Below are 70,876 nucleotides of genomic sequence, written 5' to 3'. Positions count from 1 at the left end.
TTACGCCTTGAGCCCTGGGAGCTGGGTAAAGGTAGGTGCCCTTAGAGTATGCGAGTAACAGAGAATTTTGTCTGGGTAACAGGTTGGCGGGATGGGGGTTCATGTGTGGAGAGCTCAGTGGCGGGGTTCTGGGTGCAGGGTGGGCGAGACTCAGCAGGGGGAGCCTGCGAATGGGGCGGGTTTGTATGCATAGGGGTTGGGCAGATGGCAGGTGGGTCTGACCTGGCCTGGCTGTGGTATCCCCAGGCCCTCCACTCCCACCCCCAGTGATTTACCGCTCTGCCGGCTGTCAGAAACGATGCACCCATGCTGCTGGGGAGGGGGTGTTATTGCTCTTGCAGCTTTCCTTTCTTCCCCATCAGAAAGTCATTTTTCTGTGAGGAAGCAAAGAAATCTGCGCAGAACATGAATTCTGCGTGTGTGCAGTGGCACAGAATGCCCCCCTGGAGTACTCTATGTAGGCTAGGGGGGCTCTGTAGGGAAGCATGGGATCTGGGTTCAGCAGCAGTGAAGCTACAGAGAGCCAGCCTAGAGTAAAATGCATTAAGTTGTTCCTTTCTGTTTTGGGGAGCAGCCTGTTTCCTCTATCTCTGTTTTTCATTCTGAATTCTAAGAAGTAAAGGAGTGTTATGTTGCAACCTTCCAGAAAGAGTACTTTATTTAACTTCTCTGTGGCTGTGAATGTAATCCAGACAATCCTTGTTTTCTGCAGTGCTGACACATTTGGATGTTACACACTGCACGGGCTGTTTGCATTGATTTTAATTAATTACTGAAATAATATAAACTTGTAAAGAAACTTTTAATATTCAGCTCTCATACAGCGCTTTTCATCTGTAAATCTCAAAGTGCTTAACAAATACCATACTCCTCAGTTCACTGATCGCACTGTTGCCAATGCTCATGATTTTATGGTGAGTCTTGCACTATTTTGGTGTTTTTTCTTAAAGCCTGAACTCCTGCAGTCACAAAAATGTTAAATAGCCCCTAAATCACAAATTCCCTTCCTGCCTCAAAACCTCTATCAGGTCCCCCTATGTGTGAAGGCTCCCCTCCCCCACACCACTGCCCTTTTTTGCCCCAGAATCGTGTGTTGTCCATTAATGTGAATGGGCCTGTAAGTGGCCTGGGGCAGTGCCCTGGTTACTGGTCTGGCCCATGCAGTGCATATTTAGTCCCTACATAAACACGTACATACCAGTTTTCCTAGGGCCATGGCTGGATTTACACCTTGCGCACCCCTAGGCACAGCATCTTCAGCAACCCCACTGCCTACACATGACCTTTGTGTTTTCCGTAAAAAATGAAAAGAAAAGAAATATAAATACAGCCTCCCCGGGAAGGCACAATACCCTCTGCTACTCATGTTGCTCACAGCCCGAGTCAGGGCACAGACAACCTTCCCCAGGTGAGGCGCGAGGGGGAACTGTATCTCTCCCCATGGCGAGCAGTCCCTGGGTGTCTTCCATCCCTCCGGCATGGCAGCCACGCTCTGGCTCTGCCCATGCAAGTGAATGGGTCGCTGGTAACGCTCCTCCCCAGCACAGGACGGAGGCAGTGGGGCGTCCAAGATTGGGAAGGGGCTGTGACGCTCCCAGCACCTTCAGTAGCTGCCCCGCTCGGCCACGGCTCACAGCGCCCCCAGGCAGGCTGACTCCGACACTCACCCTGCTCCAGCCCCACTTGCTGGGCGGCCACCAACCTGCACCCGGAGCTCTTTGTATTAACTTTTTAACTTTTAACCCACTTTTAACTTTTAGGCGCCCCTAGAACGCGGGCACCCCTAGGCACGTGCCTACTGTGCCTAATTGGAAATCAGGCCCTGCCTAGGGAGAGGAGCCACCCTGATTAACAGCAAAATAACACTCCTCCCTGGGGACTGTCTCTGGGGGATGCAGGGGCTGGATCTGTTGGGTCTTGGAAGAAGGTAGATGCCTAACAGCCCACGGGTGCCTCTCCAACCCACGCTGCGCCTACATGGCAGCCTGGGGCTCTACGCTGCAGCTCGGAGACCGGCTGCGCTGCCGCGCTGAAGCCTCCCCGCCGGCAGAGGGCGCTGTCTGGCACTCGCGTTTAACCAGGCTTGTCCTAGCCGGGTCGCCGTCCGGATATCCGCGGCTAGACGGAAGCGGGCGGTCCTTTCCTCGGCAAAGTGCAGCCATGGTGAGTACGCGGCCCGGTCCCTGGTCCCGCCATCCGTTGCCATCCGCCGCCTGCCGTGGTCCCCGCCGCCGCATCGGGCCGGAGGGAGCCGGGCCGGAGTCCTGAGGCGCTGTCCCGCCCCGGCCCTAGAGATCCACGCGGGGCTGAGCGGGAATAGCGGGTTCCCCGAACTCCTCCCGCGACTCGCGCTGCCCCTGGCGCCGAGCGGGTGCTGGACCTGGCCGCCGAGCGGGCCCAGGGAGTGGGAAGGACGGGCCCGAGCAGCTGCCGTGGCTCCAGCGTACACGCGGCTTTAAGGGAGCTCTTACGGAAGCAGGCCGGGTGCGCACAGGGTAACGCTGCTAGGGCTGTGCGTGGAGCTGTGTGTGGGGTGTTACATGGGAGCTTTAATCTGTGCAGTCTTGCAGGTACTGAGGCGGCCAATTCGGAGAGGGGGTTGTGGTGGTAACATGAGGAGACGGATACCGCGATACGTTTCCGCCTCACAGCTCCTCATTCTCTGTGTTAACAGCACCACAGGTTCTTAGGAACGACTACCTCGTGAGCAGTTTAGTAGTGTCTTAATCTATCTTTTTCCTACCAAGGCTCGTGGTCCCAAGAAGCACCTGAAGCGTGTAGCAGCTCCAAAGCATTGGATGCTGGATAAATTGACAGGAGTGTTTGTAAGTATCTCTTTGTGAATTCTGCACCTCAAAATCAAAACAAAAATACCGGTTTCACAGCTGGAATGTTTGTCTCCCTTTAATCTGCCTGTATTTGGCTTGGTAGGCGATTGGGAGCTTCTGTGAGGTTTCAGAGTAGCAGGTGTGTTAGTCTGTATCAGCAAAAAGAACAGGAGTACTTTATGCTCAAATAAATTTGTTAGTCTCTAAGGTGCCACAAGTATTCCTGCTCTTTTTGTGAGGTTTCAGTCATCTCGCCTCCACAAATCCTTGGCATAATTTGCCCACTGGTGGCAAGTAAGAGAAAATTATCTTGGTTTGTGACCATTTGTTTAACTTGGCAAGGGTTGTTCAGGGAGATTGAGAGTGGAGTTTGCAAGAGAGGGAGGCCATTTACATTTGTGGGATGTATTAATACAGTTATTGGGTTGGCTTGTCACAGAATAACTCAAATGTTTAGAACCAGGAACTGTTGTTGGGTGTTTCCCTACTGCAGCTGTCTCTAGCATATAAGGAGCAAGGCAGTCTGTGAGCCAGTGGGATCCAAACTTTATGAAGTTGTGAAGAAATCATAAGTCTAACCTAGTATTTATTGAGCATGTGCTATTTCTGTTTTGGAAGACGGGCTTTGCTGTTTGCCGATGTGATTGAACAGCTGGCAGAAATTTATTTTTTCTTCTCTTTGTAGGCTCCCCGTCCATCAACAGGTCCCCACAAATTGAGGGAATGCCTTCCACTCATCATCTTCCTTAGGAACAGACTCAAGTATGCCCTGACAGGAGATGAGGTCAAGAAGATCTGCATGCAGAGGTTCATCAAGATTGATGGCAAAGTCCGCACTGACATCACCTATCCTGCTGGCTTCATGGGTGAGTGGAGACAAATCCTGGGAGAGATGGGGAGGATTGGCGCAAATGCTCAGCTTAATAAACTGCTGCATGGCAAAAAATGAGCCTTTCATCACCATGCCGTGAAAGCCAGTGTTTGATCTTGGGGGTTACCCAACTGGGTGGATGGGGCAGCTGTTGCTGTGCAGTGTGGCTTGTGTTGGTTAATGTTTTAAGTGCACATTTAACCAGAGGCCATAATTGGCCAAAACCAGCAATCGGTGCATTATTGACACACTTGTTCCTGATTCTGACAGTGAAGGTAGTTTCTGTGAGCCTCAACAGATCAAACGGAAGAGAGCAGCTAGCTGACTCTTCAGAACTGTTGGAAAGTCCAATATTTTGTGAGACTTGGCAGTTGTACTGGGAAACCACTTCCAAACCATGTTGTTGGCCTTGCTTAAGCATTGGACTCTGCCAGTAGTTGCTCTGCTTTAGTTTTAAGTTGCATACTGCCACTAGTATTACTAACAAATATTTGCAATCTCTGAGTGGTCCTTTGCACCTGGAACTATTTTCCAACTTATCTGACGTGAGTCTTGCATAGCCCACTATTCCATGACACATTCTAATTGTAGCCACTTACCATGTAGACTGGTAGCTATTCAGGAGTGGGGGCTTATGTCGACATGGCTGACCCACTGTACATAGTTTTTATATACTTCATGGTGCTATATAAATGAAAATTTCTCACTGATGGTGGAACCTCTAGTGTGAATGCTACCGAATGGGGTAGCTTTCAAGCTATGGTAAAGGGCTAAGAACCTGGAAATGCCTCTCCTAATGAATTTGTTTGCTTGAAACCAGATGTCATCAGTATTGAGAAGACAGGTGAGCACTTCCGTCTGGTATACGACACCAAGGGTCGTTTTGCAGTTCACCGCATCACAGCTGAAGAGGCCAAGGTGAGCCCCTCTCTCTGGCAGTGTTTGGGAATGTTTTGTTTGCTTCTGATCTTGGTGCAGCCAGCAGAGTGGCTGGGTTTTGCTGCAGGTATCAAAACTCCCATGTGCATGAATCTAAAAGTTGGTGTCAGTCCTACTGCCTTGAGAGAGAATCTGAGACATTCAACGTACTAGGTGCAGTCTCCATGGGGTTAAAGGGGAAGTGGTGAGGGCTTATGTAGTCTCCATACACAGAAGGGTGCAGCTGGCTGTCTAGTACGTGGCAGTCCAAAGTGATCTATGTTTAAAACTTGTTTTATTATCCTTGCTGTAAGCCTTCCCTGGAGCCTTTTGAGTGGGGTGCATGTGCAGCTGTTCATTGGGGTCTTTACAAAGTGCTTGTTGAAGCATCACAGTAGAGGGCAAACAGTCAAAATACACAGTGGGCTACAAGATTAGAGGAGGAATACAGCTGTACTAGAATGAATCACTTTAGATGACATTAACTGTCTCTTCACTGAAGACCTGTCACATGGGCCCCCCTGTGGGCAAACGTTCGCTCTGGTGCACTCCCAAGTTGTTGTGCAGTCTGCTACTCTCCCTGCATCTATGTTCAAACTAGCCCCTACAGGGGGTAGTCAATACATGGGCTGTGGGCCAAATCTGGACTGCCAGGTGCTTTTGAATGGAACCCAAACTCTTTTTATTTACTTATTATTATTGTTGGTTTTTTATTGTTTTCTCTGGAGTCTGGACCTCGACTATATCTTGACCAAGAAATTTGGACCTTGATAAAAAAAATAATTGACTATCCCTCCTTTAGCTCTGGTTAATCTGGTGCAACCTCCCAATATAGATTACTGTGACTTTAAATTGAGTACAGTTCTAGTACAGAGACAGCCTTATTTTTACCAAATGCTCAAGGCAGAATTTTCTGGGTGCAGTAAATATTAAACCTGCCTGTAAGTTCCTTTGCTTTAAACAATTATACACTGTCTGATCAAGTTCTGAGACTTGATCCCTATTTTGCAACAGTAAAAATTGGAATGAAAAATCGGCCTGCTAAACCCAGGGTTTTGAGTTCAATCCTTGAGGGGGGGCATTTAGGGATCTGGGGCAAAAATTTGTCTGGGGATTGGTCCTCCTTTGAGCAGGGGGTTGGGGGACTAGATGACCTCCTGAGGTCCCTTCAAACCCTGATAGTCTATGATTCTATGATAAGAGGCCTGCGCCAATATTCTGTATCTGGTGGTGCATGAATTGTCACTTATTTGGGGAAGTTGGTATCTGTGGAAGAAATGGCCGTTGGGTTGGGTCCAGGGGTCCTGGTCACTGGAGTAATCTCAGACTCACTAGTGGTTTCATCTGTTTTTTTAAATTGGAAGCCGCAAGGATGTCTGAAAACTGCTGCCCTTATTTGTGTTTGTATGCAAAATCTGCTCTTGATGGATGGTATGGAGCACAGGAAGGGCAGTGCGAGCTGTAAAACAGAATGGCTATTAATTGGATACGACTCAGCAAAGTTTCTCAAATTCAAATGTGAAGTCAAAACCTTTGTCTTTACAGACAGACACTAAAATAATGGTTCTCCAACTCTTGCATCAGAGAATTTATCTCAGTGTGGCTGTTCTGTGAAATTACATGATGTGGTACCTTGCTTAAGTGTTCTTAGTTTAGAAAACAATAAACATTTCTACTTGTAACTGCCAGCCCTGTGGTTTGGCTGGGTTAGTTCTGCCATACATGTAATCTCACTGTAGACACTGTAGGCCAAATCACTCCCTCAGCGACATTTGTTCCTTCCCCTTTGTTGCCATTTAGTGTTGCACAAGTGTCCGATGGGATAATTTGGTCTACAAAAGTGTCTCCTATTGGTGGTACATGAGCAGGAAAGGTCTCAACTTGACTCCCAGATCCCAGGAGGAGATTTTAGGGCTGGTATTTAGAGGAAAACATCATTTTACTTGTAAACTCAGCAGTTTAGATCTAAGGGAGGCACAATGGACACATCTTCATGGTGCTGCTTTTGGTTATACTTCTGAGTAGAACCATGCTCAGATCTCTTTGTGGATACCTTCCCTCCCAATCTAGATCTGTTGGAGCACTTGGGTTATCTAGAAAGTAAAATTAGGGTAACATTAGGAGAAGGTGAAAATAAACTTGCTTTGCTGCAGTGGGGATGGGTATGTACAGTACTCAATGCCTGACTGCTCTAATCTCCAGGCTACGCTGCAGGCTGATTCTCTCCTGTATTTGCTGCCCTCTGAGCTATGTTGTGACTCTCAAATTTGATCACTGTTAAATTTACACCACAGAAACATGAAGTAGCCATGTAGGGATCAGAGGTTAGAAAACCATTAGCTTTGTAGACCACATGAAAGGGTTCTGGCAACTGCTCTTGGTCATGGGCCACAGTCCAGGGACCTACACTGGAAGCAAAATCTGGAAATCAGCTTCTCTTTTACTTGCCTGCCAGGTTCACAGTTCCCTTTGTAAGAGGTCTACTCTGAAAAGCCTCAAGTGCAGTGTAATTTGTGTTAAAAATGGACTTGGCCTCAAGCTGTCTTTTGTTACTGAGCTGGGATGTCAGTGAATACCCCTGCTGACCTTCCCAAGGCCAGCAGCAAGACAGTCGTGGTGGAAGTGCTGGAGAGGGGGGAAAGTTGCTCTCTTTAACTTCACTCTGGAGTAAATGAGTATTTTGAAAGCCTCTTAGTTGGACACTTTGTTCTGGAGTGGAGCTTGGCCTCTGCCCTTGGCACATGGCTTATCGAGCTGTGCTGATGCTATTGTGCAGAGGTGATGCTTCATATGTTGTATCTAGGTCCTGCCCTGAGCCACATAAGCTGTCAGTTTAGTCTGCTTGCATTCATTGCTGTTGGCTTGTGTTCACAGTACAAGCTGTGCAAGGTGAGGAAGATATTTGTGGGTACTAAAGGAATCCCTCACCTGGTGACCCATGATGCCCGTACCATCCGCTACCCAGATCCCCTCATCAAGGTGAATGACACTATCCAGATTGACCTTGAGACTGGCAAGATCACAGACTTCATCAAGTTTGACACAGGTATGTCATTCCATCTCCTCCGGCACTCAGCTCTCCAAAATAGGAGACCAGGGGTTTGAATAAATGGAGCTATAGCATCCCCCCTTCAAAGGGAAGAAGGTATTTAGCTGAGCTGCACTGTCTATGGGATCAGATTTCATTAGATGGGCACAAAGTGGGCTTGGAGGTGCCAGAGCAGTTTCATAGTCCCATGTCCAAGTGTAACAGCAATACTGACTTCCTGGTTTTAGACCACTGTGCGGTATAGCTGCTGGGGAACTTACCGAGTGAAAATTGGCACAGATCTAACATGCAGGCAGCAGCACCTGGGGTATATCACTTTGCCATGTGGGAATAAAATAGGCAATGCCCTTGGGCTAACTGTTGCATGTTGTAAGGCGAGCATTTGATTCCAGGCATGGGATGGAATAGGAGTGGTAGGGAAACTTCTAGATTATAGAAGTTTCACTGCTCCTCCCTCGTCACACTCCAGATATAAACTCCCCCAGTGTACATGGTTTATGATGTCTAGTGCTGTTTCAAATGAGGCACCTCTCTGAAATGTGGATTGCCAAAGACTGTCTTAAGGCAGGTCTGCACTTGAAACACTGCATTGGCGCAGACACAGCGCTGTCTGCACTGGTGTGTAGGTTGGTATAACTGCATTGGACAGGGGTGGATTATTCTCACAGAACAATGTAGTTTATACTCAAGTAATTTTGTAGTGTAGACCAGGGCCAAACCTTATTTTCTGTTTCTCAATAGGGTCTTCTCCACAGGCAGTGTAGGGTTCATGCTTCCGGGGCTGCTCTACAGACCGCAAGGAGAGAAGGTGGTTCTCTAGTTGTCCTGGCCGAGGAGGTGCCCTCCATGTGTGGCCTGGGGTAGGGGGAGGAGTGGGGACTCTTCCTGACTTTACTCAGACTGAGTGCACAGGGGCTTGAGTGGGGGAAGTGGAAGAGCCCCAATGCCTGCACTTGAATTGCATTTTTTGGTTGTAGACTGTTTCTCTTCAAGATGTTTCCTCTTCCCTTGCCCAAACTGGAAGGGATGCCGCATGAACTGTGTGTGTGTTCCCTGCTGCAAACCCAAATGCATCGCTGCTGTTGAGATAATCTCTTGCCCTGGTGTTGCATTTGTGTCTTGTGGAGGGGCTGACAGTAACCCATTCACGTAACATCTTGTGCCATGCTAAGGCAGTAACACGTGCAATGTTGGTGTGCAATTGTATGTAAATTCTTCTAAACGTGTGGCACATACTGAAGTTGAGATGCACACATTTGATGTGCCACATCTCAACTTCAGTATTGATCAAGGCAGGAGCTTAAAGAAAGCCCTGATTTCTTTAACTGACTTCTTCATATCGATCATCACTTCCAGTAGGACAGTGCTGATGGGGTTGGAGAAACCTGGGTCATAGAAACACTTGGTCTCAAAAATAATACCCTTACCTCCCATGTTTCAAACTTTGTAAAAAAGTTACTTATTTTGTCCTGATAGTCTCTAAATTGTGATGGTGCTTTGAGGGTCCCTCTGTATAGTGCAGTCTTTTGGATAGGAGGAGTGAGATTATGACAGTAGGAATAAAACTGAGCGAATGAAATATGACTGCACTGGAATAAAGCAGTGAACACCAGCTTCTCACTGCAACTGTTCATATTTGGTGTAAACTTAAACAGATGCCGCTAGCGCCTGTCCATGGACTTGCATGGCCTGAGGTGGCCTCGCTTTTTGGACAGTCAGCCTAATTGTAGTAGGTCATCGGGTGCCAACACAACTAATCGGACCATGTGCTGTCCGGTCTTTTTTCTTTGTAGCATCTTGGTCTGACTGGTAGGGTTTCTGTTTGACCTCTGTACCGGGGCATTACCTTATTGCAGCAGCATCGGACCAGACAGTGGTGCCCCATCTCTAGCAGTGGTCCACACAGGGTACAAATGATGATGCACATTGTCATAAAGTGCATGGGGTTTATTCAGATTCACAAACTCACTAGTGGTCTTCCTTCCACTTAGGTAATCTGTGTATGGTGACTGGTGGTGCTAACTTGGGCCGTATTGGTGTGATCACTAACCGGGAGAGACACCCAGGCTCGTTCGATGTGGTGCACGTGAAGGATGCCAATGGCAACAGCTTTGCCACCAGGCTCTCTAACATTTTTGTTATTGGCAAAGTAAGTGTGAGCTAATAGAATCCCTGTTGCTTTCCCTCCCCATGTCGGGGCTTGTGCTGAAGAGCCTCCTGCTGGATAGATGTCTCACTTAGGGGGAAGGGGCAAACAAGGTGCTAACTGCAAGAGAGACGGATGTGTTCCCAAGCTAATTCTGAGCTTGTTCTGTCTGAAGCTGCTGTTCCAGCTGCTGTTCGTAGCAAAAGTTAAACTTTGGCTGGGGCTGCCATCTGGCTCCACCCCATGTGGTTCTAACCTCCTACAGGCTGTGGCCTGTTCACATGGCTGCCCTCTCACCCACATTAGTTGTAATGCAAATATTTTTGACCAAAACAGCCAAATTGCTCCGTGAATGTACAGAAACCATTGTGTGCGCTGAATTGAAAAGTGGTGACCTCAGGGCACTGGCTGTGAACCATAAGCTGAGCATGTCCACTCATGCAGGCCATTTTCCCATGAATGTGTCCTCATGCTGTGGAACTTGAGAGCAGATTGTGGCTTCTGATCAGCTAGCAGAGATCACTCTACAAAGCGACAAGATGCTGTGCTGTGCTAATGGAAATCCACCTGCTCTTTACCGTGTTGGCCAGAAGGGATCCTGTGATAATCTAGCCCGCTCTCCAGTGTAACACACACAGGCCACAGAACTGCCCTGAAATAATTCCCTATTTGAGCTACAGCAGATGGTTTAGAAAAACATCCAGTCTTGACTTTAAAACCACCAGTGATGGCAAAGCCACCACAACCCCGGTAAACTGTTCCAATGGTTAATTATTCTCATGGGGTCCCGTTCTGAAAGAGGTGACTGTTTGAGGCCTGAGACCAAAGTGGGGTGGCCTCAGTAAGGCTGCAAAGGGGTCACAGGTGCAGTTACCCCAGATACAGTGACTAGGTGGAGGACTAGTTAATAACTGCTAAAGAGGCAGTTCACAAGTCACTAAAGGCTCTTGACCAAACAGCAAGCATTAGGAAGACAGTCTCTGCTCATTGAATACAGTATTTTAAAAATAGTTACAAATGAGGAGTTACTTGTATGTACTTCCAGCAGCAAGGAAAAGGAACAGGTATTAAAATATGCTTTGGACATATTAGCCCAGCCATTAAGGGTCTGATTCTGCAAAGTGCTAAATGCCTTCAGCTCCCACTGATCTTGATGGGAGAGGAGGATGCCTGCCGCTTACAGGCTCGGACCATAAGAAGGAATATATATTTTAAAGTGGGGCACTTTGCACCAATGCTGCAGTACATGATGGGTAACAAATTCCTGCAGCTATGTTGCCTTTATATTGTCGAAGAGGCAGGAGGCAGGGATTCGGCTGCTAGTGCAAAATTCTGAGACCATGTGTGTCCCTGGTGTTACCTCACTGACCTGTGGGACACCAGACTGAATTTAGTCCTGTGCCTGTCCATGAGTTCTGTCACTCAGTAAACTATACTGTGTGGCTATACTGGATCTGTGCAGCGGTGCTTGAGTTATGTCCTGCACGTAGGGGAAATGTTCCACTTGATCCTGTAATCTGTGTGTGAAATCTGCTGTGGGTTTTTGACTGATGAGCTGGAACTAGGGAATGCACTGGCAGAGCAGCTGACTACCCTGGCATTTCAGGATTAACTTTACTTTGATCCCCATGATGGATTTCTTATGAAAGACTAAGGTCTTGTCTAAACAAGGTTTTTTAAACCAGTTTAGTTAAACTGGTACAAATCCTTGTGTGGCTGCTCTTCTGCTTTGAAGCATTTATTTCAGCGTAGCTTAAATCTGTTCCTAATAGATTTAAGTTAAATTGAAATGTGTCCATGCAGCCTTTTGCATCTGTTTTAACTGAATCTGTTTTAAATCCCACCTTAACACAAAGTTGCACCAATGAATCTAACAAGCCCTTAGAAGCTGCTGCAAAGAGAACCGAATTTACTTCTCAAGAGGGAGGTTCTCTTAGGCCTGGAATAACATGGAGGGAGCGGGGGCGTGTAGTCTGGAGTTGGGTAAAGCACCGATACTATGAAGGTTGCTTGATTGTACTGTGTTGTGATTCTCCCCTCTTGCTTTAGGGTAACAAGCCATGGATCTCCCTGCCCCGTGGAAAGGGAATCCGTCTGACCATTGCTGAAGAGAGAGACAAGAGACTGGCAGCCAAACAGAGCAGCAGTTAAACGCTCAAAAGTGGACAAACAGCAGGCCATTTCCTTTGTTAAATAAAATTGTTACCAACTGAAACACTGCCTTTTTCCCCACCCTCTGAACACCAGTTCTTGCAGTCCTGTGGTTCTGATAAGCTGGCACCGCACTGCAGGCTACCAAATCACAGGACTCTGGTCACTCTAGAATACTAGGTCACATGTAGAAGGAAGCAGCTGAGCTACTACCTGTCCCATATTATAACCCAGGGGTCGGCAACCTACGGCACGCGTGCCGATTTTGCCTGGCACGCAGCTCCCAGCCAGGGTCCCAGCCGCCGGTCCTGCTCAGCCCGCTGCTGGCTGAATGAACGGAACCCTAGACCGGCAGGAGGCTGAGCTGGGCTGGTGGCCGGGACTCCGGGCCGGCAGCAGGCACACGCCCCCTCACTGCGCTCGGGTTCTGCAGCTCCGGGAAGTGTGAATTGCCACTGCCCCTCCCGGAGCTTCCACCCCTCCTGCTGCCTCAGCACTCTGCGGGGGAGGGGCTGTGCGCACGGCAGCGTGGAGCCAGTGTCTGACCGGCATGGACATGGAAGGGGCAGTCGGAGCAGGGGGTGGGTTGGAAGGGTCTGGAGTTTGGGGGGTCCTGTCGGGGCAGGGAGTGGTTGGATGGGGTGTGGGAGTCCCGGGAGTCTGTCTGGGGGTGTGGATAAGGGTTGGGTCAGGTAGGGGGTAGGTTCCCGGGGGGGGGGGGCATTGGGGGGGGGGGGGGCCGGGGGGGGGGGGGTGGGGGCAAGAAGGAGGGAGGGTCTGGGGGGGGAGTGGGTGGGGGCGGGGCTCTCCTCCCCGTCCTCTCTTTTGATTGTTGAAATATGGTAACCCTAGGCGAGGGGGGGGTGCATGGGGGCTGCATGCATCCGCTGCAGCCTGCAGGAGCCCCAGGGGCCGGGGGGGGCATGGCTGCTCCCTGCTAGTAGCATTGCCGCCTTTGCAGGGCTGCTACCCCCCTGCAGTGCGCCGGCTCCTCTATGGCTGGGGCTTGCTGCCGCTGCAAGTGGAATGCTCTGGCTCTCCCGTGCCTCTGGAAGGCGGCTTCTCCCTGCTGAGCTGCTGCAGCAGCTCGAGCCCGACAAAGCCAGTGAGTGGACTCAGGGCGGGGGCCGGTGGGGTGGGGAGGGCTCGCGGGGGCACTGTGCACTCTCCGGGGGAGTTTAGGGGGTTGGGAGGGGGGAACCTGGTCTGGGGAGCAGCCCCTGGGGTCTATAAAGGCTTGGGATTTGCCCCGCAATGAACCGATGTGCGGGGGGCGGGGGGAAGGTTGAAATTTCGCCTAGGGCGCAAAATAGCCTTGCACCGGTCCTGTCCAAGGGGGTGCATGCTCCCCAGGTTAAGAGCCACTGTACTAAACTGATAAAATCTGCATTTTAATTTTAAATGAAGCTTCTTAAACATTTAAAAAAAAAACTTGTTTACTTTACATACAATAGTTTATAGACTTATAGAGAGAGACCTTCTAAAAACGTTAAAATGTATTACCGGCAGGCGAAACCTTAAATTAGAGTGAATAAATGAAGACTCGGCACACCGCTTCTGAAAGGTTGCCGACCCCTATTCTAACTTAAAGTTGTGGGGTGGGGAAGACTCCTTGCTACTGGGGTCTTAAGACAGGTCAGTTGTGAGAAGCTTCTTCACAAAGCCTCTAATGCTTTTCCCCTTAGAGCAAGGGTTCTCAAATTGGGGGTTGTGACCCCTTGGGGTCACGAGGTTATGGGGGGGGCGGTCGTGAGCTCTCAGCCTCAACCCCCAAACCCTGCTTCACCTGCAGCATTTATAAGTGTGAAATATTAAAAAGTATTTTTAATTTGTAAGGAAGGTTGCATTCAGAGGCTTGCTGTGTGAAAGGGTTCACCAATGCAAAAGTTTGAGGCTGTCTGCTGCCTCCCAACAAAATTAAACCAAAAAATGGGTTGTCATATTTTGTATATCTACACAACAGCATCATCTTCTAATATAGATAGATCTTCAGAGACAAAGCAGAAGAGGAGGGTTTATGACCAAACTGCTGCTAGCTCAGGTTGTTTTCCTTTTGTTACATCTTGCCCTACTACATCGTTTTCTGTGACCCTGGCCCAGCCTGGATCATGGATTGCTGCTCCTGCACCCTATTGATGCGGTAAATCTGAGTTGACTAAAGACAGAAAGGCCTCTTATGCTGACACAGTAGAACCTCAGAGTTTAAAAAAACATTTTTTTTTTACAAAGTAAGGAAATGGTTTCTGTGCTTTTCATTTGAAATAAGATGGTTAAAAACTGCAGTTTCTTCTGCAGAGTAAGGTTTCTAAGCTGTACTAAGTCAAGAACATTTGAAAGAACCAGAATATTTGCTTACAAGACGTGGAAACTTGTACAGATGACTAGGGAGGAGTATAAAAATATTGCTCGAGTATGCAGGAGTGTAATCAGGAAGGCCAAAACACAACTGGAGTTGCAGCTAGCAAGGGATGTGAAGGGTAACAAGAAGGGTTTCTACAGGTATGTTAGCAACAAGAAAAAGGTCATGGAAAATGTGGGATCCTTAATGAATGGGGGAGGTAACCTAGTGACAGATGATGTGGAAAAAGCTTAAGTACTGAATGCTTTTTTTTGTTTCGGTCTTCACAGAAAAGGTCAACTCCCACACTGCTGTCCTGGGCAACACAGTATGGGGAGGAGGTGAGCAGCCCTCAGTGGTGAAAGAACAGGTTAAGGACTATTTAGAAAAGCTGGGCATGCACAAGTCCATGGGTCCAGATCTAATGCACCCTAGGGTGCTAAGGGAATTGGCTGATGTGATTGCAGAGCCATTGGCCATTATCTTTGAAAACTGGTGGTGATCGGGGGAGGTCCCGGATGATTGGAAAAAGGCAAATATAGTGCCCATCTTTAAAAAAGGGAAGGAGAACCCAGGGGCTACAGACCAGTCAGCCTCACCTCAGTCCCTGGAAAAATCATGGAGCAGGTCCTCAAGGAAACCATTTTGAAGCACTTGGAGGAGAGGAAGGTGATCAGGAAGAGTCAACATGGCTTCACCAAGGGCAAGTCATGTCTGAGCAACCTGATTGCCTTCTATGATGAGATGACTGTCTTTGTGGATATGGGGAAAGAAGTGGACATGATATATCTTGACTTTAGCTAAGCTTTTGATATGGTCTCCCACAGTATTCTTGTCAGCAAGTTAAAAAAATATGGATTGGATGAATGGACTATAAGGTGGATAGAAAGCTGGCTAGATTGTCAGGCTCAATGGGTAGTGATCAAGGGCTTGATGTCCAGTTGGCAGCCGGTATCAAGCGGAGTGCCCCAGCGGTCAGTCCTGAGGCTAGTTTTGTTCAATGTTTTTATTAATGATCTGGATGATGGGATAGATTGCACCCTCAGCAAGTTCGCGATGACACTAAGCTGGGGGGAGAAGTAGATACACTGGAGAGTAGGGATAGGGTCCAGAGTCACCTAGACAAATTGGAGAATTGGGCCAAAAGAAATCTGATGAGGTTCAACAAGGACAAGTACAGAGTCCTGCACTTAGGATGGAAGAATCCCATGCACTGCTATAGGCTGGGGACCGACTGGCTAAGCAGCAGTTCTGCAGAAAAGGACCCAGGGATTACAGTGGATGAGAAGCTGGATATGAGTCAGCAGTGTGCCCTTGTTGCCAAGAAGGCTAAGGGCATATTGGGCTGTATTAGTAGGAGCATTGCCAGCAGATTGAGGGAAGTGATTATTCCCTTCTATTCGGCACTGATTAGGCCACATCAGGAATATTGCATCCAGTTTTGGGCCCCCCACTACAGAAAGGATGTGGACAAATTGGAGAGTCCAGCAGAGGGCAATGAAAATGATCAGGGCGCTGGGGCACATGACTTACAAGGAGAGGCTGAGGGAACTGGGCTTGTTTAGTCCGCAGAAGAGCAGAGTGATTGGGGATTTGATAGCCTTCAACTATCTGAAAGGCGGTTCCAAAGAGGATGGAGCTAGACTGTTCTCAGTGGTGGCAGATGACAGAACAAGGAGTCATGGTCTCAAGTTGCAGTGGGGTAGGTTTAGGTTGGATATTAGGAAACACTGTTTCACTAGGAGGGTGGTGAAGCACTGGAATGGGTTACCTAGGGAGGTGGTGGAATCTCCATCCTTAGAGATTTTTTAAGGCTTGTCTTGACAAATCCCAGGCTGGGATGATTTAGTTGGTGTTGGTCCTGCTTTGAGCAGGGGGTTGGACTAGATGACCTCCTGAGGTCTCTTTCAACCCTAATCTTCTATGATTCTCCATTCCTGAAGTTTTCATAACTGAGTTCTATTGTACGGTACATGGGCTAGGGCTACACATGGCACCTAAATCATTCAGAGAGTTGCTAGTTCTCTAACTGCCCGAGTCGTGCAGCAGGGGCAAGACCTGTAGTTTCTAAAGTTTAAGACACCAGAAATCTTGGCCGAAGCCCTATCAGTCCAGAAGGACAGACAAGTTCTCCCACAAATCACTGGGAAGGGATCACAGCGGCTCAGCTCACTGCAGCCTTATGAGTGATTGGATGTGCCCCTGGAAATAGGAGCACTGCTCCTGGGTGAGCACAGCACCAGTGTGGACACAGCAACTCAGCTAAGGGAGAGCCAGCCTATCCCGGGCAATCAATCCCTCAGAGGCTCGGCCGCTGTTCTCAGCAGGGTTGATAGGGTGACCAGACAGCAAATGTGAAAAATCAGGACAGGGTGGGGGGTAATAGGAGCCTATATAAGAAAAAGACCCCAAAATCGGGACTGTCCCTATAAAATCAGGACATCTGGTCACCCTAAGGGCTGATCAGATGAAGGGGAACCGGAAGTGCTGACAGGCGTGATGCTGGTATCCCAGCTTGTCCAGGGCATCTGAGCTGAGATTCTCAGTCCAGGCTTTGTGTTCCAGGCCTTGCAATGTCCTTTCTGGTGGTTGTGGGATGTAGCATTTCGGTAGCCAAGCAGTAGGGGTTGGGAAGGTGCTGTCCATGAAGGGGTCCTCCTACATCTCGGGGAATGGGCTCAGCTCTTAACCCCTGCCTGCCAGAGCAGAAACGGGGCATGACCTCTTCTGTCTGGGGCTCCCTCCAGAGACCATGCTGCTTCTCTGCACTGCTTGCTGTAGCCCCCCTTCCCTACTCTGTGACCCCAGGAAAGGGCAGCAAGACCAGCTGGGGCGGGGCAGGGCACAGTGGGGCACATTCAACCTGGAGAGGGGGGCTCGTGCCCACACTGCTGTGGGTGGGGGAAGGCACCCAAGGGGCATCAGAGGGGCTAGGCTGATGTGCCCAGGGATGTGTGTGAGGGGATGAGGTTGCACCCTGTGGTCGCATGGCCCCTTAGGGCCTTGTGATGGGAATGGCTGCCCTCGCTTCCCCTGTAGCTAGCTGCCTCTTCTCCTGGGGTGTTTGCCCCTGCTGTCCCCATGGGCCTTTCCCTTGCAGGGGTCTGTCTGTGTGAGCAGTGAGGGGTTAGTGGGAGCTGAGGCCAGGCTGGCTGGGTGGATGACAGTGGGATGCACCATCCAGAGATGCTTCCCTTCAGAGCCTCCCCAATGGGGGGACTTGGGGATCAAGCAACTACTGCCCATGCTAGGGTGCCCAGACAGCAAGTGTGAAAAATCAGGACGGGGTGGGGGGTAATAGGAGCCTATATAAGAAAAATACCCCAAAATTGGGACTGTCCCTGTAAAATTGGGACATCTGGTCACCCTAGCCCATGCGCTGCCCCGAGTAGGGTGAGGGAGCCAGGTTGCAGCTATTGCTCAGTGACATGGCTAGAGAGAGGGTTTGTGCCCTGCATGTGCCCTCAGCTGCCTGAGGGGTGCCCCAAGGAGCAAGCTCCGTCCTCCTCTCCCCAGCCCACCCCTCTCCTCTCCTTTCCCTCTGCCTTAATGAAGTTCCCACCTGTGCATTGCTCAGTTCAGGAAAGGAATGGGTAGCTTGAGTCTGCTCTGAGCTCTGTGGGGCAGTGCACTGGGATGGAGCAGCTGAGCCGAGGCTACAGTTGCTATCAGACCCCTCTCCACTGCAAATCCCCTTCCCCTTCCTCCTGGCCAGGTAAGGAGAAAGTTCTTGGACCAGGAAGTGGCTGGGATCTGTCTGGAAGATAGCAGCCTCAGGGCTAGCCAGGGAAGTTGAATGCAGAGGCCACGTGGCTAGCCAGGAGCTGCAAAGAAGCTGGAGGCAGAAAAGATTCCCCAGGAACTGATTGCAGAGGTGTGTGCGGAACAGGCTGTGATGGCCGGACATCACTGCAGGGTGCAGGTCTGTGTGGGGCTTCTGGGGGAGCGGCAGCAGCTGGGCAGGGAGCCAGTGCAAGGGGCCCTGTAGGGGGCCAGGGTGGCTGCCCTCCGAACCTGAGGGTAAAGGGCCTTTCCCTCAGCCTGAGTGGGCGGGGCCAGCCCAAGCTTGCTCCACCCCCCGGAAGGGGAGGGGTGGAACAGGAAGTATAAAGGGCGGGGCCCTTAGCTCAGTTAGGGGAGCACCAGGGAGGGAGGCAGACACAGGCCGTGGGCTGCTCCCTTCAGAGCCTGCTGCCACACCAGGGGAGGCCCTGGACCTGTGGAAACCTCACCTGGAGAACGGACTGGGGCTGCCAGGACTGCCCGCTGCCGAGTACCCAGAGGAACTGGAGGAGTCGGAGGGGGAGCGGGAGCTGCCAGCAGCCGAGTACCCAGAGGAGCTGGAGGAGCCTGAGCCTGAGGGGGAGCCGGAGCTGCCAGCAGCGGAATACCCCGACGCACTCACGGGACCAGAGGGATTCGGGCGAGCAATCGGGTAGGAAGTAGCCCAGGGACAGAGCTGTACAGTGGTGAGTCTATGTAGCGGGACGACCCCGCTGACCCAGTGGTGGGACCCTCGTTCTGCCACTGTCAGGGCCCTGGGCTGGAGCGCAGTGGTGTAGGGTGGGCCTGCGCTCCCCTACCCGGCAGAGCCACGCCGGGACCTTTGCCGGCGCTCCCCCGCCTGAGGGGCGCGCTACTGACCTTTGCCGGCGCTCCCCCGCCTGAGGGGCGCGCTACTGACCTTTGCCGGCGGCCGCCCCGCCGCTAATTCCCCGCTGACGGAGGCGTGACCCAGGCCGGCCAGTGACCTCATAGCTCCCCACCGCCCCCTAGCGGGTAGGTGGGCCAACGCCGATCACAGGCCCCAAGGAGAGACACTAACTGAGCCTGGCCTGGAAACTTGCAAACGCCTGTTTACTGGTGCAGACCCTGGCTAGAGCGACCCCTCCAGGCAGTAGACCTGCCCCAGGGATCCCCCAGGAACCACGAGTGCTTACTCTGCACTGGAACTGGCTAAGCCTCTGTACCTAGGTTGTCTGGGACTACAGCTTTCCCCCTTCCTGCCAGCCCTAGGGAAATGCCCTTCCTTTAACCATGAACGGCTATTGGCCCCCGTCAGGGTTAGCGCCTACCAGCCCAGCTGCTGAAGCATTTACAGTGCTTGCCTTGAGCTGCAGTCCCGTGGGCGAGCCTGTGCACCCAAGGGGCTTGGGGTGCTGAGCAGCCCCCATAATTACAGCATTTCCCTGCCCAGCAGCTGCAGGAGCAGCCAGCTCCTAGGGACTAGCCACAGCCGTGGTGGGATGTTCCTGCCTGGCCCAACCACCTCGTCCTGGGGAAGATCCTGGAAAACCAAGTGATATTTGGGAGGGGAACAGGTAGAAAAGCCCAGTTGGAGCACTGAGAGCAGCCCTCTCACGGAGTCACCACTGGGAACAAGTTCCCCTTGTGCAGGGGGAAGCCTCCAGCATCCCTCTCATCTCCTCAGCACACTCTGTCGTCTGGCTGCCAGGCCAAGAAAGGCTGTGCCTGACTCTTGGGTGGGATAGAGTGCCATGACATGAAGGCATCTGCTATCACTGGGGACTGATCTTGTGGCTGTTTACTCTGGGAGCTCTGATCAATCCTAAGCAGCAGTGCTGAATAGCTCAGAAACCTCGGTTCTCTCTGCTGGCCTTGGGAGCGCCTGTCATTGCCTGTGGTTTGGGGGCGCTCCTGATCCCCTGTGATGCTGATGCAGAAGGTGCCCATCCCTCCCATGGCACTGCCTGCTGTCTGGGACTCCTTATCCCTTGTTCTGTGGCACCTCCAGCTAGCTTGTGGTGTTCTCTATCCTGTCATGGCACTGCCTGCTGGCTTAAGAGGCTCCTGGGGTCCCCACAATGCACCAGGCCAGCTTGCATAGCTCCCCATCCTCCACATGGCACTGCCTGCTGACTGGGAGAGTTCCCCATCTCCTGTATGGGGCATCTGCCAGGGGCCCCCTCCCTGTACAGCCTGTGTCCAAGGTATTAGTCCCTTTGTCTGCTCCTCCCTTCTTTTCTGCTGGGCTTAACTCCATGAGGTTTAAGCTACATGTGATCTCTACAACAACTGGCACTCCCCCCAAACAGCTCAAACCCACACATTTTTGACTAAAATATTTATTCTCTCTGGCATATACGCTTTCTCGCATGGCATGGATCTCCTATGCTTTCTCAGGATCTGGTGGGGGCCCATTCGGTGCGCTAATAGAAGAAGATCGTGAGAAAACTCTGGACAGAGCAGTAGGTACTTTCTTAAACAATGAAGACCGTTGTCTGGGAACACTGGAGTCTGAAACAGCAGCAGCTACTGTGGAGAAAACAGAGCAGTGGTATAGTACGTACCAGATTGGGGTGAGTACACTGTGCATTAGTAAGCTGTATTGGAAGTGACTGAGGGATTTCACTAATAAACTACAGGGCTGGATCCTCAGCTGTGGTCAACCACTGTAGAGTTCAGTGTGCATCTGCTGAAATACTGTGTGTGAAATGCTAGCTCAGGTAGGAAGGGTAGTGTCAGTGTGGCCTGGTGAGAGATGTCTGTAGAATTGTGACCTCCATTTGTATTATGTGCTGAATGCATGGAGATTTGCCCAAGCAGCTGATTGCATCGCAGACAGTCAGTGAAGATGCTTGACATCTTGTCACAGGACAATGGATGAGAAGCAATAAAAACGGTCTCGGGCCACTGGCTCTGATTGTCTCTCAGCTACTAACCCCACCCTGTGAAACAATAGGCTTTCTGCTTTGCGGCCCACAGAGTGGGTTGAGCATGCGTCAGGGAGGGAGGCTGGAGCATCCCAGGGAAGCACGTGGAAAAGAGAGAAGACACTCTATATAAGAGGGGGTGCTGCTGTGCGATGAATGAGGAGACCAACCATAAGGACTGACAGAAGTGAGAGGGCAGGACAGACGCTGGGCAGCCTGCAATGCTGAGGAGCCTTGGACGCACTGGAAGGGTGAGCCCAGACTGGGGTGGGAGCAGCTCAGGGCTTGGTTTATTTTTTGAGATCTGTAATTTACGCATGCTATTCAAGTCCCCGTGGCTAAGAAACTCCTTTGCTACACCTGTATTCCTTGCTTTCCTGTCACGCTGTCCCTGAGCACTTGCAGCATAAGTGGAACTCTGGGGGAGCACATGTGAGCGCCTGGGAGGTTGGCCTCAGAAAGGTGCAGACACTGATTTCAGGGTCTGGGGCAGTGAGGCGACAGTGCCCCATGTCCCAAGAAATGCATCAGATGAGAGGCTTGAGCCTGGCAGTGTGCCCTGAGCCCCAGAGCTAGGAACAGCAACCAAACTTGACCCAGAACCCACTGGCTTGGAAGCATGTGGGAGTCAGGAACTGGATCTGTTTGCAACAGACTGGTAACTGGCCAGAGGGGTACTGGACTACCTGGTAACAGCTGGTGTAGTGGGTAGGGCAGTGAATGGGGGACTCAGGAGGCCTGTGTTTAGATCCTGGCTCAGCCACAGGCTTCCTGGGTTACCCTGGGCAAGTCACTTAATCCACCCAGTGTCTCCGTTCCCCCTCTGTGTGGTAGAGAGAACTCTTTCCTACCTAACAGGAGCTCTGCAGATAAACTCTACTAAGGAGTGGGAGGTGCAGAGAGCGTGCAGTGAGAAGGACCATAGAAGTACTTCAATACCTGTTTTCTCTTGCAACGGGAAGTCTTTATGGCCAACATCTTCGTAGGGCGAGACAAACTGCACCGTGAGAAGAGTAAGAGAGTCAGTGTATAAGTCTGTTTTGGTCCTGCTCTCCAGGGTTATGCAGCTGCAGGATGAGTAACAGGCAGCTGTTAAAGGGGGTGGAGGCCTGTCATTCCATCCATGCTTCCTGAGGATGTCGTGAATGACTAAGACCTGGTCTACATGACACAGTTAGGTCAACAATTATGTCAGTGTCCAGTCTACAGCCTTGCTCCCGCCGATGTAAATGCCTTACTACACTGACATCATAACCACCTCCACGAGAGGTGTTGGGCTTATGTCGGTGTCGTTAGGGTGACACTGAAGGTTATTTACGTTGACTGTTGGCTGTCATTCTTGTCAATGCTGGAGCCATGAAATTGATAAGAAAGCCAGGCTGTCACCCCAGGGCAAGTGGGGGGCTCCACTCCAGCCCAATTGCCCCCCGGGTCCTGGCTCCCAGCCAGGCTGCCCCCCGGGTCCTGGAGGTGGGGAGCTGAGAGCTTGGGCTTTCAGCCCCTTACACTGCCCCTTTTAAGTCGGTGGAAGTGCTCCTTGTGAGAACGCACACCACCAATAGAAGGTGGGTAGCGTGGACATCAGCCAGCGTAGTAATTACTAATATAGATTGACTTAAGTTTCTAGTGTAGACATGCCCAAGGGTGAAGCGTGAGTCACTAACTGGAATTTCAGCCCCTTATGTCAAATGTAAAGATCTCTGTTTTGAAGTCAGACATGGATCCATCTCCGTTCTTCTCCCTCCCTGCTCCCAGTGCTGTCCCTTCTCCGCCAAACATTTCCTCTGCCCTTCCTTCCTGGCCACTCCTGTTGTGCGTGAACCCCTCCTGCAAACCTCATTGCCCTACTGCTGTTTGCCAACAGAGGGGCTTCCCCTTCCTGCTCTGCTGGCTCCTTCTTCAATGGCATCAGCACCCATTTCCTTATGTTGCAGTGAGGCAGGGGCTGCAGGGGTAGGAGCAGAAGTTATTGGCCAAATCCCACAATTCATGGACATGGTGTCTGACCTCTGACTTGTGCGCTTTGGCCCCAAACTCTGAGCAGCATTACCCATGTTACGAGAATTGACCCAAAGGGCTGACTGCTCAGAATGATCTAGGTGATGCTGAGCCTAACTTTTAGGTACCTGGAAAACCCACTGGGATTCACAAAGCCTGAGCTAGGCACCCTGGCTCCTATATAATGAATGGGGAGCCACAGGAACCTTAGAATGCGACTCACAAAGCCAGCATGCTGGGCAGGGTGGGGGGAGCTGGCTAAGCTAGCCAATGGGAGATGCTGACCAGAGGGGTATGTGCTAAGCCCTTCCCCTCACAGAGATAGGTGCCTTGCTCTGCTTGCAGTTCTCACGTGGTGGGGACCCTCTTTGTTGCAAGGGTCCCTCCTTCCCCTGTGCCAGCATAGGAGGAGGAACCCGGTGGCTGAGTACCCAGTTCACATTCCCCTCCACTTGAGGAGGCCAGAGGATTTAAAAAGGGCCTGCCTTCTCTCAGAGGGTGCACTAGGCTATGGATACTCTGGTGTGGGGCTGCCTCAATCTCTCCTGTTGAAGCTATTGTACTGTGGCTAAATAATGAAAGAGTGACTGGAGCAGAGGGACTGGATCCTGGGTCTCCCACTGCCTGGGTGAGCGCTCTGATCACCAGGCTACAGGGTCATTCTCATACTTGTGTGCGTGCTCTCTCATGCTCTCTCCACGGGTCATTTGGTCCAGAGAGGGAGGGAAGGATTCCCTATATCTGAATATCCCATAGCCCAGTAGCCAGAGCACTCACCTGGGTGGTAACAGGCCTGTTCAAACCCCTTAGATGGAAGGAGGGATTTGAATGGAGGTCTCCCACCTCCCAGGTGAGTTTCCTACCCACTGGGCTATAAATGATGAGGGAGCCCTCCACACCTCTCTAATTTGTGTAAGTTCGCCAGGGGGGCCCGATCCAGTAGGCAGCCTCTGAGCATGCCTACTGGATCAGCCCCTCAAGTGAGTCAGGCAGAGGAGCGCCTGTCCTTCCGTGTATGTGGATTGCACTGGGGCTTAGGTGGGACAGAGGCATCCAAACACCCACAGGGAGGCAGCAGTGAGCATGCCAGAGGCAGAAACATAAGAGCCTTGAGATCTTTTGCTGCCAAACCTTAGGGTACAGGGTTTAAGTGGGAATTGTGCCTCACAGTGGTCCCAAAACTGGGACTCAGGCACCTGACTCTGAGTATTCAGCCCAAAGTACAAGTGAGCAACAAAGGGCTGCATGAAATAAGATGAGTTTCAATGCTAAACCTACAAAACTAATAAACCTAAGCAGAGGATATCCAGTGCACAGATAACCATCACCGTCAGTAACTGTATCTAGAAAGCAGAGAGTCCAGGAGATCTCGAGTGTTGAGAGATAGCAAATTAAATAGAAGCTCCCAGTGTGACACCACTGCTAACAGAAGGACATGCTCTTCCCAGTGCTACACAAGCTGTGTCTCTCTCACAAATTTAGGGAGGGTAGAGAGCAGTTCTGGTCCCCACCATTTAGAAATGTTATAGAGAAACCAGAGAAAATACAAAGAAAGGCAACTAAAAGGATGCGAGGCTGGAAAAAAGAGAGGAGAGACTAAGGCTCCATTCCCGTACAAAGACTTCATAGAATGGACCATTATGATCATCTAACCCAGTCATTCTCAAACTGTGGGTTGGGACCCCAAAGTGGGTCATGACCCTCTTTTAATAGGGTCGCAAGGGCTGGCACTATACTTGCTGGGGTCCAGGACTGATGACACACAATTTCACCCTGTGATTCCTCCATTGAGCCCAATAGACTCTGGTTGAGCTAGTGTCTGTTTTAAAAAGCCATCCCACCTTGATTTAAATGTTCCATTCACTGCAGTCCCATGCAAGATGTTCCAACAGTTAATTACCATCACTGTAAAAATGTGCACCTCCTCATTTGTAGTGTGAATTTGTCTCATTTCAGCTTCAAGCCTTTGTTTCTTTCTCTGCCTTTGTTTGCTAGTGTAAGAACCCTTGGCTATCAGAAGTCTTCTCCCCAGGTAGGTATTTATAGACTATGATCGAGTCACCGTTTAACCTTCTCTTTGTTAAGCTAAAGAGATTGACCTTCTGTAGTCTCTCACTACAAGGCTTCAAGTCATTCTTACAGCTCTTGCTCAACTTTTTTACAGTTTGGCAACATCCTTTTTAGTGTGTGCACCAGTACTGGACTCAGTATCCAGTAGTACGCTCACTAATTCATATACAGCAGTAATAACATCCTTACTTCTATGCTGTACACAGCCAAGGACTACATCTGACTTATTAGCCACCGCATCTCACTGGGAGCTCCTAGTCTGTCAATTTCTACCTAAATGTCCTTTTCTGAGGCACTGCTTTCCACCCTGTAAGAGTGACCTACATTCTTGGTTCCTAGGTGTAGGACCTTGCATTTAGCTGGACTCAAACACATGTTTAAGTGAGCCCAGTTTTCTATGTGATCCACATTGCTCAGTAAAATGACCTGCTCTTACTTATTTACCACCCCACCAATTGTTGTGTGATATGCAAACTCTGCCAGCAATGATTTTATGTTTTTTTCCCCCAGATCATTAGCTTAGGGCCAAGAACAGATCCTTGCAGGAGACCACTTGAAAACACCCCCATTGGATGATGATTCCCCATTTACAATTACTTTCTGCATAATTCATAACTTTATGCACATGTATAAGTCTGTGATCGGGGCTTATGAGAAATAAATGTATCACAGGCTATAAATATCCATTCAAGGGAACAATATACATGAAGGAAGAGAATTAATCCACCTCAGAAGATGGATGGGGAGGGGAGTGAAGGAAATGTTTACATTAGAGAGTAGGAAAAAGTGCCTAATCCTGCTTCTATTGAAGCCAATGGAAAAATACCCATTGACTCAAGAGAGAGACAGGTTGGGGATCAAAGATTTTAACAGATGGAACAAATGGACCGTGGAATAAACTCCACTGTAGATCAGATGGAGGCAATATCACTACAGATTACAGAATAGGTTACAGGAAACTGTTAGTGGGAATGGAGCGGTGAAGAGATCTGCAAAATGCAAGGAGGTGGAACTCTGGAGAAGCCCGATCCCACTCTCTGGGATGTTGTTATTGGCTGTTTTAGAACTTATTTACCTCAAAAATCTCTGAAGTGTCCTCTGTGTCCCGAGCTTGGTGCATGTTAACATACATTCCTGTAAGACATACATAGTTTGCTCAACCATGGCTAATTTCCACTTTCAGTGTCGTCTAACATTACTATAGCGCAGTGTCTTGCAACGTTTGTGTCTTAATCTGCATGTAAAAATAGTGGGTACTATCTTTTATCTTTAGGAGCTGTGTTTATACACTGGTGTGTTTTTGTTACTTTTGGGGCATGTCTGGACACACATGCTACCTCCGACGTAATCCAAAAAAGCCCAGAGGCCCTGAAGGCTGCTGTATCAGTGATTTTGCCCAACGTCATTAACTTTCACTCTCATAATACTTTCTCTTCACTGCCCTCTTGACTGATCCCTTACCAAGCTGTCAATAAGAGATTTGCAGTGCAACCATTACTGGTCTGTTTGGTAACATCAGCCCAGATCCTCAAAGATATTTAGGTGCCTAATTCCCATTGAAATGAATGAGAATTAGGGCCCCAAAAAACCTTTGAGGATCTGGGCCATCATTAATGACAAAGAGCCGTAGGAAGTCATAGAGCTTAAGGCCTGGAGGGACTCTAGTCTGACCTCCAGTACCTTACAGGCTACCAACCCCCTGTATTGAGCCTAATAACGGCAGTTAGTTTAAAATATTACAGCCCTGAGAATCGGAGGGACTGAGGCGCCCCAAGGCCTGAGGCATCTTCAATGGCAGGGAACATCATGAGAATGCTTTTGACAACCAATGAACCAAAAGGTCCATTTGTAGCTGGTCTGCCCCAGAGACAACATTCTGTGCAAATCTGTACAGGGAACTGCAAACAGAAAAGGAAAACTAGATCGAAGGCCTAATGAGCCCCTTTAAAGCCTGACTTTTCTTTTTGCAGTGAGTCAGTTCCCTCCCCCCTAGGCTTGTCCAGCTTCTTGAGTATCATCTTTTAGTGGGAAGCTTTTTACTGATAAAATCATTGAGATAAAGGAAGGAAAAAACATCAAACCCTCAAAAAAGTTAAAATACCAAACAAACATTTACCTTTGTCCTGTGCCACAGGAACAGAGGATATTTCTTCAGCACTCTCACTAAAAACAAAAGGAAGCACTGATTCGGATTATTAACACTCACAATAACGAGCACTAAAGCGTAGCTTTTATAACTGTGTTCAATGTGCAAATCTTGTTTTGATTGTTAGCTGCACGGGACCAGATGTGTCTCTACTTTGTACTCTGCCCAGTGCCAAGAGCCTTGTCAGTGCCTAACAAATAATCCTCCCAAGAACTTTACAGACTTTGTATCCAGTCGTGCCACCCTGACTTCCCTGTGCGGGGCCACTGGGAGGCAACGTGGACGGGGGATCAGGGCTCTTGGGTTCTGTTCTCGGCTCTACCACTAACCTGCTGTGACCTTGAGCAAATGACTTTGTGCTACAGTTCTCCCCACAGGGAAATAGAGCTCACAGTGTTGCTTACCCGCCCGTGTTGAACACTTTCAGCTTGATGGTTGAAATGACCTACATGACACATAGGTATAGTTGAGTAGGATTTTCAAGGCATCCGTGTGATCTAGGAGCACATGTCCCATTAAAAGTCACCTGGACTTTGACTTAGGAGCTTTTCAATGGAACCTGTGTTCCTAAATCACTTAAACAAAAAGGAGTCTAGTGGCACCTTAAAGACTAACAGATTTATTTGGGCATAAGCTTTCGTGGGTAAAAACCTCACTTCTTCAGATGCAGAGAGTGAAAGTTACAGATGCAGGCATTATATACTGACACATGGAGAGCAGGGAGTTACTTCACAAGTGGAGAACCAGTGTTGACAGGGCCAATTCAATCAGGGTGGGTGTAGTCCACTCCCAATAATGGATGAGGAGGTGTCAATTCCAGCAGAGGAAAAGCTGCTTCTGTAATGAGCCAGCCACTCCCAGTCCCTATTCAAGCCCAGATTAATGGTGTTAAATTTAGTTCTGCTGTTTCTTTTTGAAGTCTGTTTCTGAAGTTTTTTTGTTCAATGACAGTGACTTTTAAATCTGTAATAGAATGACCGGGGAGATTGAAGTGTTCACTTACTGGCTTATGTATGTTACCATTCCTGATGTCCGATTTGTGTCCATTTATTCTTTTGCGGAGGGACTGTCCGGTTTGGCCAATGTACATGGCAGAGGGGCATTGCTGGCACATAATGGCATATATAACATTAGTGGATGTGCAGGTGAATGAGCCCTTGATGGTGTGGCTGATGTGGTTGGATCCTCTGATGGTGTCACCAGAGTAGATATGGGGACAGAGTAGGCAACGAGGTTTGCTACAGGGATTGGTTCCTGGGTTGGTGTTTCTGTGGTGTGGTGTGTAGTTGCTGGTGAGTATTTGCTTCAGGTTGGGGGGTTGTCTGTAAGCGAGGACTGGCCTCATCAGAGATACTATTCTTGACAGCTTGTAGTCCATCCTCATGTGGAATATTGGTGTAAAGAGCTTCTACATCCATGGTGGCCAGGATAGTGTTTTCAGGAAGATCACAGATGGATTGTAGTTTCCTCAGGAAGTCGGTGGTGTCTCAAAGATAGCTGGGAGTGCTGGAAGCGTAGGCTCTGAAGAGAGAGTCCAAATAGCCAGATAATCTTGCTGTAAGAGTGCCAATGCCTGAGATGATGAGGCGTCCAGGGTTTCCGGGTTTATGGATCTTGGGTAGCAGATAGAATATCCCCCGTTGCCTACTCTATCCCCATATCTACTCTGGCGACACCATCAGAGGACCCAACCACATCAGCCACACCATCAAGGGCTCATTCACCTGCACATCCACTAATGTTATATATGCCATTATGTGCCAGCAATGTCCCTCTGCCATGTACATTGGCCAAACCGGACAGTCCCTCCGCAAAAGAATAAATGGACACAAATCGGACATCAGGAATGGTAACATACATAAGCCAGTAAGTGAACACTTCAATCTCCCCGGTCATTCTATTACAGATTTAAAAGTCACTATCATTGAACAAAAAAACTTCAGAAACAGACTTCAAAAAGAAACAGCAGAACTAAATTTAACACCATTAATCTGGGCTTGAATAGGGACTGGGAGTGGCTGGCTCATTACAGAAGCAGCTTTTCCTCTGCTGGAATTGACACCTCCTCATCCATTATTGGGAGTGGACTACACCCACCCTGATTGAATTGGCCCTGTCAACACTGGTTCTCCACTTGTGAAGTAACTCCCTGCTCTCCATGTGTCAGTATATAATGCCTGCATCTGTAACTTTCACTCTCTGCATCTGAAGAAGTGAGGTTTTTACCCATGAAAGCTTATGCCCAAATAAATCTGTTAGTCTTTAAGGTGTCACCAGACTCCTTGTTGTTTTTGTAGATACAGACTAACACGGCTACCCCCCGATACTAAATCACTTAGGCACTTTTGAAAATCACCCCCTTATTGTTGACTTCAGTGACAACTTACTGCAGCGTCAGGCACATGAACTAATTCATTCGTTCTTAACTAGGGGTACGCAGTGGTCTTCCAGGGGGTACATCAACTCCTCTAGATATTTGACTAGTTTTACAACAGGTTATGTAAAAAGCACTGGCAAAGTCAGTACAAACTAACATTTCATACAGACAATGACTTGTTTAGACTGCTCTATATACTATACACTGAAATGCAAGTACAATATTTATATTCCAATTGATTTATATTGTAATTATATGGTAAAAATGAGAAAGTCAGCAATTTTTCAGTAACAGTGAGCTGTGACACGTTTGTATTTTTGTGTCTGTTTTTGTAAGCAAGAAGTTTTTAAGTGAAGTGAAACTTGGGGGTTTGCAAGACAAATCAGACTCCTGAAAGGGGTACAGTAGTCTAGAAAGGTTGAGAAACACTGAACTAATTCACTTCCTCATCAGAAATGGTAAAAACTTCTCATACTTCATCTCTACACGTAGCATTCAAATCAGAATTGGAGTAATGTGAATAGGAAAAAAACCCATATTGCCTTTAAAAAACAAAGGCTTGAGTTTTTAAATGTAATTTGACTTTTATTTAGAGCCCAATTCTTCTCCATCTTAAGTCAATGCTTCTAAATTTAACCCTGTTTCCTATATATGCCCAGGATCTTCATTCTCATAACTGTTTTGGGTCTCACCTTTAGGACAAAATCCTGCCCTTTGCTGCTTGGAAGTGCTATGAAGGGAGAGAGCACTGGGAACCTCTTTCCCCAGCCCAGCAGCAGGGCAATATTCCATATACAGGGCAGGACTGGCCAGCACGGTGCAGCTGGTTTGGGTAGTGCGACTGGTAGATTCTGGATATACACCTGGTGAAACCAGCCCCAGGAGTAAACACCCCAGGGCCAGGGGGCAGAGCCCCTATGCTGTACCGATCTCTAGCTAAGGTTTTGGGCTCCTTGTGGCTTTTAGCAGCAGTCCCCAGGCTGATCTAACATATACTGGGGACTGGTCTTGCACATAGCAGCCTCCAGATTAGAAGAGTTCATGGTCAACTTTTATTCCCTCCCCTTCCATTTAATGCTGTGGGCAGTTGGACCAGACCCAGGATCTGGCTCATAATGTTCAATAGAATGCTAGGCTGGGCTACAGCAGTGCCACAGATAGGAGAGCACAGCTGCAAAGGGGCACAGTCTGGCAACTGGTGGTGTAATCTAGTCCCCTGCATCCTTCAGCATAAAGGGCTTGATCCTGCAATATGGTGCATCTCCTGAGAGGGGCCGAGCCTGCCCCTTTCCCCTGAGCCAGCAGAGTTGAGGAAGCTCAGTGCCTCACGGGAATGGACCATGTTGCAGCCTGCAGCATCTACTAGACTGATGTGGGTGCAAGGTGCACCCCACAATGCAGACTGCTTCAGCCTCCCTTGGCCATCCTGCCCAACGCTGCTCAGGGAAGTGAGGCAAGGGAACCTGGAGAGCATAGCCAAGAAAATGAGCCTCTAAAGTGATCACCTACAAACTTGATGTCAGTGAGTATTTCCAGCTGAGAATGTGTGGGGAGCTGGGGATATTTCCTGTGACAGAATAAATTAACGCTGCCATGCAACTGTGGAGTTTGGTCCCACTGAGCTGTGGAGGACACAGGGCTCTGGTCATGAGAGAGGGAAGAGTTGGGTGGAGGCCTGTGTTATCTCCCATAGAGCCCCCATAAAATCTAGACTGAGTCAGGACCAGTGCAACCATTTAGGCAAACTAGGCGGTTGCCTAGGGCGCCAAGATTTGGGGGCACCAAAAAGTGGTGCCCCCAATTTTTTTTACAGCGTTCCTACGCCCCCTCCCCAAGCATGCGATCGCCGCTCCACTTCTCCCCCCCTCCCAGGCTTGCAGCGCCAATCAGCTGTTTGGCACCGCAAGCCTGGGAGGGGAGGAGAATTAGAGTGGGGCCAGCGTGCTCAGGGAGGAGGCAGAGCAGAGGTGAGCTGGGGTGGGGAGCTACCACACAGCTCCCCAGGATGGGGAGCTGCTGCGGGGGGGGGGGGGGGCGCCCCCAGGGGGGGGCCCCTCAGGGGGGGGGGGCGTGGGGCTGCCGCAGGGCTTGGAGGGGGGGGGGCGCAAGGTGGAAGTTTTTCCTAGGGCGCAAAACTTCCTTGAACCGGCCCTGGACTGAGCTCTGCCTGGTACCTCTGGAGACTCCTGCTGGTCATCTTTGGGATTAGCTCTACAGGTTGATAGGCCCACTCCTGTTGGTGAGTCACCCACCCTCAATTCTGCTCCCAGACCCACCTCACTCCAAGGATCACAGCATCCGCTTCATGAGGCAGCCCTCCGGCCATGTCACGATCTGGGTTCCCCACTTCCAGGGGCAAGTGCTATAGTCCAACTGTTCCACCACTTCCCCAGTGAGGACTGAAGCCAATTGTCTAGCCACTTCTCAGCAGCCCCAGTACCCTGTTTGCCCTTACCCCAGACCCTCAGCCTGCAACTCCCAGCCACCAGCCAGAAGCTCTTCCCTAGCTCCCCTGGTCCCTGCTAGCAGCATTGCTTTGTCTGTGCTGGCTTCCCTCTATCTGCAAGGCAGCCAGTCCTCCTTCCTTGAACTCCAGGGAGTAACTGACACTGCTCTTTCTTGCAGCTCTTCTTAAATGGGTTTGCCTGGCCCGGAATGGTTGCTCCTCTCAGCCCCTCTCTAATTGGCTGCCTCTTGCACAGCCTCCCTAGGGCTCTATTAACCCCTTCGAGACCAATGTGGGGCCAATGCCCCATCACACCTGCACTCAAACACAGGCTGTCTCTTGTTTCCACCACAGAAGCAGTTACCTTAAAAGTTTGCTGTCCTTGTTTAGAGCAGACACATCTGTGCTCGAGGCTGAGCCAAGGACTCTCTGTTCCAAGTCAGGGAGGGGACCGTGAGTTAATATTGTGTCTTTCACACTCTGAAGAATAATTACAATTATTTCAGGCAACATTTCAGCTCCTTGGCTCACTCATCTTTGCCCTACTTCTATTCCTTGCCTCTCTTGGTCCCCTTTTGTTACATTCATGGTCACCTCACCTGAATGCTCCTGCCCCAGAGAGGAAACTCAAGGGTAATGAAGGAATCTCATTGTTGGGCAGGTACAAAAGCAGTGATGCATATATTTCTGTGACCTCAGTGGTATTCACAACACCTCTCCTCGTTAGTAGCATTTATACATTAGGGAGATTAATTTTTTTCACTGGCTATTCAGGTTAAAACAACAAAGTAATATGGCAATGAGGGAGGTGGACACCTGTGGAGCTCTAATCCAGAGCTAGAAAATAACCTACATTAAAAATAAATTTAACCTAGAGGACTCATAATAAAGCGTGGCTCAGACAAAAGGTGGGAGACGCCATGCAGGATGAGAGGACAGGTAGGAGTCCAGATGAGCTACACAAGCCCTTTATGTTTCCACTGTGTAGTAAGATGTACAGGGTGGCATCTACAAAAGTACTTAGGTGGCTAAACCCCAGACTTAAGTGCATTAATCTTGGGTTTAGGCACCTGAGTCCCAGTTTTGGCTCCTCACACAACTCCCACCAAACCCTGTAGCTGGCTTAACTCACTTGGTGCCTAAATGTTCAGGGTGAAAATTCCCTTTGAGCCAGTGTTTCTACCTCTGGGCATTCATGCTGCTGCTTCCCATAAGGGGTCCACATGCTTGTCTTGTGCCTAAGCCCAGGGGAAGACAAGTGTTGGGCTGACTACGTCGCATGCGGGGCCCAGTCTGGTAGGTGTGCTCGGAGACTGTCTCCTGGATCAGGGCCCGTTTGGATGCTGGTAGGAGATAGCACACACCTTATAGCCCGGTGATTAGAGCACTCACCTGGGATGTAGGAGAGTCGGGTTCACTTCCCTCTTCCAGAGGGGGAGAGAGGCTTTGATCAGGGATCCTGAGAGGACAGTTCTCTGAGCTATGGCATATTCTGGGGGTGAGGGGCTCCTTCAGTAAATCCTCTTGAGGCTGTTCCATGGTGGCTAAATAATGAGCGCCATTGGAGCAAGGGTTGATTGGGGGAGTATTCTCCTGAGAGGTGGGAGGCCCCTGTTGAAATCTTATCTGCCTCGCTGGCAGAGAGAGGGAAGTTAGCCTGGGACTGCCACACCGCAAGTGCGTGCTCTAACCACTGGGCTAAAAGTTACAAGGTGGGCTCCATCTCCTCCTGGCTCCTGTGGAGTGTATTCTTAGGTGCCTATTTTCCCCCATTCAGAGTAGATGGAGCTTAGGTGCCTGACTCAACTTTGTGGATTGCACCTGTGATTTTTTCTAGGCACCTAAAAGTCAGGCACCATGACACTCCGCATTGCACCGCCTAAGTCCCTTCCTGGGTCTCACCCCCCTCTTCATATGTTCAGGTATATTTGCTGGTTGATATTGACTGAAAATTTAATTACATAGGGACTCCTTTTTCTGATCGTTAAGGGGGATCTTAAATATGATATAGCTCTGATCTCTGCTCCACTCCCCTGTTAACTATCGACAGCCCTTTGTATGAACATTTCCAGTCTGCGAGGGTGAGCTGCTCGTCACATTATGGGGCAACAGTCCTGCGCTCAGTGACATCAGTGGGAGTTTTATCATTGACTTCTATAGGGGTAGGACTTGACCAAGTGTCATCAGGGGAACTAGTACAAGTTTCACATACTCCACTTACCTTGTATTGAGCCTCTTTCCCAGTTGATGGGGCGGCAATTAAATTATCCTGTGTACTAGCCGAAGGGAGAAGGCTCAGATTATTCTGGTCATCTTTTATTTCTCTGACGATATCTTCAATATCATCAGGAATCGAGTTTGACAAGGCTTGGCAACACTTGCTCAAAGACAGAAATTTCTTCTGGCTGCTAGTGCTTGGCCTGACTTCTGGCAATGAGGCTTCACTCTCATATCGCTGCTTCTCCAATGGACGAGCAGACGCCATGTCCTCTCTCCCTGCTGTGTCTGGGGGTGATTGGTTCTCAAAAATCAAAGAGGATTCTACTTTTAAAATTTGTTCAAAAGCTGCCTCTTCCTCCTCTTCTCGCTGCTTCACCTTTGCCTCAATATCATGGGTTACTAGTCGCATGATAAGATCCTGCTGGTTCTCTACATCTTTTAAAAGCTCCACTTTAGCTATGTCAGGTTTAAACATGTCCCAGAATGAATTTCTGCTGACAGGCTGAAATTGAAGAGAGAGCTTTTGAAGAGAGCTTAATTTCAGAGTCAGTTTTCTTATGATTTTTTTCTACTGTTCACTAGTTAGAGAGGAAATAAATGGAGGTGCTTTTAGACTTGCATTTGGATACATTTTTTTCACTTCAGTTGAGACCTCAGAAAAATCCTGATTTTTTCTATTAAAAATATTAGCTAAAAAAACCCCCCATGGGAATATGAAAAATATTGTGATATAGCATGGCCAGAGGGCAGCAGGAGAGTGATAGATGGGAGATATGTAAGCCCCAGGATGATAGCCTTATTCCCTGTAGAGGGAAGAGAGGCTACTACAGATTAATTAGACCACCTGAAGCCAATTAAGCCAATTAGAGCACCTGAAGCCAGTCACCTGATAACCCCCCCCTTCCATCAGACAGTTGGAGAAGTTGAAGCAGAGTGGTTTTAGTGTTTGAGCAGAGAGCAGTTTGGAGGGAAGCAGAGGAGAGTTTGCAAAAGTGCTGTGGTGGGCCAGAAGACCAAGATCCTAGGTAAAGGGAAGTCCAGCTTGTACAGAGCAGAGGGACTCCACAGGCACAAGGGGTTGAGAGAAACCTTGCCCAAGCAGAGAGAGGGCAGGAAACCCCCAAGCTGAAGGGCTGGAGAGGGAAGTAGCTCAGGGGAAGGAATTGCTCGTTCAAGTGGTTTACTGCTATCCCTAGGGCCCCTGGGCTGGGACCCAGAGTAGAGGGTGGGCCCGGGTCCCTCCCTCTCTACTCCCCTTCTCTGGGATACTAGTGGGACAGTTAATACCCCAGATCAGGGATGAGAAATGGTGCCCTGAACACCCCCACAAGAAGAGAAAGTGCGGGACCCATCATAGTAGTTGTCATAACTATAAAGGGAAGGGTAACAGCCCTCCTGTGTACAATACTATAAAATCCCTCCTGGCCAGAGACTCCAAAATCCTTTTACCTGTAAAGAGTTAAGAAGCTCAGGTAACCTGGCAGACACCTGACCCAAAGGACCAATAAGGGGACATGATACTTTCAAATCTTGGGGGGAAGGCTTTTGTTTGTGTTCTTTGTTTGGGGTTGTTCGCTCTTGGGACTAAGAGGGACCAGACATCAATCCAGGCTCTCCAAATCTTTCTGAACAAGTCTCTCATATTTCAAACTTGTAAGTAAACAGCCAGACAAGGCGTGTTAGTTTTTATCTTTGTTTTCTCAACTTGTAAATGTACCTTTTACTAGGGTGTTTACCTCTGTTTGCTGTAACTTTGAACCTAAGGCTAGAGGGGGGTCCTCTGGGCTCTTTAAGTTTGATTACCCTGTAAAGTTATTTCCCATCCTGATTTTACAGAGATGATTTTTACCTTTTTCTTTAATTATAAGCCTTCTTTTTAAGAACCTGATTGATTTTTTCCTTGTTTTTTAGACCCAAGGGGGTTGGATCTTGATCCACCAGGAGTTGGTGGGAGAAAGGAGGGGGGATGGTTAATTTATCTTGTTTTAAGATCCAAGGGGTTTGGATCTGTATTCACCAGGGAATTGGTGAAGAGTCTCTCAAGGCTACCCAGGGAAGGGAATTAGCACTTTGGGAGTGGTGGCAGCAGACCAGATCTAAGCTGGTAGTTAAGCTTAGAATTTTCATGTAGGCCCCCACATTTGTACCCTAAAGTTCAGAGTGGGGAAGCAGCCTTGACAGTAGTGCTGGCAATTTGCCACAATATGTAAAAAATCAAATGTATGTGTGCTTGCTATTTTGGGTGCATTTGTCATGGACTTTAAGGCCAGAAGGGACCAGCATGATCATCTAGCCTGACCTCCTGCTCATCGCAGGCCACAAAACTTCACCCACCCACTCCTGAAATAGACCCCGAACTTCTGGCTGAGTTACTGAAGTTCTCAAATCATGGTTTAAAGACTTCAAGTAACAGGGAATCCATGATTTATAATAGTTTCAAGTGACCCGTGCTCTATGCTACAGATAAAGGCAAAAAAACCCCACAGTCTCTACCAGTCTCTGCTGGAGGAAAATTCCTTCCCCAAATATGGTGATCAGTTAGACCAAGAGCATGTGGGCAAGACCCAGTAGGTAGGCACCTGGAAAGAATTCGCTCTAGTAATTCAGAGCCCTCCCCATCTAGTGTCCCATCACCAGGCATTGGAGATATTTGCTGCTAGCAGTTGCAGATCGGCTACCTGCAGTCCCATCACACCATCCCCTCCATAAATGTATTAAGCTCAGTCTTGAAATTACTCATCTATTTAGGGCATGGCTACACTTGCAGATGTAGCACACTTTGAGTTAAACCAGCCTTCAGAGAGCGCAGTAGGGAAAGCGCTGCAGTCTGTTCACACTGACACTTGCAAGCGCACTGGTGTGGCCACATTTGCGGCATTTGCAGCGGCATTGGGAGCAGTGCATTATGGACAGCTATCCCAACTTCTTCCCATTCTGGCGCTGTGGCTTGTGGGAAGGGGTTGGGGGGGGTGCAGGGCATTCTGGGTCCTGTCCCAACGCCCCGTGTTGCATCGCTTCACATCCCAGCAATCCCTGTGCTTCCATCCACATTTGGCACAGTCTTTCAACGTTTTTTGTACTGTGCGCTCTGTCTTCCCTTTCGGTCTGCAGGAATGGAGCCCGAACTGCCGAGGAATATGCTGACGAGTCTCACCAGCACGTCACGTTTGGCAGTTGAGTTACTCCTTAAGATCCAAACTGACAGTGAGGACTCTGATGATGATATTGACTCGAGTAACCCATACGACACAAGATTGCTTGTGGCATTCATGGACATACTCACCACAATGGAATGCCGCTTTTGGGCTCAGGAAAGGAGCACTGAGTGGTGGGATCACATCGTCATGCAAGTCTGGGATGACTAGCAGTTGCTACAGAACTTTCGGATGAGAAAAGCCACTTTCATGGGACTGTGTGGTAAGCTCACGCCCCACCCTGCGGTGCAAGGACACGAGATTGAGAGCTGCCCTGATGGTGGAGAAGCGGGTGGCAATTGCAATCTGGAAGCTGGCAACTCCAGACAGCTACCAATCGGTCGCTAACCAGTTTGGAGTGGGAAAGTCGACCATTGTAATCGTGTTGATGCAAGTTTGCAGGGCCATTAATTGCATCCTGCTGAGAAGAACCGTGACTCTGGGTAATGTGTATGACATTCTGGCTGGCTTTGCACAAATGGGTTTCCCTAACTGCGGAGGGGCGATAGATGGGATGCATATTCCAATTCTGGCACCAGCCCACCTAGCCTCCAAGTACGTTAATTGGAAGGGCTATTTCTCTATGGTTCTCCAGGCGCTTGTGGATCTCCGTGGCCATTTCATTGACATTAACGCAGGCTGGCCTGGAAAGGTGCATGACGCATGCATCTTTTGGAACACTGGCCTGTTCAGGAAACTGCAAGCCGGGACTCTTTTCCCAGACCAGAAGATCACCATAGGGGAAGTCAAAATGGCCATTGTGATCCTTGGAGACCCTGCTTACCCTTTAATGCCGTGGCTCATGAAACCTTACACGGGGAGTCTTGACAGCAGCAAGGAGCGGTTCAACAACAAGCTGAGCCGGTGCAGAATGACTGTGGAGTGTACTTTTGCCTGTTTAAAGGGCCGCTGGTGCTATCTGTATGGGAAGCTGGAGCTGGCCGATGACAGCATCCCCATGGTTATATCTGCGTGCTGTACCCTCCATAAAATTTGTGAAGGGAAGGGTGAAAGATTCATTCAGGCATGGAATTTGGAGGTTCAGCACGTGGAGACTGAATTTGAACAGTCAGACAGCAAGGTTATTAGAGGGGCCCAGCACAGGGCTGCAAGGGTTAGGGAGCAATTTGAGGCTGGAAGCCACCAGTAATGTTTGGTATCCTGCACAGGAGTGAAGTGCGGTGGTTCCAATGCTAATAGGAATCTGTGTTTGCTACTCTGACTTGCAATGCCTGTTGCTTTCCTGGGCTAAGATATCTTTATGCAATAATAAAGAATGTTTTCAAAGCCAAAAAATCCATTTATTGAAAAGAAACACAACTGTCTGGGAAACAGAAAGGGCAAGGTGGTGGGATGGGGAATGGTACAATCACAGATTTGTGTATGTCCTGTTATCATACTCAGCCTTCCTGTCTGGAGTGCTGTGCAATGAGCCTGCACTTCAGGATGGCTATAATGCATGATGATGGGGGTTGAGTGCAATGGGTAAGGGTTGTAGTTTTCAGAGCTGGGTGGTGAAGCTACAGGTGTTGGAGGCAGCTGGTGGCGATAAGAACCCAGATGTTGGGGAAAGTGGGTTGGAGGTGACATGGGGGCACAAGGGAAAGAGTTTTGGGACAAGGGCTGCAGGGGGTGGCTACGAGCACCTGGATCGACTCCGCTTGGCGCTCTAGGATGCTTATCAGCTGATCTGTGCTTTGCTGCCGGAGCTCCGCGCTTTTGTGCTGGCGCTCCTCATTCTGCTGGCGGATCCTCCTTTCACTCCTGCGCTTTTAGATTCTCGTTAAGTGACTGCTGCATTACTTCATGCAGCATGTTGTCTTTGCTTCTACATGGCCTCTTCCTAATTCTTTGCAGTCTTTCAGCCGGTGATAACATGGACGGCTGAGATCTCAAGGTTGTATCTGTAAAAGCAAAATGCAACACTTAACAGAGGCAGCATTGTTCACACCAGACAGAGCAATGATTTCCCCCATACTTAAGGGCAAGCACAATCTACACAATAGCATAATTTGCTCATCCATAAGCAAGCGCATATAACCCATGGGAGCCCCAAAATGGTGAAAAGAACAGGAGTACTTGTGGCACCTTAGAGACCAACAAATTTATTAGAGCATAAGCTTTCGTGGGCTATGGCCCACTTCTTTGGATGCATATAGACTGGAACATATATTGAGGATATATATATATACACGCACATACAGAGACCATGAACACGTGGGAGTTGTCTTACCAACTCTGAGAGGCCAATTAAGTAAGAGGAAAAAAAACTTTTGAAGTGATAATCAAGATAGCCCAGTACAGACAGTTTGATAAGTGTGAGAATACTTACAAGGGGAGATAGATTCAATGTCTGTAATGGCTCAGCCATTCCCAGTCCTTATTCAATCCTAAATTGATTGTATCTAGTTTGCATATCAATTCCAGATCAGCAGTCTCTCGTTGGAGTTTGTTTTTGAAGTTTTTCTGTTGTAAAATAGACACCCACAGGTCTGTCATTGAATGACCAGATAGGTTACAGTGTTCTCCAACTGTTTTTTGAGAATTATGATTCCTGATGTCAGATTTGTGTCCATTAATTCTTTTGCATAGAGACTGTCCGGTTTGGCCAATGTACATGGCAGAGGGGCATTGCCGGCACATGATGGCATATCACATTGGTAGATGTGCAGGTGAACGAGCCCCTGATGGTATGGTTGATGTGATTAGGTCCTATGATGATGTCACTTGAATAGATATGTGGACAGACTTGGCATCGGGCTTTGTTACAAGGATAGGTTCCTGGGTCAGTGTTTTTGTTCAGTGATGTGTGGTTGCTAGTGAGTATTTGGTTTAGGTTGGGGGGTTGTCTGTAAGCGAGGACAGGTCTGTCTCCCAAGATCTGTGAGAGTGAGGAATCATCTTTCAGGATAGGTTGTAGATCTTTGATGTGCTGGAGAGGTTTTAGTTGTGGGGCTGAAGGTGACAGCTACTGGTGTTCTGTTATTTTCTTTGTTGGGCCTGTCTTGTAGGAGGTGACTTCTGGGTACTCGTCTGGCTCAGTCAATCTGTTTTTTCACTTCAGCAGGTGGGTATTGTAGTTTTAAGAATGCTTGATAGAGATCTTGTAGGTGCTTGTCTCTGTCTGAGGGATTGGAGCAAATGCGGTTATATTTTAGAGCTTGGCTGTAGACAATGGATTGTCTGCTGTGTCCTGGATGGAAGCTGGAAGCATGTAGGTAAGTGTAGCGGTCAGTAGGTTTCCGGTATAAGGTGGTATTCATGTGACCTTTGCTTATTAGCACAGTAGTGTCCAGGAAATGGGCCGCTTGTGTGGATTGATCTAGACTGATGTTGATGGTGGGATGGAAATTATTGAAATCATGGTGGAATTCCTCAAGGGCTTCGTTTCCATAGGTCCAGATGATGTCATCAATGTAGCACAAGTAGAGTAGGGGCGTTAGGGGACGAGAGCTAAGGAAGCGTTGTTCTAAATCAGCCATAAAAATGTTGGCATACTGTGGGGCCATGCGGGTACCCATAGCAGTGCTGCTGACTTGAAGGTATATATTGTCCCCAAATGTGAAATAGTTGTGGGTGAGGACAAAGTCACAAAGTTCAGACACCAGGTTAGCTGTGACATTATTGGGGATACTGTTCCTGATAGCTTGTAGTCCATCTTTGTGTGGAATATAGGTGTAGAGGGCTTCTACGTCCATAGTGGCCAGGATGGTGTTTTCTGGAAGATCACCGATGGATTGTAGTTTCCTCAGGAAGTCAGTGGTGTCTCGAAGATAGCTGGGAGTGCTGGTAGCGTAGGGCCTGAGGAGAGAGTTCACATAACCAGACAAGCCTGATGTTAGGGTGCCAATGCCTGAGATGATGGGGCATCCAGGATTTCCAGGTTTATGGATCTTGGGTAGCAAATAGAATACCCTTAGTTGGGGTTCTAGGCATGTGTTTGTACAGATCTAGGCATGTGCTTTGTCAGGGAGTTTTTTTAGCAGATGGTGTAGTTTCTTTAAGTAATCCTCAGTGGAATCAGAGGACAGTGGCCTGTAGAATGTGGTGTTAGAGATCTGTCTAGCAGCCTCTTGGTCATATTCCAATTTATTCATGATGACGACAGCACCTCCTTTGTCAGCCTTTTTGATTATGATGTCAGAGTTGTTTCTGAGGCTGTAGATGGCGTTGTGTTCAGCATGGCTGAGGTTATGGGTTATACCACCCTATACCAGAAACCTACTGACCGCTACACTTACCTACATGCAGATGTCTATTTTACAACAGAAAAACTTCAAAAACAGACTCCAACGAGAGACTGCTAAGCTGGAATTGTATCTAGTTTGCATATCAATCAATTTAGGATTGAATAAGGACTGGGAATGGCTGAGCCATTACAAACATTGAATCTATCTCCCCTTGTAAGTATTCTCACGCTTCTTATCAAACTGTTTGTACTGGGCTATCTTGATTATCACTTCAAAAGTTTTTTTTCTCTTACTTAATTGGCCTCTCAGAGTTGGTAAGACAACTCCCACGTGTTTATGGTCTTTGTATGTGTGTATATATATCTCCTCAATATATGTTCCATTCTATATGCATCCAAAGAAGTGGGCTGTAGCCCACAAAAACTTATACTCTAATAAATTTGTTAGTCTCTAAGGTGCCACAAGTACTCCTGTTCTTTTTGCGGATACAGACTAACACGGCTGCTATTCTGAAACCTGCCAAAATGGTGAGTAAGCACAGGGTCAAGGGCGAGTGATTGTTTCACGGCTGTACTGTCCTCTGGGTGTCTGTGCCTTGGGGAGAGCCAACAGCTGCAGGGGGCCCCTATAGACTCATAGACTCATACCCTTTAAGGTCAGAAGGGACCATTATGATAATCTGGTCTGACCTCCCGCATGATGCAAGCCACAAAGCCGTCCCTACCCTTTCACTTGACTCTGCTGTTGAAGTCCCCAAATCCTGTGGCTTAGAGACTTCAATTAGCAGGGAATCCTCCTGCGAGCAATCCCTGCCCCATGCTGCGGAGGAAGGCGAAAAACCTCCAGGGCTTCTGCCAATCTACCCTGGAGGAAAATTCCTTCCCGACACCAAATATGGCGATCAGTGAAACCCCGAGCCTGTAGGCAAGATTCTCCAGCCTCACCCTCATTAGCCATTATACTATTTATCTGCCTTTGACTAAAATCACGTTATCCCCTTAAAACATTCCTTCCATAAACTTATCTAACTTAATCTTAAAACCAGACAGGTCCTTTGCCCCCACCGTTTCCCTCAGAAGGCTGTTCCAATATTTCACCCCTCTGACGGTCAGAAACCTTCGTCTAATTTCAAGCCTAAACTTCCCCACGGCCAGTTTATATCCATTCGTTCTCGTGTCCACATTAGTACTGAGCTGGAATAATTCCTCTCCCTCCCTGGTATTTATCCCTCTGATATATTTGAAGAGAGCAATCATATCCCCCCTCAGCCTTCGTTTGGTCAGACTAAACAACCCGAGCTCCTCAGTCTCCTTTCATACGACAGGTTTTCCATTCCTCTGATCATCCTAGTGGCCCTTCTCTGTACCCGTTCCAGTTTGAGTTCATCTTTTTTAAACATGGGAGACCAGAACTGCACACAGTACTCCAAATGAGGTCTCACCAGCGCCTTGTTCAACGGAAGCAGCACCTCCTTATCCCTACTAGATATACCTCGCCTAATGCATCCCAAGACCACATTGGCTTTTTTCACCGCCACGTCACATTGTCGACTCATAGTCATCCTGCGGTCTACAAGGACCCTGAGGTCTTTCTCCTCCTCCGTTACTTCTAACCGATGCGTCCCCAGCTTGTAACTAAAATTGTTGTTAGTCATCCCTAAATGCATCACCTTACACTTTTCACTATTAAATTTCATCCTATTTCTGATACTCCAATTCACAAGCTCATTCAAGTCTCCCTGCAGAATATCCCTATCCTCCTCCGAATTGGCAATACCTCCCAGCTTTGTGTCATCCGCAAACTTTATCAGTCCACTCCTACAATCGGTTCCGAGGTCAGTAATAGATTAAATAAAATGGGTCCCAAAACCGAACCTTGAGGAACTCCACTGGTGACCTCCCTCCAACCTGACATTTCACCCTTCAATATGACCCTCTGCAGTCTCCCCATTAACCAGTTCCTTATCCACCTCTGGATTTTCATATCGATCCCCATCTTTTCCAGTTTAACCAATAATTCCTCGTGCGGTACAGTATCAAATGCTTTACTGAAATCAAGGTGTATTAGGTCCACCGCATTTCCTTTATCTAATAAGTCTGTTACTTTCTCGAAGAAGGAGATCAGATTGGTTTGGCACGATCTGCCTTTGGTAAAACCATGTTGTAATTTGTCGCAATTGCCATTGACCTCAAGACCCTCAACTACTTTCTCCTTCAGAATTTTCTCCAGGACCTTGCACACTACAGATGTTAAACTAACAGGCCTGTAGTTACCTGGGTCACTTTTTTTCCCTTTCTTGAAAATAGGAACCACATTAGCTATTCTCCAGTCTAACGGAACAACCCCCGAGTTTACAGATTCATTAAAAATTATCACTAAGGGGCCTGCTATTTCTCGCGCCAATTCCTTCAATATTCTCGGATGAAGATCATCCGGTCCGCCCGACTTAGTCCCGCTAAGGTGTTCAAGTTTGGTTTCTACCTCTGATACGGTAATCCCCCCTCCTGTATCCCCCTCCGTCTCGCTGCTAATATTCCTAATCCCTTCATTGGCCTCATTGAACACCGATGCAAAATATTAGTTTAGATATTGTGCCATGCCTAGATTAAAGATAATCTCCTCTCCAGCTATAGTCTTCAGTGGTCCTACTTCTTCTTTCTTTGCTTTCTTCCTATTTATAGGGCTGTAAAACCTCTTACTATTGCTTTTAATTCCCCTCGCAAGGTCCAACTCTACAGGGCTTTTGGCCTTTCTCACTCTATCCCTACATGCTCTGACCTCACTAAGGTAAGTTTCCTTACTGATCCCTCCCCTCTTCCACTCTTTGTACGCTTTCTGTTTTTTCCTAATCGCCCCTTTGAGACGGTCGCTCATCCAGCTCGGTCTAAATCTCTTGCTTACTAACCTTTTTCCCTTTTTTGGGATACAAGCCTCCGACAGCTCATGCAGCTTTAACTTAAAATAATCCCAGGCTTCTTCTGCCTTTAGATCCATTAATACGTTTGCTCAATCCACTTCCCTTACCAGTCCTCTTAATTTGTTAAAATTAGCCTTTTTAAAATTATAAACCCTAGTCTTTGACTTAATTTTGTTAATCCTTCTATATGCAACACTGTCCCCACGTTTTCCACAGCAGTTCATCCTGGAAGATATCTCGCTGCTGAGGGTGACCTGGGAAGCAAGGGAGGGTCTCTTATTACAATGCAGCTTCCGCCCTGGCCCATATGCAGCTTGCCTTTGTGCAGCAATGGTCCTCCCGCCCCTCATGGTACAGTGTCACAGACATGTTACCCTGATTGGGACAAGGACCACAGTGGCTCTCCCAAGAAACCAGCGCAAGCACATTGCCCAAGTTCTGGATGAGACCTTTGAAGAGCTCACTGAGGCCGATTACCGAGATGTGAGAGAGCACATCAACGCCCTATTCTGCATGTAGGTATGGATGCAGCCCTAACCCTCTTCGCCCCAAGAGCCCGCACTGAATAACTTCCTTCCCAAAATAAAAGTCGCTTACCAGGCACTTCCTCTGGTGTTTGGCCTTCCCAAAACACTGGTTGCCATAACTGGGTACCTTCCTCCTGGCTTGAAAACAGCTCCTGGCTGCATGCATCTAGGGATGCCGGAGTGTCTTCCTCCTCCTCAGCACCCTCACTCCTGCTTTCCTCCTCCTCCTCCTGCCTTGTTGAACTGGGCTCTGAAGTGTCCATGGTGGTACTCGGAGTGGAGGTGGGGTCGCCCCCAAGTATTGCGTCCAGCTCTTTGTAGAAACGGCAGGTCACAGGGGCAACATCAGAGTGGTGGTTTGCCCCGCAGGCTTTGTGGTAGACATTCTGCAGCTCTTTCACTTTAACCCTACACTAAAGTGCATCCTGTTCATGGCCCCTTTCCATGATGTCCCTTGATATCTGCCCAAAGGTATCATAATTCCTACAGCTGGAGTGCAGCTGGGACTGGACAGCTTCCTCCCCCCCCAAACACTGATGAGGTCCAGCACCTCACCCTTGCTCCATACTGGGGATCACCTGGCGCGTGGAGGCATGGTTACCTGGAAAGATTCACTGAGATCACTCCATGCCTGGCTGAGCAAACAGGAAGGGGATTTTCAAAATTCCCAGAGAATTTAAAGGGCAGGTCTGATTGTTGGTCACCTGAGGGCAGGGCAGTAGATTTCAAAGTGATGATCAGAGTGGCTAGAATAGGCATTGTGGGGGGACACTTCTGGAGACCAATCACAGCTCATTAACAGACCAGGGCATTGTGGAAGTAGAGAGAGAACTGACAGGTGCCGCGGTGCTCCAGCGGGGGTGCATCAAACCTTATTCCACTCGCCGAGGCAGATTACCAGGAGCGCTGTAACCGCGGAGTCCGGGAGCTCTATGTGCCTTGCCAGGGTGGAGTGCATGGGGCTGCTTTAATGCGCTCTAACTCACAAGTGTAGCCATGCCCTTAGTCTTTGCTCCAGAACCAGTCAAGTGAAGGGACTGAAACAACGTCTCGATGTCAGGCAATGGGGGCACCATGGTAGGAGCAGGGGAGCTCAGATAGTATTGCTAATCTCTAACACTAGCTAGAGACCAACGGAATGCTAACGTGACCAACAATAGCAAAGTAGAAACACTGCAAAGGAGCAGCTGGTTGTGGAGCCAGTTGGCTCTGGCAGCAAGAAAGGAAATAAGGGCGACTGGGGCAATAGGTTCTTTTATAGCCTTCTGCCCCATGTCCGGGTACCCAAGGTGGCTGGCCTGTAGCTCCAATGTGTATGACTTTCTCTGTGGTTCGGAGCTCACGGTGCCAAGGGTGCACATGTCTCAAGAGCGGGGATCTGGCCAGGGAGAGGGACGAATTCTCCTTTGGACAAGGGAGGACCAGGAGAGAAACTAAATGTTAAATTAACTGAATCATGGGAAACCCCAAGACAATCCAACGTGATGCTCTAGAATGGAAAACAGAGTCCCACTTTCTCTTCTGAAGAACCTACTCTGCTGGCCGAGGGGCTGCCACAGCAAAGGCTATGAGAAAGAGGAGAAAAGGAGACACTCATAGGATGAAATCTTGGTCTTGCTGAAGTCAATGAGAGGTTACGAGCCACTATCTATCCTCCTGGAGAGGGAACCAAATCCAGGAAGTTTCAGCACTTCCAAAATGTGGGTGAAAATCAGTAAAAAAAACAAATAATGGCTTTTGTGAAACCCAGGATTTTTTCAATAAAAATCCATAAAAACTGGAAATAAAGGGCCTTACTGATGCAGCAAAGCTCTTAGTCCCATTGACTTCAGTGGGATTCACATGCTTAAAGTTAAGTGTGTGTGTAAATGCTTTTGAGATCATGGCCCTGGGGAGGTTAGGATGAACAATTTTTTAATCAATCTGAATATGAAAATTCCTATGCCACAACCTGCTCCAGTCCTCCTCTCTGGACAGATCCTAGTCAGTTGGGACAGGATCCCACTGCCGAATCCCATGTGCTGCTGAGCCCCCTGGGTCTGGCAGGTGATTGGTCATGATTCTTAGCTCTGGGTCTCTCAGGTGCATTCCCAGGTGCAGACCCTGGGTCTGACACTCTTCTTGGGAATGAGACCCTGCAGTCTGACCACCCAGGCTCCCTCCTTCCTCCACTCTCTGCAGCTGGGTCTTCTGTTTCTGGTGATGGAAAAAGCCCTTTGGCTTAGAGAGCACCAGTCTCTGACATGCTTGGGCAGGTGGTCAAGTGGAGAAACTGAAGTTCTCCCAGCTGTGTGCTGAGCAGGGGCGATTCCAGCTGCCCCTTCTCCCCAGACAGATTTCCGTGAAAAGAATCCATTCAAATTCAGTGGCCCTATTTGCAGCTAGCCCCATGTCCCAGCAGGGGACAGGCATCATGGCTGAGGGCTCATTGTTAACTTTCTAGGACATGTTCCCATTGTGACATTCGGTACCTCGGGGGGACACCCAGCACCCCCTGTTCATCCTTATAATATAATTGTGTGGTATCTAATGCAAAGTTTGTCATGTCAGGTGTCTTCAGAAGGCTCATGATGTACCGAGCATTGTTATAGTAATGTTATAGTAATCGTTGTTATAATAATGTTATAGGTTGTAATTTCATGTATATAGTTATGAGGCTGAGAATGTGTCCTCATGGCTTAAAGCAAGCCCAGGCAAAAATTCTCCAAGAGCAGAGGGCCAGTTCACACCTCATCAGGGCATATATGGGACAAACCCAGCCCAGCCTCACAGGAACAAAAGACACTGACCTAGGCAACAACAAAGGATCTGTTGGACTCTCCAGTGAGTTACTCCCCTTCTGTTGGTCAGTTTGGGACTGCGATGAGGTAATGTTCACCTGACTCTGAAGGGGGGGGGGGGGGCAAAGCCAAGAGAGAAGAAAAACATGATAAAAGGGAGAGATTTGCCATGCTCTTCCACCTCCATCTACAGACATCACCACTAAGTGACTGAAGCACTGATCAAAGGAGAGATCCTGGCTGAAGGGCAACCAGCCAGCCTGTGGTGAGAAGCATCTAAGTTTGTAAGGGCATTGAAAGTGTTAAGATCAGTTTAGAATGTGTTTTGCTTTTATTTCATTTGACCAAATCTGACTTGTTATGCTTTGATTTATAATCCCTTAAAATCTATCTTTCATAGTTAATAAATTTGTTGGTTAATCTACCTGAAGCAGTGCGTTTGGTTTGAAGCGTGTCGGAGACTCCCCTTGGGATAACAAGCCTGGTACATATAAATTTCTTTGTTAAATTGACGAAGTCATGTAAGCTTGCAGTGTCCAGCAGGCATAACTGGACACTGCAAGACAGAGGTTCCTAGGGTTGTGTCTGGGACCGGAGATGTTGGCTAGTGTCATTTGGTTGCACAATCCAAGGAACAGCTTACATGCCATAGGCTGTGCGTGAACAGCTCAGGAGTGGGGTTTCTCACAGCAGAGCAGGGTAAGGCTGACTCCCCGGGTCAAGGATCCGAGTGACCTAGCAGATCACTGGTCCAGATAAAAACAGAGGGGAACGCCACACCCAACCCTTTTGCATGAGCCTCCACTACCCAGAATAGACCGGTTGTTAACATCCCAGGATGCCTTAACCCAAGATGGAAGTTACAATGCGAAGGGACAGTTACAGAGAAGGTTACTATCATGGCATTCACCAGTGGTGAGCTGGAGCCGTTTCGCACTCTCTATCCCCTGACTGCCCCTGGAACCCCTGCCCCTGACTGCCCCCCACCATGTTGTTAAATTTAGAAGCCCTTTTAGAACCGGTTGTCCCACGCGGGACAACTGGTTCTAAAAGGGCTTTTAAATTTAACAACCGGTAAAGCTCTGGCAGCTCTCCACCCCGTCCCTAGCCCCAGCTCACCTCTGCCTCCTCCCCTGAATGCTCCACCCCTCTTGTCCTCCCCCTCCCCTGCTTCCCGCGAATCAGCTGTTCATGCGGGAAGCCTGGGAGGGGTGAGAAGCAAGCAGCGGCTTCGCACAGGTGAGCTGGGGCGGGGGGCGCGAGGAGCGTTCCAGGGAGGCACGGCATGGCCCCGGCCGACCTGCTTGGCCCCAGCCAAGCGGCTCCGGCCCTGGCCCCGGCTGAGCGGCGCTGCTGTAGCGCTGCCAGCCACCTCCAGGCAGCGTGGTAAGGGGGTAGAGAGCAGGGAGGGGGTGTTGAATAGAGGCCAGGGGAGTTCGGGGTGGTGGTGGGTGGATAGGGGTCGGGGCGGTCAGAGGGGAGGGAACAGGGGGATTGAATGGGGGCAAGGGTCCCGGGGGGCAGTCAGGAAGGAGCAGGGGTTGGATGGGGCGGTGGGGGGCAGTCAGGGGCAGGGATTCCAGGGGACAGAGAGAAGGGGTGGTTGGATGGGGCAGGGGTCCCGGGAGGCCATCAGGATTGATAGGAAGGGTTGGATGGGGCGGCAGGGGGCAGTCAGGGGACAGGGAAGGGAGGTGGATGGGGCAGGTATCCAGGGGGGAGGGTGTCAAGGAATGTGGGGGGTTGGATGGGGCAGGACCCCCGGGGGGGGCGGACCACGGGGTGAGGAGGAGGGAACCGGTTGTTAAGATTTTGGCAGCTCATCACTGGGCATTCACAAAACAAAATGGAGTTTACAAGTTGACACAGACATATCCCCCAGACTGCCAATCTCACTCTGTTTACTTACCTCCTTTGGTTTTACATCCAGCCGTCCTGACACATCCAGAGAGGGACGTCTTTCTCTTTTTCTCTTTTCTTCAGCTCCACTAGTTTCAGCTGCAGGACTCTTCCCAGCCACTGATGCTCTTCTCAGGTCTGCTATACTCAGTCCAGTGTAAGCGAAGCATGCTTTTTTCAGCTCCTCAAGAGGCTCTGTTTTTATGGAAATAACTGCTAAATGTTCTGACACAATGTCCGGATCTATTTGTAATGCTTTATTTCCAATATAAGGGATTATTTTAGTGGGTAGCCTGGTTTCTGTTGGTCGCTCATTTGCATTTTCATCTCTGATTGAACATTCTGGTGCAGGCACTGTATGAAGGGAAATTTGTGCATGGACTCTGTCAACAATTCTGTCAAGTGCTATAGCGCTCTGGCTGACCATCGGTGGATTGTCTTTAAAAGCAAGTGCTAGATGGCAATTAGAGATTTCGTTAATTATTATACTAGCTACTTGTTGAGGAAAATTTGTTCTGGAACTTGTTACATTATCATAAAAGTCTTGCTGAGATCCAGATTTTTGCAGGACATTATTGTAAATAGCATGAGCCACTTGATTAAGAGTCTCGTTATGTTCTGGATTTGCCATATCACCTGCTGCTTCTACAAGACTGATTTTATTTTTGGACATTAGTTTTTCCATGGACTGTTTCAGCTTCCCAGCAACTTCATTCACTTCAGTCTTTGATAAACTTCTTTTTTCTGGGCTTCTGCTGTGAGTTGACTTTAAGATTTTAGACAAGAATCTACTTAATATTTCTTCCACAAACATCACTGGTAACACAGGGATATGTGATGCCAAGGGATGTTTCGGCATCTCTATATTGGTAAGAATCTTTTTAATAATATTGACAACCTCCAGCATTAAAGGTGAACTGGGTGGTGGCTCTTCCTCCGAAATGGGTTGAAATTCATGTTTAGAAGTATCACTTACCATTAAAGAAGCTATTCTATTAGCTAAAACATCATTCTTGTTTGTTAGATCTTTGTGAATAGAAACATCAGAGTCAGATTGTTTCAAAATGCGCATATAAACAGAATTGACAACATCTCCAGTAGCTTTGCTGTCTTCTTCTTGTAAAGAGTCTGGTTCATTGATATTTTCACTAATCTTTATCTGATTTTTTGAAAGGAGCACTTGCAGTGAATTCATTATTTTGGAAGTTACATCCTTCACTGAAGAAATATTTTGTGCATCTAAGTCCAAAATGGGAAATATGGACAAGAGTTTATGTAAAAGTTTAGCTGAAAGTTCTTCTATGATGAGAGAAGATAATTCACTAATATCTGATGTTATGGGATTTGTGTGATCCAAGGGTTCGGTGAGATCTCTAAGCATATCTTCAACAACATTGTCCACTTCAGCACATTGGTGAGGTGTTAATTCTCCAGAAAAAAAGTTCTGCAATTGATTCCTTGAGATCTCTCTTAATACCAAGCCAGCTATTGCTTCAGAAAGAATTGTGCACCCACTTTTTAAACACTTCTGTATTGTTAATTGGGATCCAAACTGTGGCAAAAGCTTATTGTACACGGATTCTACGACTGTTTGAATAATGGCATCGCCATCTCGATGCAAACATTTAACATACTGAATAATCAAATTCTGATCTTTAGAGATTTCTGTCATAACCTTACTTACTAGCTTCATGTGATTAAAGTCAAATTCTGCAATCTGATTTTCCTTTTCTGCAGAGGAAGACATGTTGGAGTGTTCAGGGAGAATTTTAGATAACAGTTTGGTAATTATATCTTCTAAAAATCCACGTGGTACCCTAATAGTATGTGTGGTGGAAGTCTGGCATTGTGTGCTGAGTTTGTTGGCCTTCTGTAAAACCTCTTCAGAAATTAACCCAGATTCTAGAGGCTTAAATATAGTAGAAGATGATGCTTTTGCCAATGGTCCCTGAAATTGGTAATCAATAACTTCTCTCCTTATTGAAGTAGCTAATGTTTCTACTGAAGCACTGTGGTCACTTTTAATGTCTGTATAATCTGAGGCTTCAGAATCACATTCTTTCAAAATGTCACATAAACTGGAGTGAATAATTTTAGTAGCCAATGTGCTAACCTGTGGTGGGGGGCCTGGACTTTCCAACAGTGGCAGCTCCTTGACTTGAGACTTTGAACACTCATTTAACATTGAATCAATTAAATTTGTCATCACATTAGAAGGATCAGTGTCAGCTGTCTTTCTGTCCTGGGTGTCTATGTTTTGAGAAGAAGTGATTAATTTGCTTATTAGTTCACTACACATTTCTTTCAAAAAACCAGCAGAATTAATACCATCCTGTGACTGTATTGCCTGATTCTCAGTTTCACATGATGGCAGAAACTCACCATGTTCTTCATGCATTGACCTATGCATTGCTTCCCCTTTGGGAGATTTCTTTATGCCTATTTTACAGAATGACTTTCTTGCAAATTGTCTTCCAATCGGGGGGAGAGTTATCCTGGAGCTAAGTGTTCTTATTGTTTCCAGTGCTGGTCTAGAAGATCTTGGTTTGGGAGCTGTGGTGTAGAAAATAGACTTTCTGGTTCTCTCTGATGTAGTGGGAGCATCCCGTGCAGAGAACTGGTTACACTGGATAGTTGGAAGATTACGTGGAATTTCCTTTTCCATTTCTGTTTTTTCGTCTGAATTAATCACCATGCCAGGAACACTGATAGGTGGAAAGGTTTCTCTTAAGTCAACTTCTAATTTTTTAGCAGACATTTTCATTCCTTCTGACATTGTAACACCCTGACCAGGAATTTTATTATTTCCAAATGCTCGTCCAGGTTTTTCCATATGAAGATTTCCAAACTTCGATTCTGAAGTAATTTTCATCTGACTTTGACTGCATTGCTCTAATATGGCACCAGTTATCTCACTTGCCATGATGTTTTCTTCAGAGATGTCACTAAATGGAGATATTTCTCTTTGGCTAATTTCTTTTTCAGGTTTCCACTTGATGATTTCCAGAATTTTGGTAACAGCAATTTTAGCATAAATGCTCAGTTCTGAATGGAGTCTTTGGACTTGGCAAATAGCATTCTGTATGCTTTCTCTGGTAATCGCACTGCTAATCCTTGATACTTCGGAAAAACTATGAAAGGGTTCTAATGTGGGCAGAATTCTTTTATTTGTAGTTCCTGGCACTTTATGTTCAAATGATAATTCTATTTCATTTGCTACTTGAGTTGAGAGAGGCCTTAGGAATGGTTTCTGTTGTGCACCAGACCTATTTTCAACAGGGAGTCTCATTATTTCAGAAAATTTACATTTAAAGTCATGTTTAAATTGAAAGGCTACAAATGACTCCAGTGTGAATATAACACTTTCAACCGTCTCTTTGGCTATTTTATCGATAGAAGCCAAAGAAAAGTGTGGGTCATAAACAGGTAATTCAGATTGCGTGACTCTATTTTTTTCTGATTTGGAAACTCCGCTAGTTGAAACTGATGCAGTGGATATGCAGGACACCAAACACCTGTGGAAGTTATCAAACACAGTTGCTACAATCTCTCTAGCAACTAATCCAATTTCTTTCTGGAAATCTTTATGAAAAGTCCCTGGAGATTCGGGTCTTTTAAATTTACTACAGAACAATCTTTCACTAAGCTCAATTGGAGCCTTTTTTAAAATGCAAACAGAACGATCCAGATCTTTTACCCTTATAAAAACGTCCTTGACAACATTCTCAGCCACCTGCAGCATCTTCAAGTTGTCAATGCCATTTGCTTCTGTTCCTCTTTCCTGCTCAAATAATTTTTTGAAAATCCCTTCTGTAGGAAGACTTTGGTTTAAGGCTGAAGAAATATCCCCACCAATCAGACTTTTTTTGGGGTTGGCATCTTTTATTGTCGATTCAAGTTTAAAATAAGTTTGGCTAAACGGAAACTTCTCTGTTTTGAAGTTCTTTCTGGGAAACTCAGCTATAGCTCCCATGCTCATGACCTTCCTGTGCAAACTAGAAATATTTTCAGTCTGAAACTGAGGTGTTATTGCTGGTTTTCCCTTGTGAATATTTTCTTTGCAGAACTCACTTTCTAGAGACACCTGTGTGCTCCTTGTCAGAGGTGTGAAAGGTGATTTTTGAGCCAGTAGTGGAGTTGGTTTCCCTCCTGTCACAGTCTTGTGATCAGTTGGTGAGCTGGTGGGTTTTATGCCTGTGTCTGTAAAGATGACCCTTCTGGTCTTGGAGGATGGAAGACTTCCAAATACATCAGTGAGCTCTTCATTGCAGCTACTAGAGTTCTCATAAGAGAGTACTGACCCTACAGCTGTCGTATGTGTTTTAGCTCTGATTCGCTCTTCGTACTTTGTTACAGCGGGGTATAAGGTACTTGTTACTTCAGCCAGGAACCATGTCATTATATTCTGAATTTTACTGTTCAGGTCTTCAGTTCTGTTCTTCTGCAACACAAGCAAATGTGAAAGGACACTTTAATGTGTTCATTTACTCCAGTTTTACCTTCTTCACGTGGTATAAACTACTTACTGTATCTAATTAAAACATTTAGGATGGACAGTAACAGCTGTGACATCTATAAACGGCTAGTTTAGAAAAGGGCTCACCAGTGAAAGACTAATTAGGGCCACATTGCTTCCTCTGGAGCTCTGAAGTTATGGCAGCCTCTATCTTCCAAAGACCCTGCGGAAAATCCTACCAACACTGGAGTCCATGGAACTTGTGCCGTTAACTTCAACAGAGCCAGGATCTAACCCCATGAGCCCAAGGTGACTGAAGTTTGCCTGTTTGTCCCTACCACAGGTGTCAGGGAGGGCTAGGAGTATGACACACCTCTGAGCACATTCTGTGGGGTGAAGTCAGAGACTCCATCCCGTGCTGTGTGGGAGAGTGCAGCAAAGCGCAGCTGTTAACTCCTGGACAGTCCTAAGCATTCATACAGTCTGATGGAGTCTCATTCTTAGCCAAGGGCCATCACAACTTGCACTGATCAGCCTTGATGCCCAAGCTTTGGTCCTAGACTCTTGCTGTCTTGAGGGTGAAACCTCTGAGACATTCTGGCCAGTTCATGCTGGAGCTCCTGGGAGTTTCAGAGGAGGCTTTTACAGCCCTGCTGGGCCTCGGTAATCACAGTACATCACACAGCTAGGCCAGCTGTGGCCCTCTCTCGGGAACAGCACACCACAGTCATATTTGCCCAGTGGCTAAGCATGTCTATGGGCACCTGACTGGGAGGCAGCTGTTCTCCCTGCACAGCACATGCGTGACAGGGGCCTGTGCCTGGTGCTGGACTGTCTCTATGTCCCACAGAAGTCACTTGTCAATCAGCATATTTCTCTTTGGGGTAGAGAATCAACTAATCTGCAGGCTGTTTTCTGTGTGTCAATAGTGACCATGGAAGGGTCTGTGTTTTCTCTGTACATGCTACTCTCCGGTCTGCCGAGCTGCAGGAAGAGGCATCCAGCAACACCAATAATACTGCCATACTGCCTACTTTTATATACTCAAAGGGCTGTTTAGCCAACTTTGGCTAAATGTCCCTCCAGCCCCCATTCCTCCTCCTGGAGGTAGGTGAAGTAATTATCCCCATTTTACCGATGGCAGAATAGAGAGGTAAGTGACTTGCCCAAAGCTCCTATCTAGTAGCCATGGCCCCTGGACCATGGTGCCCTCCAGGTAAATCACTCAGCGACTCTCTTACTTTTCCCAGTGGGGATGATGATGTCATTTCACATTTACATAGCATATGTTTCTCTGTAGATCTCCAAATGCTTTACAAATCTGGGTATGCCTTGATAGATTGGCTGACTCACAGAGAGATTAAGGCAGTGTTTACACTAAATTCCCTTCATTGCTACCACAGGGACAGCTGCTTCAGGGACAGTGCAACAAAAACATAGCTTGATACCTTGTTTCTGTCAAGATGCCTCCCCAGTGTGTTGGCTCATGCCACTGGAATGATTAGCTCAGAACTTTGAATTAATGAAATATGACCTGTCAGAGGCCAGAGGCACAAAATCTAGAGTGCAGATGTACTGCACTATGTAACTTTAGAGAACATACTGTGATAAAGTTCCTCCTCTGCCTTGGTGGGTCCTGTGCTTTCTGGTAGATTTTCTCACCTTAGAGGTTCACGGCAGTCCTCAGTTTGGCCCCTTTCGTTAGTGGCACAAACCTGCCATTCACTCAGCTAACCTCATCACTGGCCAGCATGGGGGAAAGGGAGAAAAATCTCTGCAGTCTCTGTTGTCCCACCTAGTGGGTCAAGGACAGGCCAGATCCCTTTCCAAATTAGACCTTCCCCTCCGGTGTGTCTCACAGACCAAGTCAACTCTTCCTATGTCAGATAGGGAGTTTTGGGGGAAGGGGAGAACCCGGGCCCACCCTCTACTCTGGGTTCCAGCCCAGGGCCCTGTGGATAGCAGCTGTCTACAACATCTTCTGTAATAACTGCAACAGCTACAACTCCCTGGGCTACTTCCCCATGGTATCCCCACAGCACCTTCTTTATCTTCACTGCAGGACCTTCCTCCTGATGCCAGATAGCATTTGTACTCCTCAATCCTTAGCAGCACGCCCTCTCACTCTCAGCGCCTTGCGCACCCCTCACTGACTGAAGTGAGGTACTTTTAAAACCAGGTGCCCTGATTAGCCTGCCTGCCTTAATTGTTTCCAGCAAGTTCCTGATTGTTCTGGAACCGCCCCTGTTATCTTACCCAGGGAAAAGGGACCTGCTTAATCTGGGGCTAATGTAGCTACCTTCTATCACTCTCCTGTAGCAATCTGGCCTGACCTTGTTACAATACAGTAGTTCCTCAGCCAAGCAGTAGCAAATTTTGGGGCCTTGCAAGTCAGCTTCCCGTTGGAGAAGAAATCAGGGATGCAGAGTATGGGTATATTCTTAGGGTAACTGGTTTATTCACATCAGACACACCAGACCTTGAACAGATGTGGTCACAAACAGCACACAGGCAATCCCACTTTCAAAAATCTCAGCACACGCACCAGTGCCTGATTCCCAGGAAGCAACTCTGCCACAACAATTGACTCTAGCCAGAGAGATTAAGTTGGAGAGAGAGCACAAACTCTCTTCCCATTTGCAACATCTTCCCCCAGAAGACGATGCATCACAAAACTAACAACAATACAACTTTTCTTCAAGGCTACACCCCGCTCACAGGCTACAAAAAGAACTTATAAGAGTATAGATAACAGTGGCATCTGGTGACTTATACATAACAATACATTTCATATGTGCAATATGCCAACATGCATATGTTACTTTTAGTTTTATGTCTGGAGATCTGTATGTGCAATCAGTTCATACCTGAAAACATGCTCTTTTCTTGTTCGTGATATTATTAGTAATCTGATCAAAAGGCTGTTGACAGACCATTGAAGAAAGTAAGATTTTCTTTCCATTAACTGAAGGGCGACTAGAGGCATTAGCTCCTGGAAAATAAATTACAAAAAACTTCAGGTGTCTAACTGTTACATATAGGAAATGTGATGGCGTGCGGGAGCTAAAAAGAATTTATTGCCATGAGTTTGGGATGAATACATTGCTCACATATGGAAGAGCCATGAGTGAATTATACAGAATATTCCTAAATCAAGTGGCAGTAAAATGTTTATCCTGTACTACACTGCTTCATAGTTCATGCCATTTATTTTGTGCATTTCTGGGCCTTCTTTAAGTCTCACTGTTATTTGAAATATATTAGTTTCTATGCAAACAATGACATTAGTATGTGCACAGTTTAGCAACTTCTACAAGTGCCGTACAGCGTTACTTTTATATTAATTCAAAATGCATCCCATAGTTATGGAAACACAAGAGTTTATGTGGTGATTGTGATGTTGCACCCCATATGATTTTATGAAAATATGCTAATGAGTGTGAATATAATGTAACTGGAATATGCTTCATGCAAAAGGTCTCTTGTAAGATATCATTACAAAGCTTATAATCTACTGAGTGTGGTCATCCTATTTGTATAAATGTATCGTTCTTGTAGCTGAAACCAGAAATATGAAATATAACTCTGAGGTCCTATTGTAATTATGCAAAGTGTGGGCTATTAATGGTGGTTTGGAATCTTGATGGCTCCCATTAACCAGGACAATTGTTGGTAGATGGCTCTGTTTACTTGCAAGCCTTCCTGTGAGTCAGACTGGGAAGAATGAAGGCTTGGGGGTCTTACAGGACATGTGACCATGTCACCTGGTACTGGAATCCATCTTAAACCTGGGGCTTTTCCATTTAAAAGGAGGGGTGGGGACCCAGAGAGGCAAACAATTCCTGCCTTGTGCCAAAGCTATATAAGGGGGGTGAAACAGAACAAAGGAGGTGGCAGTCATGAGAAATTCCGTAGCTACCACCTGAGCTGGAACAAGGACTGTACCAAGAAAAGGATTGGGCCCAGACTAGAAAGGAGTCTAGGCTGTGAAAGAAGCTTATTGGGTCATCTCTGAGGGTGAGATTTATCTGTAATCAGTTTCTCAATGTATTAGGCTTAGACTTGCATGATTTTGTTTTATTTTGCTTGGTAACTTACTTTGTTCTGTCTGTTATTACTTGAAACCACTTAAATCCTACTTTTTATATTTAATAAAATCACTTTAGCTTATAAATTAACCCAGAGTAAGTAATTAATTCCTGGGGGAGCAAACAGCTGTGCATATCTCTCTATCAGTGTTATAGAGGGTGGACAATTTGAGTTTACCCTGTATAAGCTTTATACAGAGTAAAATGGATTTATTTGGGGTTTGGATCCCATTGGGAACTGGGTTTCTGGGTGCTAGAGACAGGAGCACTTCTTAAGCTGTTTTCAGTTAAGACTTCAGCTTTTGGGGGACGTGGTTCAGACCTGGGTTTGTGTTTGCATATGGCTTAACAAGACAGGGTACTGAAGTCCCAAGCTGGCAGGGAAAACGGGCTCAGAGGTAGTCTCAGAACATCAGGGGGTGAAGTCCCAAGGGGGTCTCTGTGACCGAACCTATCACAGTGGCATAGTCGAGCAGGAATCTGTGCACAGATGATTGCTTTGAAACACTGGTAGTGATTTTAAGTGAGTTTTGATTGTGGTGACTGGAGAACGGACAAAGTGGTTACTGGTTTGTTATTTCTGTTTGTTTCTTTTGGGTGAGGGAAATGAGCACAAAAAAAACAGAAAAATGACTATCAGTAAGGCAGCTTCAAAACTAGAACTGGCCAGACTGGAAGCAGAAGAGAAGGCAAAGGACCGTGAGTTTCAATTGAGGCTCAAAGAAGCAGAGACAGCCAGGGAGGAGATTGCACACAGAAGGGCTATGGTGGCAGAGGCAGCCAGGGAGGAAGCTGCTCAGAAAAGAGCCATGGAAACCCAGAGGTTAGCCCTGGAACTCAGGCAGCTGGAGGCTGATGAAAAAATGGCTGCACACCAACAAGCTTTGGAGTTAAAAGACACAGAAATACAAGACCAGATTGAGACCCAGAAGCATGAACTGACTGTAATGGAGTGGAAGAGACAGAACCCTTCAGGAGCTGGCTCCACTTCCCCAAAAATCCATAAATGGGAACGATTATGTCCACAGCATGATAAATCCAGTGATATTGCTGAATATTTCATCACCTTTGAGAGACTGTGCACCCTCCATGCAATTCCTGAAGATCAAAAAATGACCACATTGGTAGCAAAATTGACTGGCAGAGCTCTGGACATATTCAATATAATGCCAACTGATGATGCTTCAAACTATGGTAAATTTAAGGAACTGGTTTTGAAACAGTTTCAGATTGTTAACCTACAGGGTTAAATTCAGGAGTTTTAAGAGAGGATCTGGATTGAGTAATGTGGCTTATGTAAATGAAATGAGAGATTTGTTAGATAAGTAGGGGGAAAGGCATTACAAGCTTGGAAGAAATGTGTGATTTGATTACTCAAGCACAATTCCTGAATATTTGCAGTGATGATGTAAAACAGTATTTGAGGGACCTCTCAATCTCATCAGGGATACTTGGGAAGGATGCAACATGGTGAGGGAAGAACCCATGACTGAGTATGTCCAGAGGTTCAGGAGGGAGTTGATGGAAATTGTCTAAAACAACCTTCAGAGCAGTCATGCCAAGCAAAAGGTGTGGTATGATAAAAATACTTGTAAATGCACATTTGAAATAGGAGATTTGGTCATGGTACTCAGCCCTGCAAAAAAGTTCAAAATGCAAAACTCCTGGGAGGGGCCCTTTAAAGTGGTGGAAGTGGTGAGTGAGGACACTTAAAAAGTTAAAAAGCCCCTTGATACTGTGCCCCAATTGGTACATGTAAACAGACTCCAGGCCTATCACAGTAGAGTGGCCGGGGTAAACACGATCTGTTGTGTCAAAGGGGAAACTGAGGCACACCCACTCACTGATTTGATGTCAGAATGCCAAGATGGGTCAACTCTGGAAAGTATGGAAATCTGTAGTGAACTGACACCAGTCAAAAAGGGGGAAGCGTTGTCAAGGCTGCAAAGACAGAGTGAGGTATTTTCCAACAAATCAGGGAGGACACACGTGCTGTCCCAAAGAATCCTCACGAAAGGGACTCAGCCTCCCGCCCCCTTCCAGGCCTTACAGGGCCACCGGCAAGGTGAAGGAGCAAATTCGGGCTGAGATACAAAGCAAGTTGGACCTTGGGGGTGATTAAAGAATCTAACAGTGCGTGAGCTTCCCCTGTGGTCTTGGTCCCCAAAAGGGATGGCACTGTAAGATTTTGTGTAGACCAGTGGTCCCCAACCTTTTTCATCTGGCGGGCGCCAGATGATGAGCCACCGCAGACCGTGGCCGTCGGACAAGCACCCGCTGAAATGCCACCGAGAAGCGGCAATGTCAATAGGCGTCGCCACCGAAATGCCGCCGACAAGCAGCGTCATCCAGAGGCATTGCCGCCAAAATGCTGCCGAAAATCGGCGGCATTTCGGCGGCGACGCCTCTGGATGCTGCTGCTTGTTGGCGGCATTTTGGCGGATGCTCATCTGCCAGCCAGTACTCAGGCGCACATAGATGCCCCAGCGGGCACCACAGCGCCCGCGGGCACCACGTTGGGGACCACTGGTGTAAACTATAGGAAACTTAATGCTGTCACTATAGCAGATGCATATCCCATGCCAAGAACTGATGACATGCTGGATGTGCTGAGCCAAGCCAAGTACCTCAGTACCTTTGATCTAACCAAAGGTTACTGGCAGATCCCTTTTGGAGGGGGAAGCACAATAAAAATCAGCTTCTATCACTGATATAGGGCTCTATGAATTTACAGTGTTACCTTTTGGTCTGGTAAATGCTGGTGCAACCTTTCGGAGACTGGTCAACAGACTGTTAAATGGTTTGCAGAATTACGCTGTCCAGAAAAGAGGAATTTTAGGTATACTGCCTCCACCATGGGCAGTGTCCAAGTCTCTGGCAGCAAACTTCCCAAACTGTTCATAAGTTCTCTGAACAGCTTGCAAATGCCACACAGCACTTACGGACCGTTTAGGAAGGATGCAAGTAGAGGTTTAGACTGTGTGGCCTTAGGGTAACCAGACAACAAGTATGAAAAATCGGGACGGGGGTGGGGGATAATAGGTGCCTATATAAGAAAAAGCCCCCCAAATCAGGACTGTCCTTATAAAATCGGGATATCTGGTCACCCTATGTGGCCTAGTGGATAGACCATGGGACTGAGATGCAAGAAAGCTTGGTTCTATTCCCAGCTCTACCACTGGCCTACTGGCTGACCTTGGGCAAGTCAATTCCTCTCAATGTGCCTCAGTTTCCCCATCTGGAACATGGGGCTAATGACACTGACCTCCTTTGTAAAGTGCTTTGAAATCTAAAGAGCTAGATAAGAGCTGGGTGTTATCAGCCTCCAGCCCATACAGACATGTGATGGCAGGCACCCTTATTTCAGTGTCAGAAGAAATACTGTCAGAGGAAAGATTGAAAAAATTGGATTTGTTTCGTCTGGAGAAGACTGGGGATGTGGGGACATAACAATTTTCAAGTAGGTAAAAGGTTGTTAAAAAGAGGAGGGTGATAATTTGTTCCCCTTAATCACTGAGGACCAGACAAGAAGTAAGGGGATTAAATTGGAGCAAGGGAGGTTTAGGCTGAACATTAGGAAAAACTTCCTGTCAAGGTGGTTAAGCACTGGGACAAATTGCCCAGGGAGGTTATGAATCTTTGTCATTGGAGGTTGTTAAGAATAGGTTGGACAAACACCCAGTGATGAGCTCCCAAAATTCTAAGAACCGGTTCCCTACCGGGTCCTCGGCGGAACTTCAGTGGCAGGGGGGTCTTCACTCGCTCCGGGTTTTCGGCAGCAGGTCCTTCACCTGGAGTGAGTGAAGGACCTGCCGCCGAAGTGCTGCCGAAGACCCGGTAGGGAACCGCGCAGTGAGTACAAGCCCCATGTGCCTGTCTTCCCCCCCCCCCGCCACTCACCCGTCTGACCCCAACCCACGTCCTGCCCCCGACTGGCCACCTCAGAACCCGAAACCCATCAACCTCCCCCTCCTTGTCCCCTGACCAGCCCCTCCCAAGACCCCCAACCAGCGGTGGCTCCAGGCACCAGCGCAGCAAGTGCGTGCCTGGGGTGGCAAGCCGCGGGAGGCGGCTGGCCGGTCGCTGTGAGGGCGGCAGGCAGGCAGCTTTCGGCGGCACGCCTGTGGGAGGTCTGCTGGTCCTGCGGTTTCAGCAGCAATTCGGCGGTGGGGACACCGAAGGCGCGGGACTGGTGGACCGCCCACAGGCATGCCACCGAATCCTCATGACCAGCAGACCGCCTGCAGGCACACCGCCGAAAGCCGCCTGCCTGCTGTGCTTGGGGCAGCGAAAAACATAGAAAAATGGCGAAAAACCGGGGCGGCAGAGGCAGCTGGAGCCCCAGGACCTTTAAATTGCCACCAGAACCCCACTGTTGGAGCCCTGGGGTAGTGGCAGCAGGGCTCTGGTAGCTATTTAAAAAGTCCGGGGCTCCCGCTGCTTCTACCACCCCGGCCCTTTAAATAGCTGCTGGAGCCCCACCGCCACTACTCACCGCCACACGGTAGAAGCAGTGGGAGCCCCGTGCCCTTTAAATAGCCCCCGGAGCCCTAGGGTAGCGGGGGGCTCCAGCTGCTTCTGCCGCCCCAGTCCTTTAAATAGCCGCTGGAGCCCGCCGCTTCCCGCAGGGCTCCGGCGGCTCTGCAGGGGGGAGGAAGCGGAGGGGGGGCAGGGGAGCCTTAGCTTCTCCAGTTGGGAGCTCAGGCGGGCCAGACAGGATGTCCTGTGGGCCGGATGTGGCCTGCGGACTGGAGTTTGCCCACCCGCCCGCCTCTTTAGGAACCGGTTCTACACCGGCTTCTAAATTTAGCAACCGGTTCTTGCGAACCGGTGCAAATCGGCTCCAGCTCACCACTGCAAACACCTGTCAGGGATGGTCTAGACCAGGGGTCGGCAACCTACAGCACACGTGCCAAAGACGGCATGCAAGCCGATTTTGAGTGGCACGCTGCTGCCTGCTGTGGTCCCGGTCCCCAGCCCCACTCAGCCCTCCCGCTCACCACTCTTCCCTGTGGGGACAGGAGGCAGAAGCTTGGTCCTGTGGCAGCCAAGCTTCCCCTCTCCCCTGCTTCTTCCCCCAGCGTGGTGCTTTCCTGCCCCTCCTCCTCTCCTTCCCTGTGTCGATCAGCTGATGGCCCTTGCAGGGGGAGGGGTGGCAGCGTGCTCGCTGCTCTGTAGAGGAGACAGAGAAGAGGTAGGGTCAGGGCCTTGGGGAAGGGGGTGAAAAAGGGCATATCCCTTCCAGCCCCCTGCCATGAGCCGCTCAGGGCAGGGGGCTGGGAGCACCCCCACGAGCCGAGCACCCCAGCCCTCTGCCCTGAACCCCCCACACACACCCAGCCTTCTGCGCTGCACCCCCACAGCCCCCATCCCTCTGCCCTGACTCCTGAACCCCCACACACCCCCAGCCTTCTGCCCTGCACCCCCCCCACACACCCAGCCCTCTGCCCTGACCCCCCCCGCCAGGTCTGGGGTCCCAGCTGCCGGCTCCTTGCCAGCAAGCATCCCGGCCGCAGGCCCCACTCAGCCCACTGCCGGCCTAGGTGAACAGAACCTCAGGCTGGCAGCGGGCTGAGCAGGCTGGCGGCATAAGATCAGCATTTTAATTTAATTTTAAATGAAGCTTCTTAAACATTTTGAAAACCTTGTTTACTTTACATACAACAATAGTTTAGTTATATAAAATAGACTTATAGAGAGAGATCTTCTAAAAAATGTTAAAATGTATTACTGGCACGTGAAACCTTAAATTAAAGTGAATAAATGAAGACTCAGCACACTACTTCTGAAAGGTTGCCTACCCCTGGTCTAGACAATACTTAGTCCTGTCACAGTGCAGGGAACTGGAGTAGATGACCCCTTGCAGTCCTACATTGCAATGTGTCTCTTTTGTTAATCTATATCCAGTTGTAACCCACACACCTCCTGGGTGTGGTGTTCTCTCCCATTGGGAGTGCGGGGGGAGAGAGAGTGAGTGAGAGAGAGAGAGAGAGAGATTATGAGCCTGCTCTACAATCTTAGCTAACAGGCAGTTGGCTTTTAGCTGTAGAGGCTCATGCACTAAGCTACAGAGACCCCAGGTTTGATCCCACCCGCCGGGGTCTGTCGGTGTTACGCAGTGCAATGGCATAGTAGTATATTATTACAATTATTATGTATAGTTAAATTTGGGATTGTAAAATGAAAACAGAACTCACAGGCCAGAGAGAAGAGCTGTGTTTTGAGAAGAGGTCTGAAAAAGATCTGGTAGTCAATTAGGAAATTCAATTCTAGATTGTGGGGGCAGCTTGTGGGATGGGTTTTCTACTCCCTGCTGTGAAGAAACAAGGCTGGTGGCAAGGTGAAGTCTGGTAATTGAGGAGCAAGACAAGAGAAGGTGAAGGCATGACTGAGTTTTGGCAGAGGAGTGGTTAAGATGCATGAGAAGGGGACATTCTGAAATTAATAGTAAGCGTATTTGCAGACCCTGGGGACAAGGCAGGAGGTAGAAGGCAGTTACGGATTCTGTACAGATTATTTTATGTGTATAGCCCTTGTTTTGTAATCTCTTAGTCTTCGGATAACGGCTTACCCCGGCCCTTTTCATGATTTTCAGATTCTTCACTTTGATAACCATCCTCATGCAGTTTTCTCAGGTGGGATGCCATTTTTTTCTCTAGCTTTGCTTGTTTCTAGAGTATTTAAAAAGAACGTGAAAGTGTTGTTTAGCACAAGATTTCCATTGCAGAGAGCAAAATAATTTTTTTAGATGCAGTGATATTTTGATAGATGTTTTGTTAAAATTTTTATATCTTCTAATTTATTAGATGATATTATTTGATGTCATCATACATATATAACTGTCCACATACACCTCTACCTCGATGTAACGCGACCGGATATAACACAAATTTGGATATAATGCTGTAAAGCAGTGCTCCGGGGGGGCAGGGCTGCGCACTCCAGTGGATCAAAGCAAGTTCAGTATAACGCAGTTTCACCTATAACGCGGTAAGATTTTTTGGCTCCCGAGGACAGCGTTATATCGAGGTAGAGGTGTATTTACATCATCTCTTTGACTCCCATCTGTGTTTCTTCCCCCAACAACAATTTTATACATTAAAATGGCTTTGCACCCATTTGCACCCAAACTTTTACCTAATTGTCTTTTCAGGCTCTTTCCTTCTCTTCTTTCAAAAATGCAACCAGAACAAGCAATTCAAACTGTTTCTAGAGGAGCTGTGTGTCACATCCATGAAGCTCAAAATTCACAACCATGGTCAGATTCTAGGAGGGCTTTCTATACTGGATAGCATTAATGATCACCCTTATCTATATATTGCTCTTTGATCGTAATCATCAGAGGCCTGATTCCCAAAGGCATTTAAATAATAGAATATCAGGGTTGGAAGGGACCTCAGGAGGTCAGCTAGTCCAACCCCCTGCTCAAAGCAAGACCAATCCCCAACTAATGCCTAACTCTCAGTAATTTTGACGGGAGCTAGACAGCTAAGTATCTTTGAGGATCTTTGCCTAGTATCCTTGTTCTGTGGCATGTGAGTTTTAAAAGAGATAGTATTTTAATATACCTTTTTAGCTTTCTCTTCTCTACTTTTCCTTCGTAGATGTTCAGTTCTCAAGTCTCGTTTAACATCATCTCCAATTTTCAGCAGAAGTAACATTTCTTTTTTTTCCCATGCCTAAGGATCATAAATTTGCCATGCTGTACCAAAAGGTGATAATTATAAGTGTATTTTACTAAGTGTGTCTGGCACACATAGCACATTTTCTATTGCTTCATTTAATTATTTTCATATCAGTACATTCTAAACATATTGGGCCAAATTCAAAAAATTTGGTACCTACAAAATTATTTTTCCAAGTTATTAAATTCTATTCAGTTTTAATGTTTGTTTGACAGTGAGCCTGCTGGATAGCAGAATGACAAGTATTTTTCTGGACCATTCATAAATCTATAGATTCCAAAGCCAGAAGGGACCACCCTCCTGTACAACACAGACCACAGAACATCCCCCAAATAATTCCTGGAGCAGATCTTTTAGAAAATTATCCAATCTTGATTGAAAAATTGTCAGTGCTGGAGAGTCCACCATAACCCTTGTTGGGTTATAACCCAAGTTGTTCCCATGGTTAATTACTCTCATGGTTTCAGCCATCGGCACCCTGTTGGAATCACTGACTTGCAAAGTGACGTGTTCAATGTGTCCCTGTGTACACCACTCTTTAATGTTACAATTCTAATGCCATGCATTTAGGGCTCAATTTTCAGCCAGCTCTCAGCTGGTTTCCCTTCTTACAAGTACAATGTTGCATCCAGAAAAATTCCACTTTTATTTGTTTGGCCCCTACAAATAACCACTGGCACAAATCCCACTACTAAGACTGCTAACTACCTGATTGTTTGCAGTGTAATTGTAGCTGTGCTGATCCCAGGATATTGGAGAGACAAGGTGGGTGAGGGAATATCTTTTATTTTCTGTTGGTGAAAGAGACAAGTTTCTGAGCATACACAGAGGAAGAGCTCTGAGTAAGCCTGAGAGCTTGTCTCTTTCACCAGCAGAAGTTGGTCCAATAAAAGATATTACCTTACCCACCTTGTCTCTCAAATACCTGATTGTAAATGCAAATAAGGGGTGAAACCCTGACTTCTCTGATTCAATAGGAGTTTTGCCATTGACTTCAGTGGAGCCAGGATTTCATCCCAAGGGCAGAACTGTCTAAGTGGTAGGATTTGTGACTGTAAAAAGCTGGCACAAAACATGGAGGCAGTGTCCGGAAATTTGAGCCTTAAAATATTAATGTGTAACCCTGCCTAACTGACTTAAAAATGTACAGTTTTTTTAATTCCAATATATACTCAAACACTTATGCATGTGTTTAACACTAAGCCTGTATGCAGTCCCATTAAACTCAATAGAACTGCCCACATGCTTGAAGTTAAGCACAACATACATAAGTGTTTGCAAGATTGGGGCCATATTAATTAACTCTTTAAAATTCCTCATGGGCTTGCCAGAAAACTCACTCACTGCTAATAACTTTAAATATTTGTCAGTTGTCTCTTTAAGGTGTGGTGTAAGTATACATATTTGTCCTGCGCCTTTCAGTTTCTTGTTTCTAACCTCCTCCATTTTTTTACGAAGATTAAGTTGTTTCTTTTTGTTTTGGCCATGTTGCTTTTTCTCTTCCTCAGCCCATTGAAGATGTTGGTTTTCTTCTCCAGTGGCCTTGATTTTTTCCAATTCCTTATTAATCGTGTCTAAATCTCTTTTAAGAAAAGCATAAATAATTGGTTAGAATCAGTTGTGACGATCTCTCCCAGTCAATTTTCTGCTCAGCTCCAGCCATCTTCTTTGCCTGGGTTTCTGCTTGCTTAAGCCACATGAAAAATTTAGAACTGACTTCACAAAGTTCCTAACACAATTCATGCCCAATTAATAAACAAATCTAAATTAGAATGAGGTATTTCATCATTTACACTCAGTATAGGTAAAAAATAAGGCCCCATCCTGCTAGGAGCTCTATGCAGGCCCCCACAGACACTCCCAAGTCAGTAAATTATAAATTTATTTTGTGTCCTGTACCTGTTCCTCATCTGCCCCTCTGGGTCGTGTAAATTTGGACTTTCTTCTTGTATCAGCCACTCCCCAAAGTGGCAGGTGTCACCTCCTTCTGGAAGCAGACTGGGTTCTTGTCGTTTCGTCACTTGTTTTTCAAGTGTTTTCTGAAAATTGAGAATGGATTTAAGGGCTTTATTTGCCAGGAACGCCTTCACCAATCTGTGTGTTGAGTTCTCAGACAAGCTCTTTGCTGAAGGCCAAACCCTCCACATCACCCCCAAAATGATACAGTGAGGAGGGACCCTTCTGCAGTTCCTAGCCACTGCAGTCTCACGGTCTCCTCCACTTCGAGAATGAGTAACCAGCCCTGTAGCCAGCCAGGCCCCAGATCCTGACTGAACTGAAAATCAGCAAACTCTTTAAATGGACTTTGAGGATGAGGGAAAAAAAGGACCACTGGTGCCAGAACTGGGGGGAGGGGCAGGGGGCCATGGCGCCCTACTTTTTGACAAAAGAAACATGCAAGTTTGCCTCCCCCTGCCCAAAGAGACAACCTGTACCTGCCAATAGTGTAGGGGGCAGAGTAAGGGCAGTGGCTTCAGCAGATGTTACTGAGCATGCTCAGTACAAACAAAGCAACAAATTTGGGGGGAGGGGCATATGATCCTGCATGCCCCCCCACGCGTTGCCTCTGGCCCCACGTCCACAAAGGTTCCAGTGCCCTTGCAAAGGATTGTCATTTGCTAAAGTTAAGTTCAGTCTCTTAGAAGCATCTTCTACTTTTGTTTTATTTGTAACCAATTCTGTTTCTGCTGTCTTCACTCAGTATCATGTAAATCTCTGTTCTTTATTAATAACCTTATTCATGATTTTCCTATAAGCTGATATCCATGCAGTATATTAAAACTAAAGTGTGCACCCTCATCTGAGTCAAGCAGGGTGGCATATGCTCTGCCTCTGGAGACAGCAGAGGTGGTAACTTCTGCGAATGTCTAGTGCCGGGGCTGGGTACTACAGGGGAGTGCTCTTCAAGAGGGCTGAGGACAGGCGTGCACCTGAGGGTAACTTGCATGGTGAAGTACAAGCTGGCAGAGCATCTGAGGAGATAGCTGGAGGTGCTGACAGACTGGAGTGTTGGAGCTGGCACGCTCATTAGCTCCAGCCAGGCCTTGTCTCACTGTGGCTGGAGGTAAAAGGTGGCTCACAGTCCTGATGCCTCGAGAAATGTGACAGGACTGAGGCTGTAACTGAGGAGAACAAATGGCCTTAGGCATTCTGGCTGCCCGCACGGATGCAAGCAGCATGCCTGGTGGGTGCTGGAGGCAGAGTGAACCCCAGTACTAAGTTTTCTAAAGGGAAAGGACTGTGACCAGAGGAGGCAGCAGCCTGGCCACGCTGCCCACTTGGGAGACAGCACCTCCTGTGGCCACACTGGCTGTTCTCCCAGCCCCTGATGTCAAATAGTGTAGAATTCTGCCTGGGCCCTGCACTGGAGAGCAAGAGGCTCCCTGCACCCTTCCCTCTCAGCCCCAGTCTCTCTCTGCATGCCCATAAAGGTCCAGCTACAGTCCGACCCTCCTGGTGGGGCGATGGTGGCTTGACAGTTAAGGTTGAGTTTAGATTTAAAGCGGGGAATCCACCGCCTTGTCTTGCATGAAGAATGCAGTGTTACTGGCCAACCGCTACTCACAGACAGGCTGTCTTGTATGTTTGGGAGAGTTTTGGAGGAACTACAAGTAAATCTGTTAATTAGTTTGAGTTAAAACAGACTAAAATGATTCCCTTTCAGATTTTGTTGTTGTTGAGATTATAACTTTTCCTGGTGCCACTCTAGCTACCACAGCCCAGAACGACAGTCGCTAGACAGCCAAAAATTCACACCCATCGCACACATCATCATACCCGCTGTTGGGAAAAATACATTTCAAGGAAGTTGGTTGTAATTAAGCAAAATTATTAATGAATGTTGTATTTAATTTTTATGATGATACTCAGGGCCAACTCAGTAGCTCGGGTCATTTGTAAACTAGGTCATTCATAAGCTAGGTCATTGTGATATCACCATTCTTCTGTTAATTTGCAAGCTGTTCTGTTAGTTGGTTGGATGCTGATTGTTGATGACAGACCTGTTCAAAAGTTAGCAAATGCCCAGAACACCAGAATTAGCGTTTCCTGTGCAACCTTAATTTTGGTCCCTTCTGTGTAAAGCATCGTGGTATAGTCTTTAACTACATGATCACATACTGTTTTTCCCACACAATCCCTGCATCATGCAGTGCCTCAGCTGGACTTGCTCAGGGTTGTGTAGTGAAGGAGGCTGTTGCCTGCTTCATTTGTAACAGAAGTTGGAAGGTGTGTCGTGAACAAGGCAGGGGACTGTGGGAAGAAAAAAGGATTATCCTATGGTTAAGGCAGCTGAATGCGGCCCTGGAGAATTGGATTCTGTTCTTCCTTCTGCCATAGAGTTCCTGTGTGATGCTGGGCAAGTCACTTAACCCAAACTTTTCACAAGTGGTCACTGGCTGTGCATTCCTCATTTTCTGGATGACCAACTTGAGACCCCGGGGACTGATTTACAGAAGTGCTGAGTGCTCACAGCTACAGCCAAAGGCCTGGTCTATACTACGGGTTTAGGTCAACTTTAGCAACATTAAATCGAATTAAGCCTGGACACGTTCACACAACGAAGCCCTTTCTTTCGACTTAAAGGGCCCTTTAAACCGGTTTCTTTACACCACCTTCAACGAGGGGATTAGCGATAAAACCGGCCTTTGCGGGTCGGAATTGGGGTAGTGTGGACGGAATTCAACGTTATTGACCTCCGGGAGCTATCCCACAGCGCTTCATTGTGACCGCTCTGGACAGCACCCTCAACTCAGATGCACTGACCAGGTAGACAGGAAAAGACCCGCGAACGTTTGAATTTCATTTTCTGTTTGCCCAGTGTGGAGAGCACAGGTGACCACGCAGAGCTCATCAGCACAGGTAACCGTGATGGAGTCCCAGGATCGCAAAAGAGCTCCAGCATGGACC

The 70,876-nt window shown here is 47.8% G+C and overlaps 2 protein-coding genes across 3 annotated transcripts; one reads left to right on the top strand and one right to left on the bottom strand.

Moving 5' to 3' along the window:
- Positions 1 to 2,055: 2,055 nt before the first annotated feature.
- RPS4X (ribosomal protein S4 X-linked) lies at positions 2,056 to 12,027 on the top strand. Of its 2 annotated transcripts, XM_034782072.1 has the most exons (7): positions 2,082 to 2,163; positions 2,748 to 2,825; positions 3,514 to 3,694; positions 4,520 to 4,617; positions 7,492 to 7,663; positions 9,658 to 9,815; positions 11,862 to 12,027. In XM_034782072.1, the coding sequence occupies exons 1-7, from the start codon at positions 2,161 to 2,163 to the stop codon at positions 11,961 to 11,963; spliced, it is 792 nt and encodes a 263-aa protein (XP_034637963.1). In that variant the 5' UTR covers positions 2,082 to 2,160; the 3' UTR covers positions 11,964 to 12,027. The 2 variants fall into 2 exon arrangements, with proteins under 2 accessions (XP_034637964.1, XP_034637963.1); XM_034782073.1 differs by lacking the exon at positions 9,658 to 9,815 and having other exon boundaries at positions 2,056 to 2,163.
- Positions 12,028 to 27,589: 15,562 nt separating this feature from the next.
- On the bottom strand, positions 27,590 to 51,924 carry LOC117882948 (fibrous sheath-interacting protein 2-like). The gene is made up of 3 exons (XM_034781843.1): positions 49,750 to 51,924; positions 34,234 to 34,734; positions 27,590 to 27,634 (listed from the first exon to the last, which is right to left on the bottom strand). The coding sequence occupies exons 1-3, from the start codon at positions 51,922 to 51,924 to the stop codon at positions 27,590 to 27,592; spliced, it is 2,721 nt and encodes a 906-aa protein (XP_034637734.1).
- Positions 51,925 to 70,876: the final 18,952 nt, after the last annotated feature.

Source organism: Trachemys scripta, chromosome 9 (assembly GCF_013100865.1).
Source record: "Trachemys scripta elegans isolate TJP31775 chromosome 9, CAS_Tse_1.0, whole genome shotgun sequence".
In the NCBI taxonomy this organism is placed as follows: domain Eukaryota; kingdom Metazoa; phylum Chordata; order Testudines; family Emydidae; genus Trachemys; species Trachemys scripta.
This window is presented reverse-complemented; position numbering and strand designations above follow the sequence as displayed.

Coding starts and splice junctions, on each gene's coding strand:
- RPS4X (XM_034782072.1), top strand. Junction 2,826..3,513: donor ATAAATTGACAGGAGTGTTT/GTAAGTATCTCT, acceptor TTCTCTTTGTAG/GCTCCCCGTCCATCAACAGG. Junction 3,695..4,519: donor CTATCCTGCTGGCTTCATGG/GTGAGTGGAGAC, acceptor GCTTGAAACCAG/ATGTCATCAGTATTGAGAAG.
- LOC117882948 (XM_034781843.1), bottom strand. CDS start 51,924: ATGTTAAATGAGTGTTCAAAGTCTCAAGTCAAGGAGCTGCCACTGTTG. Junction 34,735..49,749: donor TGGATGTAAAACCAAAGGAG/GTAAGTAAACAG, acceptor CTTCAATTTCAG/CCTGTCAGCAGAAATTCATT. Junction 27,635..34,233: donor GGAAAGAGGCTCAATACAAG/GTAAGTGGAGTA, acceptor TGTGTCATGTAG/GTCATTTCAACCATCAAGCT.